Source organism: Tetrahymena thermophila (assembly GCF_000189635.1).
Source record: "Tetrahymena thermophila SB210 genomic scaffold scf_8254577, whole genome shotgun sequence".
In the NCBI taxonomy this organism is placed as follows: Eukaryota; Ciliophora; class Oligohymenophorea; order Hymenostomatida; family Tetrahymenidae; genus Tetrahymena; species Tetrahymena thermophila.
The window spans coordinates 1-72,089 of NW_002476348.1; the positions used below are offsets into that span (position 1 = coordinate 1).

The 72,089-nt window shown below is 22.2% G+C and overlaps 17 protein-coding genes across 17 annotated transcripts in view; 6 read left to right on the forward strand and 11 right to left on the reverse strand. All coding sequences in view use genetic code 6, as the record gives it.

Annotated features, from left to right (window-relative positions):
* Window positions 1-543: 543 nt before the first annotated feature.
* Window positions 544-1,041, reverse strand: TTHERM_000664068 (ribose/galactose isomerase; the record flags this gene model as incomplete). The annotated part of the gene is made up of 1 exon (XM_012798597.1): window positions 544-1,041. One exon carries the CDS (start codon window positions 1,039-1,041, stop codon window positions 544-546), a length of 498 nt encoding a protein of 165 aa, XP_012654051.1.
* Window positions 1,042-1,623: 582 nt separating this feature from the next.
* Window positions 1,624-2,586, reverse strand: TTHERM_000664069 (hypothetical protein; the record flags this gene model as incomplete). Its single annotated transcript, XM_012798598.1, has 4 exons — window positions 2,365-2,586; window positions 2,141-2,298; window positions 1,996-2,083; window positions 1,624-1,773 (listed from the first exon to the last, which is right to left on the reverse strand). The coding sequence occupies exons 1-4, from the start codon at window positions 2,503-2,505 to the stop codon at window positions 1,624-1,626; spliced, it is 537 nt and encodes a 178-aa protein (XP_012654052.1). The 5' UTR covers window positions 2,506-2,586.
* Window positions 2,587-5,528: 2,942 nt separating this feature from the next.
* Window positions 5,529-7,313, forward strand: TTHERM_00664070 (hypothetical protein; the record flags this gene model as incomplete). Its single annotated transcript, XM_001020173.2, has 1 exon — window positions 5,529-7,313. Exon 1 carries the CDS (start codon window positions 5,664-5,666, stop codon window positions 7,311-7,313), a length of 1,650 nt encoding a protein of 549 aa, XP_001020173.1. The 5' UTR covers window positions 5,529-5,663.
* A 1,799-nt stretch (window positions 7,314-9,112) lies between these two features.
* Window positions 9,113-9,817, reverse strand: TTHERM_00664060 (small guanosine triphosphatase family (GTPase)-like Ras family protein; the record flags this gene model as incomplete). The annotated part of the gene is made up of 1 exon (XM_001020172.3): window positions 9,113-9,817. The coding sequence occupies one exon, from the start codon at window positions 9,815-9,817 to the stop codon at window positions 9,113-9,115; it is 705 nt and encodes a 234-aa protein (XP_001020172.1).
* A 2,268-nt stretch (window positions 9,818-12,085) lies between these two features.
* TTHERM_00664050 (hypothetical protein) lies at window positions 12,086-13,537 on the forward strand (the record flags this gene model as incomplete). Its single annotated transcript, XM_001020171.3, has 5 exons — window positions 12,086-12,147; window positions 12,201-12,255; window positions 12,304-12,390; window positions 12,452-12,516; window positions 12,709-13,537. The coding sequence occupies 5 exons, from the start codon at window positions 12,086-12,088 to the stop codon at window positions 13,535-13,537; spliced, it is 1,098 nt and encodes a 365-aa protein (XP_001020171.2).
* Window positions 13,538-15,119: 1,582 nt separating this feature from the next.
* Window positions 15,120-15,598, reverse strand: TTHERM_00664040 (hypothetical protein; the record flags this gene model as incomplete). The annotated part of the gene is made up of 3 exons (XM_001020170.2): window positions 15,120-15,151; window positions 15,256-15,435; window positions 15,487-15,598. 3 exons carry the CDS (start codon window positions 15,596-15,598, stop codon window positions 15,120-15,122), a joined length of 324 nt encoding a protein of 107 aa, XP_001020170.2.
* Window positions 15,599-16,089: 491 nt separating this feature from the next.
* TTHERM_00664030 (thioredoxin domain protein) lies at window positions 16,090-17,064 on the forward strand (the record flags this gene model as incomplete). The annotated part of the gene is made up of 1 exon (XM_001020169.3): window positions 16,090-17,064. One exon carries the CDS (start codon window positions 16,090-16,092, stop codon window positions 17,062-17,064), a length of 975 nt encoding a protein of 324 aa, XP_001020169.3.
* Window positions 17,065-18,393: 1,329 nt separating this feature from the next.
* TTHERM_00664020 (hypothetical protein) lies at window positions 18,394-18,771 on the reverse strand (the record flags this gene model as incomplete). Its single annotated transcript, XM_001020168.2, has 2 exons — window positions 18,394-18,642; window positions 18,709-18,771. The coding sequence occupies 2 exons, from the start codon at window positions 18,769-18,771 to the stop codon at window positions 18,394-18,396; spliced, it is 312 nt and encodes a 103-aa protein (XP_001020168.2).
* A 2,412-nt stretch (window positions 18,772-21,183) lies between these two features.
* Window positions 21,184-25,183, forward strand: TTHERM_00664000 (transmembrane protein, putative; the record flags this gene model as incomplete). Its single annotated transcript, XM_001020166.2, has 2 exons — window positions 21,184-22,167; window positions 24,086-25,183. The coding sequence occupies 2 exons, from the start codon at window positions 21,184-21,186 to the stop codon at window positions 25,181-25,183; spliced, it is 2,082 nt and encodes a 693-aa protein (XP_001020166.2).
* An 875-nt stretch (window positions 25,184-26,058) lies between these two features.
* On the reverse strand, window positions 26,059-27,341 carry TTHERM_00663990 (3-beta hydroxysteroid dehydrogenase/isomerase family protein; the record flags this gene model as incomplete). The annotated part of the gene is made up of 4 exons (XM_001020165.2): window positions 26,059-26,470; window positions 26,532-26,679; window positions 26,766-27,252; window positions 27,306-27,341. The coding sequence occupies 4 exons, from the start codon at window positions 27,339-27,341 to the stop codon at window positions 26,059-26,061; spliced, it is 1,083 nt and encodes a 360-aa protein (XP_001020165.2).
* Window positions 27,342-29,377: 2,036 nt separating this feature from the next.
* On the reverse strand, window positions 29,378-30,925 carry TTHERM_00663980 (tricarboxylate carrier family protein; the record flags this gene model as incomplete). Its single annotated transcript, XM_001020164.3, has 8 exons — window positions 29,378-29,538; window positions 29,599-29,742; window positions 29,798-29,865; window positions 29,921-30,098; window positions 30,188-30,293; window positions 30,353-30,457; window positions 30,627-30,759; window positions 30,834-30,925. The coding sequence occupies 8 exons, from the start codon at window positions 30,923-30,925 to the stop codon at window positions 29,378-29,380; spliced, it is 987 nt and encodes a 328-aa protein (XP_001020164.2).
* A 4,187-nt stretch (window positions 30,926-35,112) lies between these two features.
* On the forward strand, window positions 35,113-38,055 carry TTHERM_00663960 (transmembrane protein, putative; the record flags this gene model as incomplete). The annotated part of the gene is made up of 1 exon (XM_001020162.2): window positions 35,113-38,055. The coding sequence occupies exon 1, from the start codon at window positions 35,254-35,256 to the stop codon at window positions 38,053-38,055; it is 2,802 nt and encodes a 933-aa protein (XP_001020162.1). The 5' UTR covers window positions 35,113-35,253.
* A 3,335-nt stretch (window positions 38,056-41,390) lies between these two features.
* TTHERM_00663930 (transmembrane protein, putative) lies at window positions 41,391-52,273 on the reverse strand (the record flags this gene model as incomplete). The annotated part of the gene is made up of 16 exons (XM_001020159.2): window positions 41,391-41,452; window positions 41,507-41,596; window positions 41,651-41,734; window positions 41,783-42,506; window positions 42,563-43,410; window positions 43,494-44,598; window positions 44,663-44,706; window positions 44,888-46,565; window positions 46,657-48,228; window positions 48,285-48,334; window positions 48,389-48,464; window positions 48,521-49,594; window positions 49,722-50,324; window positions 50,377-51,141; window positions 51,442-51,803; window positions 51,931-52,273. 16 exons carry the CDS (start codon window positions 52,271-52,273, stop codon window positions 41,391-41,393), a joined length of 9,480 nt encoding a protein of 3,159 aa, XP_001020159.2.
* A 663-nt stretch (window positions 52,274-52,936) lies between these two features.
* Window positions 52,937-57,259, reverse strand: TTHERM_00663920 (cation channel family protein; the record flags this gene model as incomplete). The annotated part of the gene is made up of 7 exons (XM_001020158.2): window positions 52,937-54,346; window positions 54,411-54,569; window positions 54,814-55,188; window positions 55,240-55,540; window positions 55,610-56,465; window positions 56,775-57,131; window positions 57,241-57,259. 7 exons carry the CDS (start codon window positions 57,257-57,259, stop codon window positions 52,937-52,939), a joined length of 3,477 nt encoding a protein of 1,158 aa, XP_001020158.2.
* Window positions 57,260-57,746: 487 nt separating this feature from the next.
* On the reverse strand, window positions 57,747-61,563 carry TTHERM_00663910 (Serine/Threonine kinase domain protein; the record flags this gene model as incomplete). The annotated part of the gene is made up of 5 exons (XM_001020157.2): window positions 57,747-57,776; window positions 57,840-57,976; window positions 58,094-58,446; window positions 58,504-60,913; window positions 61,347-61,563. The coding sequence occupies 5 exons, from the start codon at window positions 61,561-61,563 to the stop codon at window positions 57,747-57,749; spliced, it is 3,147 nt and encodes a 1,048-aa protein (XP_001020157.2).
* A 1,186-nt stretch (window positions 61,564-62,749) lies between these two features.
* On the reverse strand, window positions 62,750-66,148 carry TTHERM_00663900 (hypothetical protein; the record flags this gene model as incomplete). Its single annotated transcript, XM_001020156.2, has 6 exons — window positions 62,750-63,213; window positions 63,261-64,989; window positions 65,109-65,589; window positions 65,642-65,760; window positions 65,861-65,941; window positions 66,059-66,148. The coding sequence occupies 6 exons, from the start codon at window positions 66,146-66,148 to the stop codon at window positions 62,750-62,752; spliced, it is 2,964 nt and encodes a 987-aa protein (XP_001020156.2).
* A 702-nt stretch (window positions 66,149-66,850) lies between these two features.
* The window catches only part of TTHERM_00663880 (transmembrane protein, putative), a gene marked incomplete at both ends in the record, with an annotated part of 9,487 nt that continues 4,248 nt past the window's right edge, over window positions 66,851-72,089 (forward strand). The window contains 11 exons of the mRNA XM_001020154.2: window positions 66,851-66,941; window positions 66,993-67,139; window positions 67,209-67,451; window positions 67,506-67,655; window positions 67,702-67,866; window positions 67,922-68,212; window positions 68,278-68,549; window positions 68,667-69,042; window positions 69,093-70,144; window positions 70,279-71,708; window positions 72,021-72,089. The exon at window positions 72,021-72,089 is cut by the window's right edge and continues 586 nt beyond it. Coding sequence (XP_001020154.2) covers window positions 66,851-66,941; window positions 66,993-67,139; window positions 67,209-67,451; window positions 67,506-67,655; window positions 67,702-67,866; window positions 67,922-68,212; window positions 68,278-68,549; window positions 68,667-69,042; window positions 69,093-70,144; window positions 70,279-71,708; window positions 72,021-72,089 — 4,286 coding nt within the window. The remainder of the gene's footprint in view (window positions 66,942-66,992; window positions 67,140-67,208; window positions 67,452-67,505; window positions 67,656-67,701; window positions 67,867-67,921; window positions 68,213-68,277; window positions 68,550-68,666; window positions 69,043-69,092; window positions 70,145-70,278; window positions 71,709-72,020) is intronic.

A 72,089-nucleotide genomic window follows, 5' to 3' on the forward strand; every position in this document is an offset into this window, starting at 1 on the left:
AACCCCAACCCCAACCCCAACCCCAACCCCAACCCCAACCCCAACCCCAACCCCAACCCCAACCCCAACCCCAACCCCAACCCCAACCCCAACCCCAACCCCAACCCCAACCCCAACCCCAACCCCAACCCCAACCCCAACCCCAACCCCAACCCCAACCCCAACCCCAACCCCAACCCCAACCCCAACCCCAACCCCAACCCCAACCCCAACCCCAACCCCAACCCCAACCCCAACCCCAACCCCAACCCCAACCCCAACCCCAACCCCAACCCCAACCCCAACCCCAACCCCAACCCCAACCCGATATGTTTAATAATTAATGAATTTAAAAAAAACCAATATCCTAAAAATAAATAATATTAACATTTTTATTTATCATTCTTTGATAATTAATATTAAATAAATTCGCTAAAATGATGATTAAATATCTTTTTCCATTCATAATTATGTTTATTAAAATCTATCAAAAATCAAATAAAAACAATTTATTTTATAATAACATAAACAAAACAGATAAACTTAATTTCATTTGATTTAATTTCAACATGTAGTTTATTAATGATTTTCAATATTAGTAAGCTTATCAACTCTTGTAGCATGGAATTTACCAGGACCTACCTCTAAATTATTAGTAAGGAAAGGTAGAACAAATTGTAATCCTGCTTTTTTACCAGTATGATCTGTTCCAATAATCATAATGTTAGCATTGTTATGCATTCTTGTCATAACTGCTAAGTAATAAGTTGAAACTAAACCTGCTCTAATTCCTTTATATTTATTCAAAGCGATAGAAGCTTCTAATCCTGATCCGCATACAATAATACCAAGATTTTTGTTTAGATCTGCACTAGTTTGCTTTGCTAATTCTTCATAGACTTTCATTTTTTGTAAAACAGTATTTTTTTCTTCAGGATTAGGTCTCAATACAACTATTTCAAATTAGTTATCTAATTCTTTTTAAATTGAAGCAACCCATTCTTCATAATCTTAACTTTCAATAGCTAATATAAGCTTATGTTGGTTTTGTTTATTATCCATTTTATTTAATAAATAACCTAATTTATTTTTTAGATTTAATATATTTTTATTATTTTTAATCTCAGAAAATCTTAATACTTGCTTAGTTAGATTTTTATAAATAATTACTTGTTTTTCTTAAACATATTAAATATCATGTTATGTTAAATTTAATGAATTTTATATGGTAAATTTAAGTAAAAAGCAACATAATACGAGTAATGAATGATATAATCACCTTTTAAATCATCAAATAATTTACTAAAATTATGCTTTTACCTATTTTACTAAAATCTTAAAACTACAAACAAACAGCAAAAAATATTTTAGAAAATTCAACAAATCTTAAATTTTAAAATGTGAATAATTAAAAACAAATATTGCAACTCAATTAACCAAATAAATAAAATGAAATTTTAAACTTAACTTTTTGTTAATAATATATGTTTAAAACATTAAGTTAGAAAAAATAATAAATTCTGTTAATGTGATTTAAAAATATTAATTGATTGAGGAGAGAATTCTAAATATATTTATAATAAAAATGATGACGATATAATTTTAGTTTAATAATATAAGTAATAAAGTAAAGTAAGATTTTATTCATAATTTTCCTTTCATTTTATTTTAAAGTAAAGTTTTGACTAAATCTGTTTGCCTAGTTGCAGGTGCTGCACTCTTATTTCTAATTGTTTTTGAACTAAATTTAATATCTGAACAGGCTTTACAATTTGTTTCGATTTAATGATTGCACTATTGTACATTTTTAAAATTAATTTAGTATTTTAAAGAATAAAATATGTTCGTTCAATAAATAAATAATTCATTTTAGTTTAAATTTTTAGATAATTAATTTAAAGATTTTTAGATAGATTTTAACAAATAATATCTGATTATTTATTTATTTATTTTTTAACAGCCTATTAGTTTCAATAATTAATGATTTTTAAGAGTGTATAATGGTTTAAATATTACTTTATTAAATGTTTCAAACATAACGATGTAATTTGGCTTCTATGATTTCTTTTTAGTGATCTTTACTTCTTTTCTTTTCTATTAAACTCTATTTTATTTTAGAAATAATTTTAACTTTTTGTAATAATCTAAAATAATTATGTACTATTTTAAATATTTTTATTGTTTTTCTTATTCAATTAAGGCATTATTTTTAATCATAAGCTCTAACAATTCACTATAACTCTATTAGGGAACTTATTTTTCTTCCTGAGGTGGCAGGTATTTCTGTATTAAATTTTTATCATACAATTTTTCAGAATCCTAAGATATTGTGAATAATGTAAATAAATATTATGAATTAAAGTCAAACTAAACTAAAAGCATTACATAATCAACTTTAGTTATATTTTCTCTATAAAGAGTGGGTTAAAGACAGGAGTAATTTCTATGATTTCTTTATCCATAAATCTTATCATAATTATCAAATTATCTTATGAATGGCTTTTTGTTTTGCTTTATGTCAATCATATCTAGTAGAACAATAGGTATGTATTTTAATGTATTCTATTCAGTTTAATATTTCAAATATTATTTGAATTAATAAAACAAAAAGTCAAAAACTATTTATTTGATGAAAAAGAAAGAAATTTTTTATCACAAATAAATAAAATCATTAAGTTATTTAACTTTAAAATTATTATTCATCAAAATAATCTTTAAAAATAAAAATATAAGGGGGGGGGGGGGGGGGTCACAGCAGGGACCCATTCATTTTTGAATAGAAATTTTTCATTCAAAAATAAATGAGATTTTTTGTTTTATATTTTTTCATTCATTTTTGAATGAAAAAATTCCATTCAAAAATGAATGGGTACCTGCTGTGACCCCCCCCAAATATAATAAAGTATTATTTTATTTTTTATCTTAAATTACATTTTTTACTAAAATCTAGATATAAATGTATAAGATCTTAAGAGGGTTATTCAGTTTAAGAACAAGACTAGCAGAAACTCTATAAAGTGGCTTTTAATTACTATTTTTTTATTAGCCTTATGTGAAATTTTAGAAATATTTACACCTTATAAATATGTCTGTTCATATCTGAACAAAAAAACATTATTTAAAATATAGCATAGAATTAAAAAAAATAAGAATCATAACAACTACAAAATATGTATGATTGATTATATAAAGCTTAGAATAATATGAAAGATATAAATAAAAAATTAATAAATTAAGAATAAAAATATACTGCATTACATTACATTAATTCATTTATTTATTTTGGAATTAATCAATGCAGTGTTTATATTAAGTAAATATATTTAATTATATTGAATCTTGAAATGGCTTTAATTATTATTTGATATTTAATGATATTTCTTTTATACTTTTTTCTAAAAAAGCATATTTAATTAACTTGATGATTATATTCCTAAAATAATCTATCTATATACTTAGCAATAAATCTTGAAATTTTTTGATTAAAAAATTATAAGATTACATTGATTAAGTTATTAAATATTTTAATGGCTTAATTTCTATATTTTATACTCTTTACTATAAAAAATCTATAAATTCCTATATTTTTTACTGTTCTTAGATCATTTTAAAGTTCTTTTAAGCTCCTTTATAGATATTAGAGACTAAGAAGTTAACCCTAGTTATAAAATAAATCTATTACAAGTTTATTTAAATAATAAAAACTAATATATTTTTTTTTAGTCTTATAATAATTGGTTCATTTTAAAATTTAATTTTATATTTAAAAATTAAATTATTATTGGAAATTTAGCATAAAAAAGATATATTCAAGCATTCTTAATAAAAAAGGTGCTTTGATACATTAGAATATAAGTAAGCTTCATAGAGCTTATACTTTTATTCTTCAATTCAAAAAATTTACAGAAATCAATTAGCAGATTTTATAAATAGTTCAAAAGATAAGAAATAACTTTCTGAGATAATTCCAAATAATTAATTTGAAACATTTCAAATAAGAATTAGTGAGCGATTGAGTTAATGAGTGAGTGATTAAATTCAATAAAATTAGTTAAAAATATAAATTCATTATTGTTAAATAATTTGATAATAAAAGATATACGTTAAGGTTTATTACAGAAGAATGGTGTAAAAATCATAAAAATTAATTGATTAGTCTGATTAAAAAATACAGAATTCATGATAATTAATATAACATTATTTTATTTTGTTTAATCTAATTTACAAATTCTGATTGATAAATAAATATTTTTGATGAAATTAGTTAAATTACTAAAGGTGGGTAATGATAAAATATAACATCTAACAATTTCTTTTACTGGATATATTGTTTTTTATAAAATCTAAACCTCCTAATTAGTTTTCAAACAATACCTGTGGATCCGATCAAGCATCAGATTGTAGAATATTGTAAAAAAATTTTTAAGCAAAATAATGCAATTAAAATAATATCATCAAAAATTTAAAGAATTTTAATCAGAGAAGTAAAAAAAAATTTGCGTTAAAGCTCAATTAATTTAAAAAATGTAAATGTATTTAACTTAAAAAACAACTAGTAAAGCTCTCTATAGTTTCCATAAATCAATCAATCAATTTTTTTATTTATGATATCAAACACATATTTAATATTTTTAATCTTTACACAATTACTTGGTTTGTTTTTTTTTTTTTTGGGAGAATCGATATATTACAATTAAGAGCCTTGAATTTTATATTTAAATTAATAACCCTTTTTGTGATAATCAATCAGTTGAATCGATCTGGTATTTAAATAAGCTATTGTTATTCACTAATAGGTCTAGATTAAAAATACTATTTGAAAAATTTACGAGCTCAAAAAGGCAAGCACTGTAAACTAAATAAATTTCAATTCTAAATAAAGTAAAGGTTATAAAATATTTGCTTAAATGCATTTAGTTGTTTTAGTTGAGTAAAGATAAAGCAATATTAGATAAATGTAATCAAATATGAAGAATTTTGTTTATGGAGGAGGAATAAATTTATCAAGGATTAAATAGTATAAAAAGATTGTTAATAAAGTTTATCAATAGAAAATTTTTATCTTACATTAAAATTTCACCAAAATGAAAATGGGGCGCAAATTGAAGAATTTAATAAGAAAAAAATAAATAAATGTTAACAAAATTAAATGAATGTAATCAAGATGATTAATTAATTAAAAATTTTAGAGAATGGCATAAGATTAGCTAATGATATATTAATCATTACTAATATCATATGGGTGGGTTTCTAGTAATTGAGGGTGCTTACATGAGATAAAAAAAAATTGTAAACAGATGAGATGGGTATAATAGGAATTAATTAAATCAATCCCTGACTCATAGTAATATCTATATATATATCATAGCAAATCTTAAATATAAGTAAATGTTTCATTCACAATAGATAAAACGCAACAAAGTAATTAAATAAATTAATAAAATTAGATTTTGCAATACTAAATTTTTTATAACATTATTAAATAAATTAATGAAGTTTTTACTTCATAAAAATTTTTGATTTCAAAAAAATTAATTAACAAGAATAAGACGAAAAACAAAGAAAAAAATTCATTTGTTTGTTCTCTAGTGTAAAGAAAAAGAAAATAAATAAATTTGTTTTTTCAAACAGCTTTCCTCTTCATTAAATTACATCGCTCTTAATTACATCTGAAATATTTATTAATGGGAAATTGTACTAATAAGTAGGATTCTCCCAAAAGTTTATCTTTAAATGGTATGCATAATTAAGCCTTTTTTGGGAAAGAATTTTTAAAAAATCAAAATGGAATATCAAAAGAGTCTTAACACAAACAAAGTATTATTAGTACAACTGATAACAATACTAATTCTATTGTAACGTCTTCTTCATTCATCAATATGCAGTAACACGAAGGAGCAATAAATGGGAAAAACATGATTAAATCAATATAACAATATAATAATTTAGAAGAAATCGAAGAGCTAGAATCTTCAAATTACTTTTAAAGCGAAATAAGAACTCTCTAAGAAGAAAATATTGGGTTTAGTAATCGTCTTATAAGCACTATTAATATACCTTCACCTGAAAAAAAATATCACGATTAACATATCTTAAAATAAAACTTTGCACACAATAACAGTCCATAATAAGATACTAAGAGTGCTGGTGTATATAACAGTAGTTAATTGTAAAGTAATAATACTAGCTTTACTTAAGAAAACTCTCCTACTAGGACAAATAGAAGCAATTTGTCTCCTAGATCAAGAGAAAAGAAAAAAACAACTTCAGAAATAAGAAATATTATTAAAATGCAAACTGAATCTTACTATCAAAGCTTGACATCTGAGGAATTAAATAGTATTTTACAGCAAGGCGAGAAAATGAACAGAGTTTTGCAACACTTTGAATTTTCAAATAATGATTAAGTCTTAGATTTAGTAAGAGATATTTACAACTCAATTATTAACAAAAAAAATAAATTATCGGAAATAGTTTTACCTGAGCATCGTGAAATGGTAATGTAATTCATTCATCAATCATACTTACTTCTAGATAGAGGAATTTAATAGTTATTGAAAACATAGAAGAGACTTATTAATATCACAAGCAGTAATACAGGAGTTCCAGTTAGATAATCTAATATGGAACTCTCTGTTTATACTCTCGAAGTGCTAGTAGAAGCATACTAAATTATCCAATATTTTTAATTACATTAGAAAAGCCATTCGTACATTCCTATGAATAAATGGTGGGCAAAGCATTAGAATGAGAAAGACCTTTCTAGTTTTAACAATAAATTTATAAGGCTAAGCTAGTAACTTAATGCAGAGTTTCAAGATATTACTCCTGGTCTTCCAAATAAAAACAAAAATATTACATATAGTAAGTAGAATTCGCAAATGTCTTCAAATCTTTCTGAAGATGGAGACCAAAGCAGCAGAGTCGCTAGAGAAGATGAAACAAAGCGAGATTCTCTGTGCAAATCAAATAATGGTATTCTTAATGAAAACTCTTAAAATTTAAAAAAAAAGAATGAAGAGGGCAAGGAAGAATAAATCAAAATATCTTCTTTTGATAAAAAAAATCCTACAAATTATCTGCCACTGAAATAAAATCCAATAATGTGTGATATTTCTAATGAGAGAATAGAAGAACATTTAGAAAATGAAGACGAAGAGGAAGAAAAGCATCAAAACACAACAAGTTTTTACAATACTTAAAATGAGTAAGAAAATGTCGAATCACTGAACGAATCTGACTTCCCTTGCAAAACGAAGATCAATCATTAAATTAAATCGATCAAAAACAACAACAAAAACTATTTAATTTAGATGAATAAAAAATTAAATTGACTCTAATATATAAATAAATCAAATAAATATTCAATCAAAATGACATTACAATCTAAACTAATTAATTAATTAAAATATAATATAAATAAGTCAATAAATAAATAAATTAATAAATACTAATTTTAATTAATTTCCAAAAAAATAAAAAGATATTCTTTCTATTCTACTATTCAATTAATTAGAATCGAAGTAAACCAAAACCACATTGAGTATTAAAGTGTAAGCAAAGCTTTCAATAAAAGATGTATTTCAACTAAAATTAAAATTACAATAACAAACTAACGTGCAAACTACTAATAAATAATTAATATATACTTGATAAAACAATCATTTTTAAATTTGCTTAAATGGACCTTTACTCTTTAATTTACATTTAGATAGAAACATACTAAGAAAATGGGCAAGCATATTACACTAAAAATTTAGGCTATTTTATGATGTCTATTTTACAAAAAAAAAAGATATAAAATTAGTAATACAGACAGAAAATTAATTTAAGAGATCATCTTCATTTTAATTTAATAAATTCTATCCAAATAAAGTTCTTCTAATGATAAGCAAAAAATTTTTACTTAATTTTTAAACAAAATCTTAATAAATAAATAATTTAGTCCCTTCAAATTAATCATTTCAATTAATCCAATACAATACAATAAAATAAAATAAGAAATTTATATTTAAAATTTGTAAATCCTTGTATATTCATCCATCGATGCATTCATTCATTAACTCACTACTTTTACTATCTTTAATAAACTTTATCCTTAGAAATATTTACAATCAAACAAAGCAAACACACTTAATTAAGCACTATTTTCAAATTACATTTAATGTGCCAAATTTATTTATAATATGTTATCTTAATATGAGCTATTTAGCAAAAGTATTTTGTTACTATGACTTAATAAAAATACGTAAACTAACAAGATAGATTAGTTCTACAAACTTTTCAATTAATTGCAAACAATTTTCGCTCTTTTGAATAATTTTGTATATCTATTCCACAAATTAAATCTTTTATAAACTAATTATTTTGGCTTTTTAAATATCAACAAAAATAAATATTACTGTTTAAATTATTGCATTTAGGCTTATCTATACTAATCAGAAAGCTAAATTTATTTCAATTCTTAATTTATTTTTGAAATGTAAACAAAATTAAAAAATATTTGTAAATATTACAATAAAAATTAGTTAAAGTGTAACAAAAAGATCTTAGTAATAGGATAACTAATTGAATTTAATATTAAAATATTACTTCATGAAAGCTAATTTTACAAGTTTTTAATGAATTTAGAAGAAAATTTTTCAATTTAAAACCAATTTTAGATTGAATGAAATACTATTATTTTTATTTAAAGTAATTACTAAGCTAAAAATAATTTTGAATGTTTAATTTAGATTGATGTTTTTGAAATAGAAAAGTAAATAAATAATTTTACAAAACAAAACAAAAAAAAGATAACACACCTATTTACATATATCTGGCTATTTGCTTACGCGAATTAATTTGGTAATAAAGTTTTTAATTATTTTTTTTTTGTTATCAACAGATATTAAAAGTATGAAGGAAGGAAAAGTTTTTAAATAGTCTTCAAATACAAAATTAATTTTAGAGAATTTAGCTTAAAATGTATTTTTAGATAGTTAATAAAAGCTTTAGTTAGTTAGGCCTATGATTTATTTTATTTTATTTTAATATAGAGTTGATAATATAATATAATATTCATTTTATTCTTTATTTTTTATTAAATTTTATTTTTAAAAGCATTTTCAGTTTATTTTTTTATCCTTTTTATTCAACAGCAGCCTTTCTTTTAAACTTCATTATTACCTTCTTACTATTTAATCATAATATCTTTGCTAGTTATTTTGACATTATTTAACTATGAAAGTTTTTTTGGTATTTGAGGGTTAGTAATTAGACTCACTAAGTGCTCAACCATCTAATCAAAAAGCTCTTCTATATTTAAGTAATTTTTTGCACTTGTTTCTAAGAAATTTACTCCGTATTTATAACTTAAATCTTTTCCTTCTTTTTCGCTAATCTTCCTTTAATCTTCTAAATCTGATTTGTTGCCTATCAGATAAATTAAATCTGAATCTATCCCATGTTGGTTAATTGTTGTCTATAAATATTATTCTGCTGATGCTAAGCTCTTAGGATTAGTTATATCATAGACACAAATGCAAGAATGCGCTCCTTTATAATGTGAATTAGTCAAAGCTGCAAATCTTTCTTATCCAGCAGTATCCCAAATTTGTAGCTTCACTATTTTACCAGAACTTGTTTTAATTGTTTTTAATCTAAAATCTACACCTATTGTTGACATATAATGTTCTGCAAATTCTCTATCTACGTACTAATTTAAAATGGAAGATTTGCCTACATTTTGCTGTCCTATTAAAATTATTTTAAAAACTAAGTCAATCTTCGTGTGTGGGGAATTAAAAACTCCAGCTTAAAGCTAATTTGAATAAACCCCACTATTTTCTTTTTACATTTTACTCTCTACTAAATATTCTTTTCAAATAAAGGATAGGATCAATTAATAATAAATCTATTGGTTGACTAATTTTGATAAAAAATTCTGATTGATTTAGATACTTATCAATCTAATCATTCAGGTAAATTAATTTAAATTATGTTTCTGATAAATTTATTTGTGTTATGAGAAAACCTTTAGTTTATTATCTTTTTACTAAATCCTTTATCAAAACATGTAAGCTTTTATCTATAAAACATAAAGTCTAATTTCTATTACTTTTAAAAAAAAAACTATTTAGAATTAACAAATTATATAAATATTAAATTATATTTGGAATAGGCTGGATATCCACTAAATGAATGTCTAATTTATTTTTCATATTCCACACTCAACATTTTTTAAAATAAAAAATTTATATACAATATTCGGAAATTTATTTAGAGAAACACAAGCAAGAAATTCAGTCAAGTACATTTTAAAGTGATAATATTTTATTATATATATCTAAGAGATAGAATTTCAAAAACAATTTATTTTTTTAATTTAAAAAATTATTAATAAGTATAAAATCTCAATTGATTTACAAAATTGACTAAATTTTTTTAATTTAAAATAATTCATAAAACAAATAAAAAATTTACAGCTAAAATTAAATAAATAAATAAATAAATAAGTTAATAAATAAATAAGTTAAAACTTATAAATTGAATCTTTTAAAAATAAATTTGAAATAAGTATATATTTTTTTATTAATTTATTATTATTAAACTATCCTGTCACAAACAGTATTGAATATTTAATTAATGTAAATTTTCAATTTAATATAAACAAAATTAAATAAAATAACTAATTAATTAGATAAATGAAATTATATTTTAAGAAATGCTAAAATAAATAATACAGGAGTTGAGTGAGTGAGTCTCTTCTTGTATTTTAAATATCCTTTTTTCTAATAAAGTTTATTTAGGTTAGATAGATAGATTGCTTAAATTTTTAATTACAATAATTTAAAAGACTTAAAATATAATCTTTATTAATATGTTTTTCAATATAAATTAATATAATTTGAATGAACCCTAAAAGAATTTATGAATCTAGAAACTATTAAATTATTTAAATAAAAACTGTATAAATATTGTTAAAATAAATAAAATTTAATTTTAATAAAGTCATTTATTTCTATTAAAAAACAATTTTTGAAAAATTTAGATTAATAATTATTTTAAAATTCATTTACTTCCTTTATTTTTATGAGATTAATTTTAAAAATAAACATATATAATTGGATCTAAAGGTGAAATTTATGGTTATAATTTAATTACTTGTAGATAATTATGATCTAATATCAAATAGATTTAAAATAAAGTCTTATGATTTTATGATTTATGAACCTTAGATATTTAATTGCAGTAATTAAAAAAAACTTTAATGAAATTCTTTATTTTATAAATTCAATACCTCTCTAAAAATTGATCTAATTGATATTAATTTAATACTTTTGATGATTAATCTACTTATATTGTTATTTTATTTATTTGATAAAGCTTTTTCATGAATAATTAAAATAGAGTTTGAAAAAATACTTTTGATTATTAGCTTTTACTAAAAAATGAATAATTGTTTCGCAATATATTAATTAATAGCTTTAGTGCTTTTTTTTTGTTTTTTATTAAGATTGATTTTAAAAACTAATTAAAAGGGGTTGGTACAAAAATTAATTAGAATTTATAAATTGAATAAATAAATTCATATATCCTTATAGTACTTAAAAAAAATGAGCAGTAGATTTTTAAATCATAAATACATTTTTACATAAAATTATTACTTAGAGCTTAATTTAATAAACATTTTTTGTTTAGTTTATATCTTATTTTCAAATTCAGCTAAACTTTGAATTATTTTTTAATTGCTTTCATTATATTTATCATAAAAAATTTACTAAATAAATTAATTTGGTTTATTTTAACAAAAAGTAATATATATTTATTTACCTTTTAATTTATTGATTATTCAATATACAAAAATTTTATGATGTTTTTATACAAAAAAATTATAAACAATAAATTATTTAACAAATTTAAAAAAGAATAAAACAACTTTTTCATCAAATTGATTTAAATATCAATCAATTTCTTTTTTCAAATATTTAAACTCAACCAACATCCGAATATATAAATAATATTTAAATAAATAATAAATTTTCTGAAAAAAAACAAAACAATATTTGAAAAACAAAATTGCAAATAAAAAGATAACTAACTATCTATAAGAGCAAAATAATAAATGAATACCAGCAAATCTATTAGTTTGTGCTCAACAAACATAGAAATATAAAATTACTCAGCGTAAATTTATTTGTATATATTAAATTTTTTTTTTATTCATTCATTTGAATTAGAAATAGCTAAAAAGAAAGTTTTGAATATGTTCTATTATCCAATTCAATAGAATAAGTAAAATTTATTATGAATGCAAAATGTTTAATTAGATTTGTTATATAGATAGATGAATATTCAGTTAATTTTGAATATGACACAGAAAAGAATTTGAGTAGGCTAAATAATTTTAACAAGAATGCAGCTGGATAAGTATTTAAAATTTAGTATTTATTATCCATAAACTTACAAATAAATTTTATTTTGAAAAAAGATGTTTAATAATCGCTCATATATACAAAAATCACAATTCGATAGCTTACAAAAATAAATTAAAAGGTAAATTACAATTATAATATTTTTTTTATAAATTAAAATTTTGTAGATAATTGATTTATTAGATATTTTATTATTTTACTATAAGATTTAACAAGATTTTAATTATTCGCCAATTTAATTTTGATATTAAATACTTCTATTTCAAATTAGTATTTTGATAATATTTATTATTAATCAAAAATATTAAAAAAGAAAAGATAATCCGCAATTATTAGAATATAAAATCTTGTAGAAGTAATTTGACCAGATGAACTCATACTAAGAAATGATTCTATCAAATATTCCTTCAAATAACCAAGACTCATAAAGATAAGGGAAGTAAATGTGTCATTAATAACGCTAATAAAAAAACCAGGCAAGTAATAAACAGAACAAGAGCTTAACTTAGTTTTAAAGTTAAATAATAGGTCAAGATGATAATAGATAAATGAATTAAAAATATGTTTCTAAAAACTCTATAAATTTACCGAAGACAAACAACAGAGGATAGTATGGGAATTAGAATTCTTACACATAAATCTATGAATTAAAATCATTAGATCAAAAGAATTAATAACAAAAGATCATAAACTAACGCAAAAGAAATTCTTAAACTAAAAGTTCTACTTCTATAGAGTTAGAATCTAATCATCGAAAAAATCTGAAATCAAAAAAATCTATTGATGAAAGAGATTCTTCTGAAAATAATTAGAGAGATATTCTTATTGCTATTTTGAATGTACTAATAGATATGAAAAATAATTTTCATAATGATATGTAAGGTTTACAAAATAGTATTTTAAGAGTGGAAAATAGTATTTTAAGAGTGGAAAAAAGTATTTTAAGAGTGGAAAAAAGTATTTTAGGAGTGCAAGAAAGTATTAAATTGATGGCTAAAAGTTAAGATAAATGCCATGATTAAAATATGAATAAACTTAATCTTACTCTTTACTGCTTATAAGAATTAGTTCCAAAAGAAAATACTAATTTGAGAAGATAAATATATGCTGGCATAAATGAACATTATCGTAGACTATACTGATTAAAGAATTACATATACTATTTTTGAATTAAAACCAATAAATTTATATACAAATTACCTTGTAGCAAATTACTTAAAAATTGTTGAAAGAGAAAAATGTTTATTATGATATTATTAATCAATTTATTGTTTTTATTAAGATATATTTTACTTTTATATTTATTGGTATTTTGTTTGTTTATTTGTTGTCAATTTCTGATATTAAAATTTATAGAAAATAACAGATTCATAATATTTTTGTAGAATAAATAAACATTTTTTAAATAATATTTTATCTAAAGAAAAAAGAAATACAGAAAATTAAAAAATAAAATAAAATTCAATTAATTTTTCATAAAACTAAATAAATAATAAAATATTTTTAAATTTATTTAGATAGTTTTTAAAAAAAGAAATTATTTAAATTTTAATCTTGTATTTACTATACTAACAGGGTTTGTTTCATCATAGATTTATAAATAAAAAGATAAATGAATATTAAATAGATTTGTTTACTTACTGCAATAAAATTAACTTAAACCAACTAAAAGGATTATAATAATTGTAAATATACTAGAATAAATACTATCAAACATTAATTAATTTATACTTAATTTTAGAATTATGTTTAATATGAGTTAATTTATTAGGTGTATTTTTTTCAAGATTATTTAAATAAGAATTGGAGAACTTAGTTTATTATTTATTTAAGCAAATTCAATTCATATACAAATCTAAGAAAATGATTTAAGGATTACATATCATGTATTCTTTCTAAAATTTTTGAAAGATGATATATTAAGCTATCATTACATGTTTTTGAGTCTTATATTGCTTTATGGTTTGCAAGAAGATATGATCAATTTCTATTTCAATTTCATTCCAGCACGCACTTAATAAAAATTTTTCTATTTAATAAGTATTATTTTTATCATTATAGTCGTAATTACTTATTTTATGTGTTGAAAGCTTAAAGCAATTTGCTTAGAATGAATTTAAATAACTAGCTAAATCATACAACGATTCTTTAGACATTTTATTTTCAAATTAAATAATTAAATTTTCTAGTTGCTTTTTATTTGAAGAGAATTCTTAAATTTTTCTTATTTTTGAATATTGATCGATTGTAGGTATAAATGTTACGTTTAATGTTTCAAGCTATAATAAATTTGATGCAAGAGAAAAAATAACATGTGAATTGTTGTCTCTTAATTTTGTAATTATCAAGCTTTTAAGATTTGATTTAGAAATATGTTGCTTGTTGTTTTCATACTTTAAAAAATTTTTAGTTTCTAATTAGCTTAAATCAGTTTTAACATCAAATTGTAAAACATCAATTAGTAGAGTTTATAAATTTTAATGCTAAATTAGAGAATATATAATGTCCAAGATTACATCAGAATACACTGTATTTTCTATTGTAATATTGCAATGCTCAATACTAACCAACTAGCTAAATGCTTCTAAATACATTTCAAAATCATACTTATTTATTTTTACATTTTTGAAACTTATCAAAAGTTCAAGCTATTTTAAATTTTGTTTATTTGTTAAACATAAGGGTTAATATTTTAAAAAGTTAAAAGTAGGTAAATCAAGTAAATCATTGTTTAATCGCAAATCTAAATAGCTTAGCTATGTTAAATTTTTAATGTATTCTATTAGCTTTTCAAAATGTTACTGTTTTAGATACAAAAATTCAAATCGAACGCTTAGTTAATTCAGTTTATTTTTTTTACTAAATTGTTAAAAAATGGATAAAATGTTATCAATTGGGAATAAATCTTTTGTTTGTAATGTATTTTTGAAGCTTAAAGAAGTAATTTAGTTAGTCAAATTGCTGATTTTATCATGTAAGTAAGAAATGCATTACAAATCTGATGAATCAACATTAACTTTAATATCATTTTGAACGTTATCTAAATACTATATTAAAAATTATAAACCATAGCTTATATAAAAATACTAACTTTTTTCATTATTTGAATTTATATTCTAAACTTGGCTACTGGCATCAATCTTTTCTTCTTTAAAATTTTCTTATCCTTAACAATTCTTAGAATTAGATTTGGTGTTACCCATATTCTTAAAATTTACGCAAATAAGACAATTTATTTTATATAATCCAATTTAATAAATATATCAATCAATCAAGATTTTTATGTAAAATATAAAAGTAAATTAATTCATAAATAAATAAAAAATTTTCAAAATTTTGTTCTTCAGTAATTATAAATATTAATAAATAATAGGAAGGAGGGAGATGGATTTGCTAGTATAAATAAATAAATAACTATATTAATAAAACTAAAAGTTTTTTTATTTAAAGGAACACAATAGATTTAGAAGAGATGTAAAAGGAAAGAATCGAATTACGATATCAAAAGAATAGATTATTTAGATAGACTGACTCTAAATTGAGTATTTGAAAAGCATCAACGATAAACATAATTTTTATTTAAATTGTTAAGAATTAGTAAAAAAAGAGAAAAGGTTTTTAAATTTTCTTAAATTTATTCAGATTTCACCAAAATATTAAAAAATAAAAGCAATAAAATAAAATAAGTTTTTAAATGGCTGAACAAAAGCATAGGGTAGTAGTTAATTTGTATGATTTATCTGGAGGTATGGCTAGAGTTTTCTCTCCCATGTTCCTTTAGAAACAAATTGATGGAATTTGGCACACTGGTTGTGTTGTTTACGGTAAGGAATTTTATTTTGGTGGAGGCATCTGCTCTGGCTTACCAAAATAGACACCTTACGGAACACCAGTTTAGTAAATAGATGTTGGAGAGACTGAAGTTCCTGAAGAAGTCTTTACAGAGTTTTTGAGAGATATTTCAGATAGATTTACTATGGATAAATATGACTTATTTAAAAATAATTGCAACAACTTTACTGATGAATGTACTCATTTCCTAACAGGATAACATATTCCTGAGTATATAACAGGTTTACCTGATGAAGTATTAAATACTCCTATGGGTCAAATGATAAAACCTCTTGTTGATCAAATGCAATAATCCGTTGTAAATGCAAGTGGTTAATCAGCACTATTCCCAGCTTAGTTTGAAGGTGTTAATAATCCTCAATAAATGTTTGGAAATAATTAACAATAATAATAATAATAGCAATAGGCACCTATTTTCCCTAATGGTATAAATAATACAGATATCCTCAATAAATTTACTTAGTTGAATAATAACTAACCAGTTGATATGAAGAAAGTTGAAGAAGCAACTGATTTAATGGATTACTTTACTAAGGTAGAGGGACAAAAAGCAGTGATTATCGACTTTAACGCTGATTGGTGTGGACCTTGTTAAGTAATCAAGCCAATATTTGCTTAATATAGTGAAGAATACCCAAATATCAAATTTATTTCTGTAAATACAGAAAAAAACAAGGAGGTTGCCCAATAATTTGGCATTTAATCTCTCCCCACCTTCATCACCCTTCATGAAGGTGAAATATCTGCAACTTGGAAAGGAGCTAATCAAGTAAACTTAAAAAATAACCTTGATAAATTAGCAGAAAAGCTTAAATGAAAAATGATTAAAGTATTTGATTCAGTATATGAAAATGTTTTATAAAAATTTATGTTTTACATTTAAATGTATAATATTTATAATAAATAAAATATTAATTTTTAGATATATTAGTTTTTAAAAACAAATAAATTATTTCCAATCAAATTACTTTAATCAAAAAAGTTAAACTAAATATATTAATATCTTAGCTTAAAATTTAAAATACTCATTTTAATTTTGTTAAATTTATCAAATCAATCTTTTGAAATAGATGCAAATTAATTAAAAATTATTTTATTCAGAAGTATTTTTTGGTTTTATTAATTTTTAATAGCAAATAAATTATTTGCAATCAAATTATTTCAATTCAAAAAATTGTAAATATTTATTTTAGAATCTTAGTTTAAAATTTAAAATACTTATTTTAATTTTGTTAAATTTATCAAATTTTTTGAAATAAATGCAAATTAATTAAAAATTATTTTATTCAGGTTATCAGATAAAAAGAATAAGAAAATATAAAATATTTAGGATAGATAAAAGTTCAATATTTTAGATATAAAATAATACTTACTTACTTCTTTGAGTGAACCTATTCAAGTAAACTTAAAATTAATTTAGATAAGTTTGCAGAAAAGCTTAAATGAAGTTATTATTAATTTAATTTAATTAATCAACAATATTAAAAATTTTTATATTGTTTAAACATTTTTACAATAAATAAAAATATTATCATAGGTTTTACTTATTATCAAAAGCAAATGAATTAATTATTTCCAATCAAATTAGTTGATCCAAAAAATAGAAATTATTTAAATATATTAGAATCTAAATTAATATTTAAAAATACTCATTTTAATTTTGTTAAATTTATACAATTATTAGGAATAAATGCAAATAAATAAATAAAATATATGATTTTACCCATATTAATAAATAAAAAAATATAATAATTACAAGAAAATTCAAGATATTTAGGATGGATATAAGGGTTCCATATTTTAGAGATAAAATACTAACTTAATTAGTTTTATAAATTGAAAAATTAATTATTAAAATAGAGTTTTAAATACAGTTTATTAAGAGAGACATTTTAAATATGACTTATTCTGCTGTGAATAGCAATCGAATAAATCTTTAAATAGATATTCGGTTTTTTCCAAAATTTTTAAAAAATCAAGCAAAATCTATTTAAATTTATACATTTACTTAATTTAAAATAATTTAATTTATAGACTACTTGTTTGTTAAATATTCTTAGGTTATTTATTTTTAGGGAAGATTGATTAAAATTATTATTATCAGTTTTTTAAATTTATTGATGAATAGTTCATCAATTTAATTTTATCACAAATCCATAAGTACTAATTCTATATCATTTCTATTATTTGGGTTATTAATGTTATTGTTATTATTATTGTTGTTGTTGTTATTATTAATATTATTGTTATTGTTATTAGCATTATTATTGCTATTGTTGTTGTTATTGTTTAAGTTATTATTGTTATTTTAATTGTTTATTAATGGCTAGTTTATATTATTGTTGTTTGGCTGCTAATCTACATTATTTAACTAATATTCAATTCTCTAGAATACCTTTTTGTAAATAAAATATCCGAATAATGCACTAATTAAAATAATGATCCAATAAATAGTAAGTACATTCATCATCCTATCTGAAAACTCTCCACAACCACTATCATAAACAAAATTTAAGATTATCATATTGATACTTAGCATGAAAAACATAAAGACATCTTAAAAATCTAGCTTAATAATTAATTATACTTCAAATGATGCTTACTGGCTATAAACTATTAGGTATATATAGTATAATATAAACAAAACATTTATACCTGCAAAACAATAACAAATAGACATAATCGAAATTGCCATTTCTCTCATTCTCCCACATCTAGCTCTTAGCTTAGATTCTTGGGATGGATAGATATAAACAGAGAGGTATAAAAGAATTATGCACCTATTAATGCAGTATAATATTTCCTTTCCTATATTCATGTATCTAGTTAGCTGCTATTTGCTAAAATCAACTCTATTTATTTATTTTATTATTTTCTTGATTTATCGAAGACTTTTTTGAAAATTTATTAAAACTAATAATTTTTGATTATATCAAGTCTTTTTTTGCTCTTTTGTTGATCTATATCGATTCTAACTAAATTCAATCTTTTTATTTTATGTTTAAGTCATTGTTTTTCTGTCAAGTTAATTATGTAGATCTTTAAATATAAACAAAGTAGCACTTTTCTTTCTTTTTCATCAATCTATCTATATTAAAAAAAGATTTTTCTTTTAAAATCTTGATTTAATTACACAAATACTTATTATTATTTCTTTAATTTATGCAACAAAAAAAAATAATTTTCAAATAAACATAATTGGATGAATTAATATTTTGTTTTTATTCGAATAGTTATTTCATATAATCGATTCTTAAATAAAATATTAGTTTAGTTTAAATAATTTTTAAAATTTTTTTAGAAACTTAGCAAAATTTTTGAACTTTTTCTTTGATCAAATGATTAATAATCTCCCTCCTTTAAAAAACGTATTTTTATTTATTTATTTACTTATATTTATTATTCATTTACTATATTTTTGTAAATTCATAGATTTTTTTTACTAATATTAATTATGCATTTATTATATTTTCATGGCTTTTAAAAATCTTATCTTAATATATACCTACTTATACAAATCAATTTTTAATTTGAGTTTATAGGATTATTTTATACTTGTAATTAATTTTGAGATATCATGAATATTTTATATTTAATTTTTCCCTGCAATTCATCATTTAAATTATTTACGAGTTAATGGTTTCTGCAAGAAATAAAATTAGGTAAAAATTGAAAAAAGTGATACGTTTTTCTAAAAATATGAAATATTTATCTTAAGTTTTATTTAAAACAAAATTATTTATTGTTTTCTCAATATTTTATTTATTAACATAAATTAATTCTTGACAAATTTAGTGAATTATTGAATTATCAATATTCTATTTTTTAAGAATTAAAAAATTAAATAGTTTAAAAAATAAATTTTAATGGAAATTCCTATAGTTGACCAATATCAGTAAATATAAATTAAATTTAATGTTTTTGCTTTTGAAAGTCAAATAAAATTGTTAAATTTTAGTAAAAATAGAGTTTATCTATAAAATAAGCTATATTTAATTTTTTTAAAATTAAAATATTTAAAGTTCATTTATAGTAAATGTTGATTTTTGAATATTTAATTTTAAGTATGCTATGATTTTTGTTTTAAAAACAATGTTTTGATTTTGAACATATCTAATAATGAATGATTTATTTTTATTTTTTCTACTGGCCTAAAAACCGTAGACCAAGCGATCATAAAAATCTAATTAATTTTTTTATTATTAAAAAATTATGAAATTAATCAGAATAAATTATTAATCAAATTTTTTCTTTAGTCATCTTATTTAATAGCATCATAATATCATAAAATATTTGCTATCTAGTAAATTATTTTTAGATGATCAAATATTTGATTGGTTTTAAGTTTACTCATACCAAATTAGGTTCTTTTATATTAAAAATTTTCAATTAACATTAATCAATTTTTCTTTTCTTGATGAAATAAATTAGTTTAAACAAAATGAATTAATTCATTTAAGAGTTTAATAAAAAATGAATGGAGTATTCAAAAATTAAATATGAATTATAATAATTAAAGATAGGAGAGCAGCACAGTGTTTGTTACAAAGAATGAAGTAAAAAAGAAAACTACTGTGATTCATTCAATCAATCAATCAATCAATAAATTAATAAAAGTCAAATCGATTAAATCTTTTTATGAGAATCAGATCATAAAAAAATCAATCAATCAATCAATAAATCATTATGATTGTAATTGCAAAATAAATTATTGATGTTATTATAAATAAGATATTGTGAAAAAGTGATATTTATTAATCAAAATGGATGCATTTAGCATATTGATTATATATAAGCATATCAGCTAACCAATATATTAATTTTTGTATATTTTTTATTAATTTTGTTTGAAAAGTAGATTTGAAAAAGAAGAGAATACATAATAAACTAAGTATTAAATAAATAAATAAACAAACAAACAATACATATATAATAAATGAACTGGCCTTCAAGTTCAAATAAATCAGGTCTTAATAATAACAGCGGCGGTAATATTCTAAAGGGTTCTTAGTCAGGAGTTAAAAATCGCACTCCTCTGCCTCCTATTAGGTAGACTTCTAAGAAACCCTAAGATCCTAAAACTGCTTAAAACACACAAACACATTTATAGCTTGGTGGTTAGTCTGAAGGAATAATAAGAAGTTATAAAGAAGAAGGATAAATAGAAATGGCTGGAATAGATAATGATTCTAGCTCGCATGAAGAATAGAATGTAATCAATAGCAAATAGGGCTCATATATTTCAGCAAATAGCACAGAGAGAAGAGAATTGCGTTCTTAAAAACCAGATAGCTTCACCAAAATTCATAAAATTCTCTCTAAATGCATTTGTAGCGGAGCAGTTTTTTGGCTTTATATGATTTTCATATTTATATTTGGTATTATCACTATTTCCGTTTGCGGCTCTGCAAGCACTGAATTAAGCAAATTGAAAGATTCTGAGGCATATCTTTATTCACAGGAAACGCTTAATTTATGGCATAACAGATTTATTATGGATATAATACTGACTAAAGGTTAAACATGCCCGTAGAACTATGAATAAGCGTTAAATTATTAGTGGCCAGGCACTCTTTAGGGATGCGCATGTCCTTATACTGTTTAAAACATGTAATAAATATTTTTAGTAAAGGGAAAGTGTAATGCTGAATTACTTTCTTACAATTGCTACGATGTTGACCCTACTGCTCCATAGTTTATTAATACCTGGAAGAATGGGCAACTTATTTGTATTTAAAGAGATCCAAACAACTCGTTTTTCAACTCTCCAACATCATGCAACTCAAATAATCCTTAAAGTAATTTACGTGCCTGCGGTACTGGATAGACCGCAGTTTGTGTCTCTTCAACATAAAATTGTCCAGTAAGTTACGTACAATCATAAAACAATGATAATATAGTTGGAAATACTTAAGTATAGGTAACTAATTTATAAAGTTTACATATTTTCTTACAAATAAAAGCTTTTAATTGGCTTCTTAGAATAGAATTTACTTTCATTTACGAATAAAAAAATAGCACAGTATAGATACAAACATTTAATTTTTAAAATTTAAAGTACCTATTCTAAGGAAATATGAATACATTATTTGGTTTTTTCTATAAAGAACTTTAATTATTCAAAAAAGAGCCTATGCCAATTAAATTTTTCCATCATTAAGCAATCAATAGAAGAAAAGTGTTTATTATAAATATTAAATGCTAAATACCATACGTTCACAAAATAGAGCCGTGAAATCATAAATCAAAATCTCCCAACAAGATTTACTTATGAAACTCAATAAAAATTATTTTGATGTCTTTCATTTTCCTAACTATTACCAATTTAATATAAAAAAAGAAACTAAGACTACAAAAAGAAATTATGTTTTTTATCCAGTGCAAAATTCAGTTGTTAAACATTATAAAATAAGCAAACAAAGAAAGAAAAAAATTTTTAGGTTTTACTTGCAATATGCATAACTGAATAAATAATTTATATCAATCAATAAATCAATAACAGCATACCTATTTTTTTAGTTTATTAAAAAGTTTCTTTCAAAGGGATAATATAATATTTAATAAAATCCAAATATTGTGAAAATAACCAAATATTTTTTATTTAGATAGATTTTGTATTTTAATAAGTAGTTTATTTTTGCTACATCAAATAAAAATTTTAAACTCAAATTAGTATTTTATAAGAAATCAAGCATTCTTGACTCCAAAAAATCATAAACGTCATGCTTAAATTCCTAAGCTGAATTTAAAAAATATTGTCTTAATGGACTTAAAATTGAATTTTAATAAGAAGCAATTTTTAAATTTGTAAATAATATATAAAAAAAGAAGCATGTAAATATTATATTACAAATAAAAATTAATCTATAAGATTAACTATTAATTAGCAGATGTTAAAGTCTCTAAAAGGATTGGGTTTATTTATTTATAAACTTATTATATAGCAAAGTATTAGTGTAAAGTAAATAAGCTTATTTATTTAATATTAAAGAAGAGGATAAAAAAATTTCTTAACAAGATTTATAAATATTATTAAAATTAGAAATTTAATTTGAAGAACCAAACATTAAAAAATATCTATCTGCTTAACTAAAAATGAAAGAAGCTGGGAAAAATAATTAAAAAGAAAAATCGATTGATTTACTATTAATAATTAAGATTATTGCAAATATCAATCTCCCTTTAAATAATATTAAATAAAATAAATACCAATCAATATTACCTATTAAAAATAAGAAATTATAATCAATTTTTATGATCACACAAAAATTTATATCAATAAATTTCAGGTTGCAAATTAATTTGACAAAGATATTTATTTTTGCACTACTTTCAAATTGAAAATCACAATTAAAACAGAATTTAGTTAGGAAGTAAGTTAGCTTAAAATTTTACTCAAAGATGATAATTTAAAAATATCTTTTAAAAATAATTGGATTTTTTATTTTTTTACCTTTATAAAATTTCAAGCTTAGCATAACATTCTATCCAAATAAATTCAGGTCTATAATTTTTCTATGCTGAAAAATATCTTTTAATTAATAGATTTCACATTTATTTGATTGGTTTTTTCTTGAACGTGATTTTTATATATTTAAAGAATTCACCTCACATTTTAAGTTTTGAACAAAGTTTCGCTCCTCGAAATTAAAAACCATATTTAACAAAATATAAAAGCTAAATTACATACATAAATGCATATTCATTTTCTAACATTACAGCTATTTGATTTTGATATACCAGATAAAATTTTTCTTAGATAAAAATGATTTATTTATTTAATTTGAATTTTGTTCAATAAATATTAAAAATTAATTTATATCTGTAACAATTATTAGATCTTACAGATTGACAATACTGTTTCTTTATCTTTCGAGTTCTAGAGCAGTCACTATCCTATTTCATAATTCCGTATTGATGAATACAGCCATTGCTAACATATAACTGAATAACAGATATCTCCTACCAAGAGAGGTGATTACGTCCTCTTAAATAACAGGCGTTAGTACTGCAGCTAAAATGATACTCGTCCTATCTTTTTAGATTCTATTGGTGAAGAAGATCTCTTCCGTAACAATCCTTAGCTATGGTAGCTTGTAATGCAATCTTAACAACTGCCTGCCTACCCTCGTCCTAGTAATACCTTCTAGTGGGTCATGAGTAGTATGCCATATCCAACGTGGTCTATGAGTTGCCGTGACAGCTCTAAGTATTCTTTATCAGTTGCTCAAGAGAAGTTCGATATTGATAATGAAGATTATAATCAAATCCATCTCATAATCACAACTTCCATATCTTTGTTTATGGTTTCTCTTGTTTTGGTTATTATTGAAATTTGGAGAAAATTTGTTAGGTTGGGCGAAGTTCGCTTTTATAAGAGCTAGCGCTTTGAAGATTCTCGTTTCAAAAGTAACAGATTTGAACGTGTTCTCTATCCAAGAGAAAGGGGATGGGTGAGAAATACTTACATCATCACAGCCCTTCATTGGATTTTCCGCCTTCTGAATCTTCCTTCTATATTTATTGCATATTTATAAGTACAAGACAGTATTAATTGGTTTGACAATGCAGTAAGCTATCAGTGTGGAGACACTTTTTTCTAAACAAATATTGCTCATGACTACTCAAACTATCTTAAGTAGTTAAAACAATTTTATGCTGTTATGCTTAGCTTTTGGTGGGTTTTATTCATTATAGATATACTGTACTTTATATTCAACTTCTTCTATGAAATATTACCAGCTAAGGAAGAAGAATTATAAACTGATTTAATAGTAGTTGGAGGAGATAAACAAGAAATTATTCCTATAATGCAAAAAAATAATCCAGTCGCTGTTACTCAATAGCCCGTCTCTGTTCAGCATATTTAGTAGTAGCCAATTATACAAGAGGAAGTAGACGACGAACATTTATTCGACGATGAAAGAAAGAAGTGAGTAAACTATTTATTTAGCTTATAAATAAATACTTTACTTAGCAGCAAACAATAATCAAGTTACATACACAATTATACTAAAAACAAAATACATTTATTTTAAGTTGATATTACTCTATTATGGCATTTCTTTCTCCTTGATTCAATATTATAAATCATATAATCAAGTATACATCCAATTGATAAATACTTAAGTTTACTCCTTCTATATAAATCCATGAATATTTTTCGTAAACAAATAATGTTTATATTTTTTAATAGCGTTGCTATGTGAGATGAAAGTTAAACCATCTCAATAACAGGTTCTATAACTGAAAGAATTTTATTTACTTAATTTAAATAAATAAATAAAAATAATCTCAAAATTCTCTATTTGGATTTATGTTATATTAATTCATTCATTTTAGTTTGTATCTTAATTAACTCATTTATTTTTAATTTATTCTCTTATCATTTCATTTTTTAAAGTTTTTTTCACCAAATTCTATTAAATTTAGAGATAAAAGAATTTTTGCTCATATGCTAAAAAAATTTTAATTTATTAATGAAAAAGTAAATTTTATTTACTAAAAAAATAAACACTTTTATTTTTTATTTTTTTATCAATCTGTTTTTATTAAATTTTAAAAAAATTATTTTAGTACTTTTTACAGACAATAGCATTTTAAATATAATTTTTAAAAAAAGTAAATATAAAAAATTTATGTGAATTAAAATAAATTTTTTATTAAATAACCTTATTAAAGGCATAACAAATTTATTTTTGATTTTAAAAAGATTAGAATTTATTTTTGATATAGAAAGGATTAAATTTTGTTAAATTTTAGCAAGAATATTTTAATTTGACAAAAAAACATTTAATTTATATAAAATAAATCATAATCCATATTTAATAATTTCATCAGAAGTTTCAATTAATGTATGATAAGTTTATATATACTACATACCAAGATCTATTAAGCTCTAGGTGTTATCCATTATAAAGTATTAACCACTCATCCTAAGAGTTTCTTTGTATATTGGCAAACTTTATGCTTTTGCTACAAACTCCTCATGAGTGAGCTCTTTTGTATTTATTTATAATTGAGGCTATTTATCTTAATAGTATTCTTTTAAAACAGCTGCTATATCTTTTACCCACATCGATTGACTACAAGTAATGTATCTCTTTCCTCTTGTCACTTCAAATAAATTATCTTACATTGCTAAAATATGAGCTGCAGCAACATCTCTTACATCAACGATACCAAAGGTTATAGGTTAAGGAATTAATTTACCATTCAACAAACTAAATTTTAGATAATAATTAAATTAAATAAAGATACGATTAATTAAATATTATTATTTACTTTGTAATAACTCCTTAACTAGCTGAAAGGTATTTTGAGAGAGAAGGTCCTAAAATGAGAGTGGGATTAATTGTTGATAAGTTCAATTTATCTTTATTTTCTTCATAAATCTTCCAAGCTTCCTTTTCTGCAAAATATTTTGATTGACCTTTTTTATTTTTAAATCAACTTTAATTTGATGCAATTAAAATGTAAAATATTAATCAAATAATATAAGTATTATATTTTTTTTACCATAATATCCAGAATTTTCGTAGTTCTACCAAATAGATTCATCAAAATGAACTCTTTAGGTATTACCTTCGAATATTGCCTTTCCTGAGCTAGTTAAAACTACTTTCTTAATAGTTTGAGAGTGCTTTACACAAGCATTTAAGACATATCTTGTACCTAAAACAGCAGGGTTTATTATTTCTTCAGGAGTTTTGGCTTCATAATTGAAAGGAGAGGCTACATGAAGAACATATCTGCAATCTTTAACAGCTTCATCCCAACCTTCCTCTGATGAAAGATCAGCCTATGCAAATGACAAATTATTGTGAAATTGTTATGGTATGATTTCATAGAAATGAGAGTATTTTCTCTTATCTGCAAGATTTCTGACAGTTCCTCTTACTTTATAATTTAAGTGAAGTAGTTATTAAATAATATGACTACTTAAGAATCCGTTAGCTCCAGTAACTAAAACAGTATAATTGCTATTCAAAGCTAATTGTTATGCCTTTTTAATAAAGAAGTTTATTTAAAAAAGTAAATAATTTTATTGTTTTTTACATTTTAAGCAAGTCTCTTGATATTTAAATTGTTCATGTTTGCTTATTTTCTTTTATTTATTTATATTTTGGTTTAAGTTTTTATTTGTTTGGGAGATTAAATGTGTTGTTAATTTTATGATTTGAAATTAATTATAATTTTGTTGCTCAAATTGAAATGGCTGATTTAAAGATAAAGTAAAAAAATTAAAAAAAGTAAGTCTTTTTAAAAAATAAAAAAAAATATTCCAGAAGAAAAAAAGTTTTGATTGAAATTAATTAATTTGAAAGGATTACAAAATTTAATTTTATTAATTTTTAATTAAGAGTAAAACATCATAAGATAGATAGATATATTAAATTAAATATTTATCTATATCAATACAAATTTCTGATTATTTTTGATAAATAATTATTGCTTAAATGTGGTTCAAGGGATGATATTAATTACATAAATATTATCAGTATTAATCAAATTTTTTAAAGATAAATAATTAAGGCTTTACAAATTATTCTTTGTGTATTCCCAAAATTAAAAATTAAGGATAATTTTACTTTATTTATTAAATTATATTGAATGGTCAAATACTCTATTTTCTTTTTAACAAGGTATTCTAAAAAAATACACTTTAATTACAGATAAATTGATGTTTAGTCTTAAATTTATATTAAACACAAAATATAAGAAGTTTTAAACATAAAATAAATATTTAATATTTGGGTTACATAATATGGATTTTGTTTTAACTTTATGCAATTGATGATTTTTAATATAAAATTATTGTTATTAATAAACATAATATATATTCTTAAGCAAATATCCTTCATATGATTAATTTTTGCATCATTTTTAAAAAAATTTTATAAGTTATTTATTAACCAAATCAAAATCTAAAATTATTATTAACAAAAATAATTTTAATAACTAACTACTTATAATGATTAAAATATTTTTTATTTCAGATACTTTTTTGTATAAAAATTTTATCAATTTATTTTAAAGAAGTATTAAAATATTAAGCGTATAATAAAATATACTTCTCGCATGTCAATAAAAATGTTTGAAAACGAATTTTAATTTTAAAGAATATAAAATAACTAACAAATTTATTTATTTTTTAGAGGCAAAGACTGAATGAACTATTTATTTTTTAAATATTTTGTTTAGTATTTAAAAATACAGATTAAATTATAAAGTAAATTAAATATCTAATATAAATTTATTGGTAAAATCTGTAAAATATTAATCTATTAACCAAATACTAACTTCTCATTTATTAATAAAAACATATTTTAAAATAATGGTTTAATTGTAACGTAAATTTTTTTACTTTTTTTAGCACGCATGATCTTTTGAGAGTAAAATTTGCTATTTAAATAAATATCTCTCATTTAAATTAAAATAAAAATATTTGATAATTTGTATTGCTAAAATAGATCATAAAAATATTTAAATATATTCTCCATATCAAAAATACAAAAATAGTTCATAAATTAAATGAATTTTCAATAGTTATTATATAATTTGTATTAGAAGTATAATTAATTTTTATTTTCAAGCATTATTTTTTAATTAATTTATTAAAATACTTAAAGGTAATTTATTTACTTCTTGAAAAAAATTAAAAAGACAAAATAAAATAGTATTGAAATTAAATAAAACATAATTTTATTAAGTTTTTAATTAATTACCAATTTAATTTTTCAAATAAAAATATTTAATAATTTGTTTGTTTTGCAATAATAGATCATAAAATATTTAAATATTTTACTCATTACCAATAATAAAATAATACATAAATTTAATGAATTTTCAAATAATTATTAATTTGTATTAGATGTATAATTAATTTTTAATTTCAAGCATTACTTTTTAATTAATTTATTAAAATACTTTAAGGTTCTTTACTTCTTGAAAAAAACAAACAATTAAGCAAGACCAAATAAAATAGCTTTAAATTAAAACATATTTTAAACAGATCAGAAGAAAATATTAAATTAAAATAAATAAATAATTAATTTATTTGACAAGCTTTTTATAAAATATTAAAATAAATACAAATAAAATAAGAAAACTCTAATTAATTTATTGCTTCATAAACCTTTATTATAAGTAACATATTCTATTTTTTTGCCATTTTTATTAATAAGATTGTGGAAAGCTGGTTCTAATTTATTGACATGGCATTTAGTATTTTACTCGAATATTGAGAAACCAATAGTACCTCCTACCCATAAACCTAAAGCTGCCAAACCTTATTTGTTTTATTTTTAAAATTTATTTACTAAACAAACTCTCATTCAATAAAACTTACCAGAACTTACTAAATTTCCTGCTAAATTTCCTTTTGGGAAATATCCATATGACTTTAATAGCTTAATACCTCCGATTGGAATTAAGAATACTGGAATGGGTATAATAACTCTGCTTGCTGCAGTTTACCAGAAAGCCATTTTAGCTATTTTAAAAGAATTATTTACTTACATTTTTAGTTCTACTTTTTAATTATTTACCTGCAATAAAAGAATTTTGTATTTCAATTGGTTCTCCTGTTTCTAAATCTTTAATTTTTATTCCTTTACTATTATTTTAGGGAAAATTTCTTTTACTTTTTAAACCTAACAAAATGAAATTACGAAAAATCTTAGTATCTTGAGAATGCTAAATTGCATACATTAGCAACAGATACACCAATATAGGGAGATATGCTTAAAACAATGTTTGCTAATGTTTTATTGAATGCTAATTTCTTAGAGAGAGCAGCTGTACCTAAACTACCAACGATAGCAGCAGTCACTGCTCCTGAAAATGACACTGTTAATTTTAAAATAGTGGTAAAATTAAATTAATTGTCTTTCTTTATATTTATTTTCTTCAAAGAGTAGAAATTGAGTAATTCATACTTGCTAATTCAGAGCTACTGTAAACATTTGAAACATTTCTATTGAAGTAATTGAAACAGAAGTTGAATGTTTAGTTTATAGATTAGCTCATAACCTAGTTGAAGGGCTATATTTATATTTGATAGTTACTTAATATGCCATGATAAAAAAATTAATTTATTTTACTGTAGGAGGTAAGACTGCCAATCCAAAACTAATTGGAGTATTTGCTAAAACAAAAGCACTTGTTCTAAAGGGATAAGGGATAACTTCTTCAGTTTGAGGATGAACCTAATAAATAGATATTGTAGATGATCATTAAATATATGAATTTTGATTTGAAGACTTAAAACAGATTTAAATTTTAAATTTTTCATTTTTAAGTATTGCTTTTGTTTTTAATTGTATTTAGTCTACTATTATTCAAATTATAATATTGTTGTGGTTAATGGCTATTTACATTTGATAAGACTACGTATTTGATTCTCCATAATTCTTCATTAGTGTATTAGCTTTTTAATGCTGGGTCGGAATCAACTTTCTTTAGAATTTAAATGTATTCCTTAAGTGTCTTTTCTGTGTAGAAGAAATTCCTGTTATCATAAATAATTAATAATTTAAATAAATAAAAAAGAGAGATTTCTAAACTTGAAATAAAGAATTTTACATGGGATTCATCATATTTTTAAAGTGCTCAAGACGGCCAACTTAAGTTGATAAATCAAAAGCAGATTCAAGAGTAGAGTTGTATTGTTTCATTTAAATAAATTTTTTTTTTTGCTTATTTTTTTGAAAAGAAAGAGTAGGACAATTAATATCTTATTTTTATTATTAATCAATAATAAGCAAATAGAAAATTGTCGATTCTTTTTTTGTAACCCAATAGATAAAAACATACCTTCTAAAATTTACATCAATTTTCACTTTAAGTATACTTTTTTTTACTTAACTTTCATGACATCATTTTAGCCAGGAAATATTCATTTTCGAATGTTTTTTACAACTTATTGATCCCCTAAAATTTTTATTCATAAGTTCTAGAACACATGATAAAATTTACGTCATGTTTCTCAGTATCTTTAAAGATTAAACATATTATATTGAGATAAGAACAAAGATACTATTTATTTTTTAAATTAGAATTAGCAAAGTTAAACAATTCTACTATTCTTCTTTGAATTTAATAATTTATGTAAAATTTATTTAATTTTTAAACATCTAAGAAACAATAAAATAAAATAAAATCAAAACAAAATATATGATACATAGATATATACTTAATTTACTTATTTTTACTATAAAAGAATAAAATTTATAATTTTTCAATCATTAATGTTAATTAAGTGCTTAACTTGATAACAACTTAGAACCACATTTTAGAAAAATAGTAAATATCAAGCATTGATTCTAATACATTATATTAATTTTTTATTAATGTAATTCAAATACAATTTTCTTAATATTTTTTGAAAATTAAATAAAATTTACTGATAATGTTTAGGAAATAAATAATTTCATAATGATGAAAATTACAATTTTATTAAGATAGATTTTGTTTCTATGTTAAATTTTTAATATCTTATTTAAAATTAAAGCATCCTATTTTTATATTTGAATTTAATTTAAAAAACTATTTTTATGATTTCAAAAGATCCCAAATAGAAATTGTTTTATTTTTTACAAAAAAGTTATTATGAGAACATATCATTTTAATATAATTCCTTGAAATAAAAAAAATATTTTAGATTTTAAAATTAAACTTATTAAAAGTTGATATAAATACAGAATGTCTAATGTAAAATTAACTTAATGTAAATCATTTAAATTTCTTTCATAATTGTTAATAAAAAATTATGTTATAATTTAAAACATTTTAAAATTGCTATTTGGTGTAACATTTTGAAGCAAAAATATATTAATTTTAAAAGCTTTAATTGAAAAATATTTTTACATAGAGTTTATTTAGGATTTAACGATGTTTTCAGTATTTTATTGTTAGAATTTTGTTTCTATTTATTTATTTAATCAATTATTGCTGATTTTATTAATTTTCTTATTTCTTTCTAAAATTTTAATATTTTGGGTTTTTCATATTTATTTTTTACTTTTTATTTTGATAAAAGTAAATTTGTAAGATGAAAATTATTTTTTTATTAATTAGAGATCATTAGAGGTGAGTAGATTGATTATAATTAATTAAGCAAAGATTATTTATATTTAATGGATTTTTTATAGGAAAGAAAAGTGTTAGATTTCATTATTGCTATTGCCATAATATAACAAAATAGATAAAAAAGCATTTATTTTTCATTGATGATATACGAGTTAAGAAATTTTGAGTTGGTTTTGATTTTGCCAATACATTTAGGGTTTTTATGTATTTATGGATTTTAGACATGAGTCATTTTATGCAATAAAATAATTTGAGTATTTGTACAGGGATGTTAAAAACTTTTAGGAATATGCGTAAATATTTGCACCATGATTAATTACTTAAAAAACTTAATAATAATCAAATTATTTAATTGTTGTTTTTTTTTTTGTTTTTCTTAATTTTTGTTTGATTTTTTATCAATTATGAAAGTAATTGGTGTTTGTTTTTCCTTTTAAATAAATAAATATTTATTTATTAATTTTTTCAGTTAAATATTTTCTTATTAAAATTTATTTGAATTTAAAGATTTTTAATAAATAAATAAATAAATACTTTAGAAATAAATGATTGTAAAAAAGTTCAATAAAGCTGTTAGAAATTATATATTAATTAAACTAAAAAAAATTAATAACTAAGAAAAAAATAAAAGAAGTGACTATTCGTACTTCGTAAAACTAAAATAGTTTTTAAAAATAATTCATTTGCTTTAAATCCTCCTACGCTAGTTTTTAAGTATGGCAAATTAATTATTAAACATCCTTTAAGTATGCGAAAAAATAGTTTTACTAAGTTCAATCAAGAATAGCTTTGCTTCTTCTATTGTGCATAAATTATTCATAAATTATGATTTATTTATTGCAAATGGTTTGATCAAAATTAAAAAATAAATGAATGAAAAATATTTAAATCTTTATCAAATTCACAATAAGACTTAGCTGAGAAAAAGCTCATTTTCTTTTTCTAAAATAAAATTAAATTATTAAAATACTTTTTATTAAAATAAATAATGCTCTCTTGACTGACATATAGCCTCTGCAAATAAAATACTCTCTTTTTAAATAAAACATACAAAAAAGATATTAAGAATAAATAATATAAAAAACTAATAAAAAAAAGTAAACATAAATTTAAATGCGAAATAATAATTTTATTGTTTAAACACTAAACTGTAAAACAATAAAAAACCTGTTTAACCTATTTCTATTCTTAAAAAAATATAATAATTAAATAAATAAAATATTTTTAAAAGTAATTTTTTATCTTTAAAAAAAATATACTGCTAATTGCCAAATATTAACAATCATCCCTACTCCTTTTAATTTTTTGATGAAAAATAGAATTAACTTTAAAAAATATTATAAACTTTTTTATTAATTGTAAAATGTTTAAGGGTAGACAGTATATTAGAATTTATTTAAATTAAATATTTTTATTTTTTTGGTAAGCATTAAAAAAGCTTTTTAAAAATAAATTGAGTTATTTATTTTAGATACTAAATTAATTAAAAATATTATGAAGCAAGAAGTAAAATGTTTAAAAAAGAATAATTACATTTATAAAACTCAAGATTTATACTTAATAAATTGGATTATGTTTAACAATTTAATACTTATTTGATATAAAATCAAACATAAATGAATGAAAGAAGAAATAATTAAACAAAGAACAGATAAATTTATGTCAATGAATTTTAGATTAAAGGGAAAAAAATTTACCACATATTTTGTAAAAATTTAGAGGTCTATAATAATAAAAAAATTAGTGATAATAAAAGTTCAATTACAGTTTAATTTTATAAAAATTATATTCAATTTTTAAAGAGCTTTTTGCATATATTTAAGTCTAAAACAAGCATACTGTAAATATGTTAAGTTTTTTCTAGTCAAATAATAAAATTTGAAAGCAAGTTAAGTTAAGAACTATAACTATATTTTTTTTAGTTGTTGGTTCTAACTATAGTTCTATGTAAAAATTTAATATAATACGATTTTTTTAACAACAATCAATTGAAAAATATTAAAATTTTATAATTAGTTTGTTTTGTTTCAAGAAATAAATTATTTAATGGATTAATTTTTAAATAGAAAATTATTGGATTTTTAAGATATGAGTTAATAAGTAACTTGCAAAGGCTCAAGAAGCCTTTTTATTCTTTTATTTACTTTTGATAAAAATTTTGAAATTAAGGTTTCAAAAAATAATAATAATAAAATATATTTTGTTTCAATTTAACTTATCAGTTAAATTATTTTACCTAAAACTCATAAAATAGATTTTTAAATCATAAATCTGAGAAAATATTATTAAAATGTAACACTTTTTACATAAATAAATAAAAATAATAATTGTTAAGATCATAGGCAGGATTATTTTAAAGATTGTCATAGCAAATTGTAATAATAATAATATTCATCAAAAATATATGTTAAGTACTTTGTGTTTAGTTTGTAAACACATTAGTTTTTATAGTGTTTAAACAAGTAAGTATCTATAAAAGACTTATGTAAAATACTTGCCAAAATCAATTTACATTAAAAATGTTAGGTTTCAAGATTTTAGATTACTAATTTCTTGATGAAATTTATTATGTGTTTTGCTAAATTATGAAAAGGACTCCTAATTTGATTGATTTCTTTACAATTTATTGGATGAGGTTTTTTGTCTTTTTAAATATAAAGTTATTAAAAAATTTTTGATGAGTTATTTACATTTATTAAAAGTGCAAAAAACCTTTATTAGATAGATTCAATATAAAAAATTAATAATAAACAAAAAGACAAACATATTTAATTAAATAAGGATAAAGTATTATAAATTTATTTTGCTCCATCAATAAAATAACAAAACAGAAAGAATATTTTAGATTCGCTTCATAAAAGGAAAATCGTTTTCATAGTTGAAATTTAATTTATTAGTTAAAATAAATATACAAATGAGTTAGTATTTTAGAAACGCTGATATGTTTGGCGCAGAAGTTAAGATTTATTTTTAAAAGCTTTAGTATCATGGTACTTGTTGGGGTGTTTTATTTACTACCGTGATGTATTTGGTAATTACTTTTGCCACAGTTTACTATGGTGAAGATTTAGTGTATAGAAAATCGCCATAGACAACATATAGTTAAGAAAATGTTGTTCATCCAGAAAGATATTATCTTACACCAAAAACATTTACAGCTGCATTTGGTATAGAAGACTCTGTTACTTGGAATCAAATAGTAGATCCAACTATATACACAGTCACAGCTCTTAACAGAAAAAGATTTAAAAAGTATAATACTACTTCTTAACAATATTATTTTGAGGAGCACGTTCTAGATTTATAGCCTCGAATTTGTGATTAAAGCTAATTTTAAGTGCCAAACACTCAGTCTTATTTTGAATCCTTGGCAGGGGTATAAAATATGTATTGCTTTTCTTTTTCTAATACAACTGATAGTAGTCCAGATCAAGAAGACTTAAATTCTCTCTATATAGAAGGAGATTATACGGCTGACGCTTTCGCTTAAATAGAAATAGGATTTTATGGTTGCAAAAATAAAACTCTTATAGAAATATAATAGCTTCAAAGTTAGGGTCTTCCTGTTATTACCTGCAAGCCTTAATCAGAAATCGACTTACACTTGCAAAACGCTTATATCGGAATGTATTTAACGACATAAAATTTTGATCCAAATAACTTCGAATCACCTTTTTCAAACGCTGCTACAGACTTATTTTGGCCTGTATCAAATAGTCTCTCTAAGTACCTTACTGTAAGCTATAAGAACACTTACATAAATTCTAATTAAGGATTATTATTTGATGACGTCGTAATTGAGAAAGGATTCTAATTAGCTTCGGACAAAGAATAGCTAATACTTCCCGTAGATAACTAATTTGCCTATCTTAATATTCGTTTCTAAAAGGGATTATAAGATAGAATTTTTAGAACATATAAGAGCATAGGAGCAGTAATAGCTTAAATAGGTGGTATTGCTACATTTATGAGAATATTAGGATTTATAGTTGCTTTTCCAATTAGTAAGCTTTAGCTCAGAAAAAATATTATAAATGAGTTGTTTTCTTTCTCTGAAAATGCAAATGCATCTAATAAATAGCAAAATCCAATGAAGCTATATTAAGAATGCTATTAAATCTCAAAAAAAAATGAAAGTCAAGCTTATCCTAATTCTTAAACGTACCTTAAAAAGAAGACAAGTGGGACTTTTATTCAATAAAATTCTAAATATTAATTTGTGGAAACTGTCTAAGCTGCAGACGATTAACAATAGAAAAATATCCAATAGCCAGATTAGAATAATGTTTCTCGAAATAAATTTAAATTAGAAGAGCTACAGAAGACCAATTAAAAATACATAAGTGAAAATCTTAACTTGGAATAAAATAAAAAAGAAATTTAACTTGAAAATTTTTGTTAATAGCTTGTCGAAAATTAAATCCAAAATGACAAAACTGCTTTAAACTAATATAAATAAATTGATACGCCAGCTACTTCTGATAATTAAAAATCTCTGATAAACAAGAAATATAAAAGCTCCAATAATCATAGATAGAGCTAAAATAACCAAAGCGCTGAAATATTGAATTAAAAAATTGATGATAATATAAAAAATTCTTATTATAATAAAAGCAACTCTGGAAAGGACAATCATGAGAACTACGATTAATTATTTAATCATGATAAGAAGAAACAAATGGATTTATCATTTAGTGATTCAGTTCTTTATTATCTATTCCCTTGCCCCAAACGTATAAAAGTAAAAAAAAATAAAATTGATTTCTGTAATTAAATTATCTCTGAATAGTTTGATGGTGTTTACATTTTAAAAAAATTATTAGAACTAGAAAAATTAAAAGCGATATTATTAAGTGAGGAGTAATTAAAACTTTTTGAATACATTCCAAAGCCTGTTATTGACGATTAGTCAGTAGCAGATTACGCTTCACTCAAATTTTAAAAGAGTCAAAAGTAATTTTTAAACTCTAATAACTTAGAAGATACTAAAGGTGCTAAGGATATATCAAAAAATGTATCGCCATCTTAAACAATCTAAAATAATTTGAGTTCTTAAATTCAGTTTAATTAGAACACATTCAACATATTAAGAATATAACCTAAAACAGATCAAGAGAAATCTCTTGAAGCTCTGTAGGCATTAAAAAAAATATTCTAGAAAGATAATCTATCAAAAAAAGATGTTAAGATACTTCAAATGATAGATCCAAAATTCTAATAGCCTAATAAAATTTTTAACTCCTCAAATAACAACTCTGATTACGAAGATAAAAAATGTGATTTTTCCCCTATCGCAGCAATAACTAATTAAAGAATAAATAATCAAAATGAGCTAATTAATTTAAATGAAATTAAAAATAGTGCTGACGGAATACAAAATAGTGTGATATCAAACAATATTACAAATTAAATTAATAATTTTAAAATCAATAAATTTAATTAAGTGTAAAAGAGTATAGGAATTGTTCAGTATCCTGATGAAAGTGTATTTCCTCTTGAAATTAATAGTTAATAAAATAGTTATTCAGTCAATAATAATGATTAATACTCAGAACAAATCCAAGAAAATTTTCTTTAAAATAACAAAATTGATGCATCTGCAGCAAAACTCTATACCATGAATTTTTTGCTTCCTTTCTAGAGATTTTCTACTTTATCTCCCACTAAAAAACAGAATTCCTTAGTATAAATTAAAGAAAACTCCTCCTCAAACTGAAACATACCATATTTGAAATTTCATATTTATCATTTTAACCAACCAAACAGTCTCATATATTTACATTAGATTAAAATTATATTTTTTGATGTCAATTCATACATTAATGTTCTAAAATAAATTTAATAAAATTAATTCTTTAAGACTTGACCATTTTAATATAAATTTTCGATTTTCTATTTGCAAGAAGATCTTAATAAAAATGATTAATAAAATAATATAAAAAATATCTCATAATTCATCAAAAATCCAACAAAAAAATCTTAAAAATATCAAATAATTTATCATGCTACAAAAATGAAATATTGTTCAAGTTTTTTATTATTGCATAGCTTATACATTTACTATTTACTTAAGTATCATAAATTATATTTAATATTTTTAATCATGAAAAATAAGAAATCTAACTAAATATATTCTTTCATTAAACGAATCAGAGTTTATCTCAAAAATATTTTTATCCATCAGAAATCTTGACTATGTTTAAGTAAATTACATAGAAATAACAAAGTATTTTTTAAAGTTTTGAAATTAAAACACTATTTGAAATAATAATCTTAATTAAAAATCTGATATATACCTTTAATAAAAACTAAATTATTTCATTTTATGGTGATAAAAAAAAAACAAAACCATTTTAAATATTTTAACATTTATACTCAGTTTATTAATTTACCAAACTTAAACGATATATCTTCAAAAATATGATGTTTTATTAAATGCAATATCAACTTAAATTATTTGTTATTTTTAATTTTTAAAAATACATTTTAGATTTTAGGAGTTATTAATAAAAATATGAAATTGTAGTTTGTTTGATAAAAAATTAAATCCAGCAAGAATTATAAAGAAAAAATTATAGATTTCATAAAAATTTCCATGATATTTAGATTAAATTTAAAGGTAAATATTTAGAAATATATGCATTGAAACTACTAAAGTGAATCATATAATAGTATATAAAGGAATTAAGTTGTTAGTATGAAATAAAATTACTTTTAGCTAATCAATCAAATTGTCTTGTAATTTTAAACAATTATTAAGAATTATTTATTGGTAGCTCTAAATAAGATAACTTATCACTGATGACTAGTTAGTTATAAAGAAGGTTAAAAAATAGGTTAAAAGTACAAAGAAAATGGATGAGATTTGAACTGCTTTATTAAGAATGCTAGAGAATTATTTATTTTATAGAATAAACTAGAAAGATAAAATTTTTAATTTTTATATTTTTTTAAAATTATTATAGGATACTATTAATAATAATAGACTCTAATTTATTAATATTAGTTGGTATATTTCTTAAATTAGATAAAGAACAGTTTAAGTTAAAAAAATGACAAAAGCTTTATAAATCATTTATGAAAAATTTTTAGCATTTACCATATTTTTTAAACAGTTAATTTTTGACATAATATTTTTATTAAAAATTCTTCCGAATATGTTTTCTGTTTATGTATTAACCTATCATCTATATATTCTTTAAAATTGTTCAAAGAAAATATCTACTAAAAAGTAAGAGGAAGAGAAGCTTATTCCTTAGATATAACAAAGAAGATAAAGGCTCTCAGACAAAACTTTTGAAACTAGCTAGTTTTACTCTTTTTAGCACAAGAGTTTTTCCTTTAGGAAATAAAATTTTATTTAAAATTAAAAATAACATAAGAACTAACTTGGTATTTTAAGAACTCAGGTAAATCAGTAAAAATTTTTAAGAAACAGTAATGTAAAAAAATAAATTGCTTGCTTCAAATTTTGAATTAAAATTTTGTTATCAATATTTTTGGCATACTTATATCTCAAAATACATGTTTTTCATGTTAAAGAACAGAAATTAGAAAAAACAAATTCAAGAGATAGAATATAATCAACATTTAATAATTGCAAATATCTTAGTAGGATACAACTTTATTAATATGATTTTTTGAAAGTATTTTTTCTCTAAATTTTAAGGTATTTTTGTTTCATTAAAATTTTTATTTTCAAAATTATTGATTACATTTTTATAAAATATTTGATATATTAAAAATAAATGAAAAACACCTTCTAAATTATTAGTTAATTAAGTTAAAAAAACATCTAAATAATATTTCATAAATTTGAAAGGAATTTAATACTTTTAATTAATTTTTCTTTTGGCAATATCTTTAATTAATTATATTATTTGTATTTATCTTTCAAAATTAATTTTCATAATTCAAAATTTAATTTTTTATTTGTAATTTCTTCTTATTTTTTCCTTATAATCAAATATTAATTAAAACAAACTAATACAAAAGAAAAACTATAAAAAAAAAATATCTTTCAAATCCACAACAGAATATACTTATCTACTTAGAAATTTCAAGGCACGCAATCAGGAATGTATTCATCTGTTTAGAAATGTAGCAAGTTACTCAAAAAGTATGGAGGCTACATTTAACGAGCAAAGTTTTTAATACTACAAGCACTACATGGCAATAAATATACGATCCTTTGGTCACCTAATATTTGATAAATTAATTCATTATTATGGTGTATCAAATGCCAAAGTGCTTCCACTCGATATAATCTCAAATTTTTTAAACGAATCTATAATGCTCTCTAATAAGATGAATACCAATCAAAAGCCAAGAGATTTCTTTGTAGAGACTCATACTTCTAGTGGATTTTTTTTCTCTCATTAATATATAAAAAGTATTTTTTAAATTTAGGCAGGCAACCAATTTTAATGAATTTTAACATGGCAATTGAGGCAAAATAAATTTTAATATTAAATAAATAAATAAAAATAATAAATGAATAAATATAAAGATCAGATAAATAACCCGACTGATCTCAAACTAAAATCAAATAAAAATAAATAATAAAATATAAATAAATAAATCAGATAAAAAAAATAAAGCAAGCTAACAAACAGAGAAAAAAAACAAAGTAAATAAATAAACATTAAATAAATAAAACAAATAAATAAACACTTAAAAAATAAAAGCAAATAAAAAAAAAAAACAAACAAAATAAAAATACATAAATATGACTCTGATATAATGTGCATTACGCTAAGATAATTTTTTATATTTAAATTTTTTTATATGCTTTTTTTAATAATCAGAAAGAAAAAATAATTTGTTCAAAGAAAAATATTGTTTAGATTTAAATTTTAAGAGTAATAAACTAATTTTTAAACATTAAATATTTTTTATAATCAATTTACTAAACATTTTATTATTTACAAACAAACATTGGCAATATTTTATAATTTATTGCTATTGAAAAAGTATTAAATATTAATTTTTAATGAATGACATAAAAGATTTAATTAAAAGACAAACAGTTTTCATTTTTAAAAGTTTCAATCATTTTTCGTCTAGCTGTTGATCTGAGTCTTAAGAAATTATAATCTTTATTTCTTTTTCACCTATTTTTATTGTATTTCATTAATGAGCTAATCTAATTTTTTTAATTAATTTACTTTGCTCCTGCTTAATGTTAGATTTACTACTTGTTTCTTAGATATTAATAAATTTCCTTTTCTTCTTTAAGTTAGACAAGCAGTTTTAAGCTAATATTTAAAATGTTTGAAAATAGTTATTTTCTTAAATAATTAATTAATTACCTATTAACGAATGTTTTGATTTTAGTTAGTTAGTCTCCAAAGTATCTTAAGTTTATACACATTTTATATTTTAATCTACTATATCTAAAAACAAAATAAAATTATTATCATTTCTTAATTCGAATATTTTACTCGATAGTTAAAAAATTAAGTTTTTATTTTGCTAAGCACCACCAGTTATTTGGTTTAAAGATTTACTAATTTTTGTATAATATTGAGACTCATCTTAGAAGAACTTAGCATTTTCATTATCTTATTTTCTTTTCTTAAAATCAAGAAATTGCTTTCTGAGAAACTACCAAATTATCATCTTTTTTTGAGAGCTGCTTCTCAAAAATATTATCGAATAAATAGAAAAAACATTTTTTTATAAATATTATTTGAGTTATGGGTGATCATAATTTATTTTATTAGCCAATTTATTAAACAAATTATTGATAATTTTTTTAAGTAGAGACTATTATTAACAATTCAATAGATAGGATATTATAATTTCTCTTACTATTTTCAAAAGCAGGAATGCAAAAATAAAAGTTGAAAGCATAGTTACTATTTAAATTATAATCTGCTGCTCTAATTCATTTTGAATAGTATTTTAATAAGAAATTAGAAGCATTATTATAATCTCTATAAATGAACAAATTTAATCAGATTCCTAAAATTCATTCTATATGTAGGGTTTCTTTTTCGAAAGCTATTAAAGATATGCCATTAGAATAATTGAGATGTAAAATCCTTTTCTAAAGTTGTCATTTTAGAAGAAGCACAAAATTGTCACTATAAAAATTCTTATATAAATTTTAAAAATCTCCCAATGAGAATTTTATATTTTATAGTCGCAAGTCATAAATCCAACCTATTTCCATATAAAATATATTTTTACTTGGAAGCTAATCTAATAAAATATTTTACCTATCTTACAGAATTGGTGAAAGTTGGCTTTAAAATTTAGGAAATTTTTATTTTGTAGTAAAGCAAGAATGGGAATAAAATTGCCCAGATAAAGAGTAAAGGAAGAACAATAGCAAATGAATACGTATAGTATTATTATGTATAGCATTTTTCTGTCAAATAGCTAGATATATAATATTATTAACCTATTTACCTACAGGAAGTTACAGAAAAGAGACTGTATATAATGTTTTACTAGAATATAAAAGCAAAAGCTATCAAAAGTGATATTAAAGAGTTTTTTGAATTTAAGTAGAGTTGTAAAGATATTTTTTCCGAATCATTTTTTTTAGAAGCCAGAACCAAATAAGTAATTTTAAAAGCTAAATAAGTTATAAAAAGTAAAAACAGTATAAGAATATTGAAGTAGAGTAGCCTCATATAATGCAGAGGAAGAAAGTTAATAGATAGCTAATAAAGAATGCAGTCTAGAGTAGAGTTCATAAACATAAAGGGTGATAAAATAATTTAGAACCAATCTAAAAATTTTATATCAAATCTAAAGCTCTACATAGCAGTTAAGACCAAAATGTGATGTATAAACAGTTTAACCAATTAAGTCTTTTAAGATTTTTAAAATGCTGAGTTTCCTAACACTTGCATTCCTGAAATATGAATCAAATTCAGAATTAATTTGTTTACTTGAGAGCGATTAATTTCAAAAATAATTATAAACACAAAGACTATTATCGCCAGCACGCTAATAAAGAAATTTAAGTACTATTTTTTTATATCAGAACACCTTTAACAACTATCAATGTGGTTATTTACTAAATTAGACTTTCCATAACTCTCACCCCAAACTTTTCCTAAATTTAATAATTGGAATTTTATTAAAATAAAATTTAATTTTAGAAAAAAATAAAGTGCTTTTAAATATAAATTTAAATACCTTCATAATCGCATGTTTCACATAAAGGACCTATATATCCGATCGAGCAATAATGAGTAGATTCGTTTCCGTTGCAACTCTATGGAAAATTATTACAGTAATGAATTACATCTGTGCTCTCGTTTTCTCTCCAAAATCCTTGTCTTAGTTTGATTATATTTTTTTTACAATAAACTGATGTTTTATAATCACATTTCATGCAAGCAGTTGCTTATTCAGGATTTTCTAATGAATAAGTTCCTAATGGGCACTCTTAACAATTAATAGTGGAGCATGTAGGACATGATTTTAATGGGATTTCACCAATTTCGCAATTTCTAAAAGTTACATTTAAATAAATGTCATCTCCTTTTTAAAATTCATATGTTTGTGGATCAATAACATATAACGGATTAACTTCCAACTTTATGACAGTCTGGCTATTAGGTATGCCTTCGATGGAATACTAATCAAAAATAAATTTTCCATTAAAATAATCCTAAAAAACATCTCCATCTATTTAAATATTAGAATTTCCAAAATTATCAGTTACATTACTTTTAGAAAACTTTGTGTAATTTTATTATTAATTAGGTACTTTATTTAGTTTTGTTGTGAATTATTTTAGCTCCTAAACTAGAGATGGGCTCATAGATTAAATGTTGACGTTTGAGAAATCCACTTTTTAGTTAAACTCGTCTAATAGCTCAAATACTACCTATTTTTCATTCTATCCACTTCTAATATCTTTAAATAAATTTTTTTGAAATTCTTTTTACTCAATTAACTTTTCTTCATTTCCTTACTTTTCTACTTGCACAATTTAACTCACATATGAACCAATATTTTTACCAAATAATCTCCCTTAGTTGTCTGAGCAAAAGTTAGAAGAATATGTTCCACATGAATCTTGAGAATATATTTCTTAATTTTCTGTTTCCTGGATCAATCTACTAGTTGGATTTCTCATAAATGATGGCTGTAAATTTATATATCTGACTGCTCCACCTATTTCAGCTCTATTAGAGATAAAAGTATTTTCACTTAAATCTATATCAGAGTTATCCAAAACCAAGCATCCTCCACTACCCGAAGAAGAATTTTCTCTAAATTCAAATTTACGAATCTTTTTATATTAGCATTAAAAAATACTTACTAATGAATAATAGTAAAAAAATATTTTATATTACCCTACTATTTTTTAAGCCGTTTCTAATATACATAACACCACCATCTATTTGTAAATATATTAATAAAATTATTAGAAATTTTTCATAAAAAAGAAAAACTATTTTGCAAAATTTTATTCATAAAATTAGTTTAAATTAAAATTTTTGTAAAATAATTTTTAAATTAAAAGCAAATAGTTAGATTTATTTTATTGTGTATATAATTAATTAAAAATAAAGTTTTACCTGTAGCTTCATTTTTTATCGCTTTACAATTAGATATATTAATTTCAGATTTTTCAATTAAAGCAACTCCTCCGTTATAACCATTGTTAGAGATAAATTCAGAGTCTTCAATTTAAATGACAGAACTTGATATATATAAATTTGAATATAAGTCTGATTTGTTATTTTCAAATAGAGCATTTTGCAGTCCTCCCTTACTATTTAAAATGAATAAAACACCTGACTGTTACGACTTATTAGATATAACTTTAAAATTATTAAGTTAGAATTTGTTCGATATTATTTAAATAAAAAATGAATCATCAAATTCATTGATATTATCTTTTATAGTCATTTTGTCAATATAAAATTCGTCTTCAAAGATTGTTCTTGTTTCAAGTAAACTTTAATGTCTGCTTTCATAGTATGGCTGAGAAATTAAAAATAAAATTCCTGTATTATTTTGGTAATTAATTTATGACATAAACACAATACGGTTTATAAAAAGTTGCAAAATGGTAGATTTCATAAAGCTGCTCTATGAATTATTAGTAGCATTTACATTTTTTATTACAGATTCCTTTGTTTGTGTGGCAACAATGACTGCACTTCCATCAAAATAGGTGTTGTTGTAAAAAGTTAATCCATTTAGGTAAAATTCCTTAGACATATTGGATATATTTTAAGGTACATACTATATTTATAAGATTGTAGATTTGTAAATAGCTCTGCAGTGTTCAATTTTTAAATTAAGCACGTTGGCGCTATCAAAAGACTGTAAAAGGAAAATCAAACTTTTCTTAATTAACTGATTTTAAATCAAAATATCATGTAAGTTAATTTGCTTGATGTTTACAAAAACAAAATAGCGGATATTTACAGTATTGAATTAGGTCAATTCAACATCTTTCATAGTAAACAATGTTATATTTTCAAAACTTTATTCAAATTAAATTTTATTTAAATTTAAAAGCATATTTTTAATAGTGACAGAATTAAAGTTGCTCACACTTGATGCAAATTTAGGAGAAATCACTATACTATCTCTATTTTCTATTGATTGCTCAGGAAAAAATGAAGCAGGATCGAAGCTTCTATTTTCTGTGTCAATATAATCTGTATTATTTAAATAAGGTGGACTAGTTAGGGGTTCTTTTTAATTTTGTGATGAATCATTTTTTTTACTCTCTCCATCTTGTTACAATTTTACATCCTCTTAATTAAATTTAACCTGGTAAGTTAAATTAGTTTTTTAAGAAAACTCAAAAGAGGGAAATTCACTTATTTCACCCTTTGAGTGAAGATTAAAGACAAAATTAAAACTCTCTATCTCATATACCTCCTTGGATATAATGTTAAATTATTCTATATTTTTTATAGTTTTCTTAATACAATGCTAACTACAGTGAGGGTTGAATTCAACTAAACATTATTAGGAACCTTTTACAACTAGTAAAAATTCTACCATAGAATTACTATTTGCTATAGTCATCTTGATTGATAAGTTATCTTAACCGTAGAATATATTTTTATCAACATTAAAGCTAAATCTATCAAATTAATTCTTTTATTATGTAAATTTCTAAATTTGCTTGCTGCTTTCATTAGCCTCATTTACTTTTATCAAGAAAAAACTCTAACTAAACTGACTAAGAATATACTCATCAGATAAAATTATGAGATCTTTTATTTTTTATTACTTTTAAAAAATTTTTATAGAAATTAAAGTAATTTAGTTAAGAAAAAAAAAATTTTTTTAAATTATTTTTGAAAAGAATTAAAATAAATACTGCAAACACTATTAAATTTCTCAAGTTTGATTTGACTTATAAGGTTTTATATGAGATAATTATATAGTGAAAGCTAGAGGCTAAAACTATCATGTCATATTATTTGTCTGTTTTTATAGCTAAAGTATATCCATTCGTAGGAGATGGTAAGCATGTTAAAAATTCAAGATCTGGATATGAAAAGACTTTAACATTATTGAATGATTATGGTGTATACGCAATCAAATAGTCTTCAGCTAAATAAATATTACTTATTATACATTTACTATTGTCTTGTATTATTTCTGGAGTTACAGAAAAATTATTTAGAAAAGGAGATTACATATAATTAGGATCACATAGATATAGCTACTTATAAAGAGTAAATGATTCACCTTTTGAATTGAATTCATAAACATTTATAAGTCCATCCCAGCTATATGAAATTATTCTTCTTCTAGAACTCTCATCAGAATAATCTCCAAGAATATTGTTTATTATCTAAGAGTGATCTTACTTTTTATATATATATTTTTTTAGTTGATAATTATACACAACAATCGAAAAAGATTAAGATTAAGTAAAAAATAATAGGTTTGAAACAGGATCTATCTTTATTAGGTCTATATAGGATTTAATTTTTTCCTCAATAGTCATGTTGTCATTTCCTTCTTCATTGTCTGCGTCTTCCATGTTTAATTCTTCTATTTATTCTTTTAATGGAGGATTTATTTCCCATGATACCTTAAGCTCCACGTCATTTAGTAGCTCATAAGCTATAATTTTATATTCTTTCTGGCAAAATAAATATTATTGTCTCTTCTGTTTATTTTAAAACACTTTTTAAGTTTAGAAATTATGCACAGCTGAAATACAACCTTGATCAAAATAATTGATTAATTTCAAATCATCTACTCTAATATGATATATTCCTCTAAAATCCACAAATATTAAGGAATTTTAAGAAGGAACTTAGAATATATTAGTATATAAAGGAAATTCATTATTCTTAATTACACCAAGAATATCTTTGGTTCCATATTTACAATTCCATTTCATCATTTAAAGACTTGTGTCAATGTAAAAAATCTCTGAAGAGTTTCTTTCATTTCTTTGGGCATTAATAATACCAAGTTCTTTCCTTGATTCAAAAATAAAAGTGTCACGTAACAATCCTTCATAGTTCCAAATATTAAGTAAGCCCTCATATTCAAATGCAGTAAATAAAATATTTTATAGCCATTTTCCTACTGGCTTAGTTAAGCTATTTGTCTCTTATCTAAACTCTTATTTGAGAAATAGAGAAGGATATTCAAGTAGTAATAATCCTCCATTTACATCAGTAACGATAACAATGTTAGCAAATTCATCAAATACAATATTCCTGAGCTAATATTTACCAAAATAAGTGCTAATAGTTTTATGGTCATTTTTAACATAGTTTCTAATCTAAATTAATTTGTCATCTCCAACTGTAATAACATAGCCCTAGCTTACTACCAATTTGAGATCCCAAATTCTCCCATTATGAATTTACTCATATATAGTATGCTCGTATTAAAATCTATTCAAAGCTATTAAGAATCCATTTTACTTTTATATAAAATTTGTCATAAAACAAAAAGAAAAATACAAATAAATAAATTTACATCTATACTAACTATAATGTTTCTTTTAAAGTCAATCTCGCCATAAATACCTAATTTTGTAAGGAATATACTCATTTATTATAAAATTCAGCTAATTAAATTACCTAAAATTGTAGATATATTCTTCCATATACCTTAGAGTATAAGATTAATGTTAAAGAGATATCCATTCCATGATAGCTTATTATTATAAAAACAAAATTATATTAAAAAATACAATAAAAACTTAAAATTACTGAATAAATGTAAATTTCATCTTTTGATTCATTAATGATCATTTTATTAATTGCAAACTATTCTAAAGAAGTATTCTCTAATTTATAATTAAGTTTTTTCTCGATAGCATCAATAGCGTATAAATATATTTCGCCAGAATAGCACCCTATAAAAATGTAATTGACTTTATAAAGTGCAATTTAAGTAATTCCTTCACAACTCAAAGGTAAAGTCGTTGAGCTTATATATTCAAATATATCAGAATCATAAATAACTATTATTGAATCTTCCCCTGCACTAAATATTAATTTTAATTATGGTACATATTCGAATTGTTGAATATTTTTGTTATGATAACCAGAAACTGTTTGAATTTTCACCATTTAAATATAATCCCAAAAATATAATTTATCTCCATATCCAACAATTACATTTATGTCAGGATAAACAAAAATTCCATTTAAAATTTTGCTCTTTGTTGATGTCAGACGAAGAACATATTCATAATCATCATCTACAATGACAAGTTATTTTTAAGCTTAAACATTTGCTATCAACTATTAAGTTAAATCTGAATCTATATAATTCCTAGAATAAATAAAACTCGAACTAGAATGAATAAGAATATTATTAACTAAATCTAATTTCATCACAAGAATTTCTTAAGATTTCCATATTTTAACTATCTATTTCTATATATAACTGTATTTAACTATTCTACCTTCACTTCCTCCACTAATGAGCATTTTATTTACTGAATCAATTAAAACTGTATTGGGCTAATAACTGCTGTGAAGTTCTATCGTATTTACCAATTTGCCTTCTGGTAAATTAAATTACAATAGCACTCCATAAATATTAATAACAAATGCATAAATATCGTCAATCAAAGCAAATTTTAATCTTTAATGCTAAGTTGGAATATTTAAATATTTTTTGAATTGTTTATTATCATCTGAAATCCCTTCTATATATACTCTATCTTAGCAAATTACAGTTAAATAGTTTTCATTATTAACATTCAAGTAAGGGCTATTGCATTTTATTAAAATCTGAATAATCTCTCCTGTTTAAAAATCCATTTTCTATAAAACCTTTAAATTAAAGTAAAAATTAAAATATAATTCTGTGCTCTTCAAATTTATTAGTTATTTTTGGTTTCATTTCAACAATTAACTAAAATAAAATTAAAAATAACTATTAAAATGAATATTTATTTACATAAGGAAAGGATAGAGTAGAAGCCATTAGAAACAACTTTTAAGATCCATACAAAATTTAAGTGGTAGATTCTATTTTTTAAGTTAGTTAGCTTAGGAGTAAAGTTTAATTTAAATCTCTAATTGATTAAAATTTTATAACTTAATTGTCAGTTCTTAGGAGAAAGAATTGATCATCATCTTTGTTACATGTAAATTACTTAGTTTGTGTCAAAATGAGCTTTTAAATGACTTATTAAGACTATATGTTGATTACTATTAATGTTCCTGAATAGTCAACTAAAAGTAGATTCTTACTTTTTGGGTAATAGCAATTAAATATTACATAATCATTCAATTCAAATATTGTAGCAATTTAATCTCCTGTTAAGTAATCATAAAACTATACCTCTGAAAGCTACTAAGTACTCCAAATTATTATTAAATTTTAATCTGCTAAGACCAGCCATTAACTTCTAGATTGATTTGAAACAAATCTGAAATAAGGCTCACCAGTATCATATTTAGCAAAAAATCCACTTCCAAATAAATCTAATATAGTAAGTCTGTTTATGTCTAGATCTAAGTAAATATCAACAATCAATTCATCAAAAACTTAAAATCCCTATTTGTGATATTTGTGAGAAGAAAAAATATTTAAAAGTTTTTGAATTTACCTCAATGCAATAGTTATCAAATATGAGCTTCAATCTTTTAGTGTCATATACTTACCAATGATACTTGTAAAAATCTATTAAGATATTCTCTTAATATACATAGTTTTATTTTATTTCAGATATATATTTTTTTGTTATTTACTTGATAGCAATAAATTTGAAGTCAGGTAATGAAAATAAATAAATTGCTTAATAACTTATTAAAGCAATCTCAGACTATTCTTAATTGACTGCCAGTTTAATAAAATGTTAGTAGTCATATCTTGTAAATGAAGTATCTGTGCTAATTGAATCAGAAATATCAATTTAAAAATTTTCTGGCATTTCAAAGTTAAAAATCTCTCCATTTATGTAAAAGCTACCAGAGCCATAAGTAGTTAACCAAAGTTTGTGTATACTCGAATAATAAACTTAAAATTAAATGTTAACATTTTGAACTAATTCTATCTCAAAATTATTTAAGTTAATCATATGTAGATAATCTACTCTTTAAAAATCAGTTGATTTAACAGCTAATCTATTTCCATCAAAAAAAAACCAATCAAAAATTTAATATTCACTATTCATGTAATTCAGCTTAGTAAAATTTAAAAATGTTTTATTGGATTCATATAAACTAATTGCTAGTTCATTCTCAGTAATAACTAATTTAAAGGTATCTTCATCTTATTTAACTATGAACTGGCATCTAAAAATAAATATTGGCTCTAATTTATCATCTAACAAATGCTTCTTTTTTTTCAAGTAATCATAGACTACTAATTTCTATTTTTTTATTTTAAATAATAAATAATTTAATTTAGTTTAATATAATAATAGGTGGTTATTCTAAAAATATTTAATATTGAATGAGTAAATTTAAATTATAATGATATTTTTAAATATTTAGAAAATGGAAATCAATTAAGTAATAGTTTAATGTTGTGAAAAGAGGTAAAAAATTTTGTAAGGACTAAAATCGTGTGAACATTATTAAATGATAATGCGTTAAAGTATTATAATCTAAGTAATGAATCAATTAATATAATATTAGAATAATTAATTAAAAATTGTAAGTCGTTCTACTTCTTCTTTTGTTTTAGAGACAAAATAACCTAAATCAGCTGAAGCACACATTTGATTATCAAAAATAATTTATTCATCATCCAAATTAAGCACTTTTTAAAGAGCTGCATTGTTAACTGAAAAAAAATATATTTTATTTATAGCAAATACTACTATTTAACAATCATTTTAAGTTTAACTATTGAATATTTAAATCAAAATAAATGCAGGAATCTTTATATCCACTATCTTTGTATAATCAGAAAGCTAATACAAGTCTATTTATTTTTCGTAGACTAATACTAAAATATCCTCCTTTTTCATTGTAGCATCAGATTTAACAATAAATGTTTACATCAAGTCTTATCCAGTTGTTGCGCATTCTATTTTTTATTAAAAATTAAATTGATAAATTGATCCATCAGTTTTCCATATTAAAGATAAAAATTTAATGTTATTGATAATTTAGATATCAATCATCTAATAAGATGAAATTTCAGAAAAAGGTACCTAAATATGTTTATGTTGGACAGGAATTCGAAGAGTTCGTAATAATTAATAATTATGATAATAAAAATATGATTTTCAACTTTAAATTTTAAGTATTTAAGTATAAAAAACCAATCAAAGTTAATACTAAGAATATCATTTTTTTAATATTTTTTATGATGTTTCTATTGTTTAATTTATTTAATTTTTAGTTATTTAGGTGAACAAAAGAATCTATGGAAAAAAAATTTAATATCAAAATATTCATTATTTCGATGAATAACTAGAAGAAAAAAACAATATATTTCTATTAAATCTATGAATACACTTCTAATAAATTAATTGTCATTAAAAATAAATACATTAATGCGCTTACAGATCTGCAAAATTTTGTATTTTTTAATAAACAGCAAAATGCTTATCTATTTTGCTGAAAATAACCTGCTTGTAATTGAGTAAAATTTTATTTAAGTTGATAATATTATTAGTATTTAATTAAAAAATGAAGTATTTTTCTATTATTAAAACTATAAAAAAGTTTTATTAGTTCAAATAATAAATTTCCCAAATAATTTATCCCATATTTATGAGCTCATTTAATTTATAAAATCACATTTTTAAATAGTAATGACCAGATAAATTTCATATTTTTCTAAGTTTAAAATTGAAAATTGTACAACATAAACTTCTAAAATTTTTATCAAAAAATATTTTAATGAAAACTACTTTAAAAATATTGTTTGAAAAAAATAAAAAGTTAAAGTATTTAATGATTATTACAATAATAAAGACAAATTTAATTTATTTATAATAAAGACTTTTTGTTAATTAACATTTATTAAAAAGATATAACTCATAATTAACCTAATAACTATTTATTTTAAAGTAATAAGTTATTTAAATAGTAGTATATTAAATTTAACAAAAATAAGATCATATAATTATCAAAGTTGATGTGACAAATAGATATATAAATAAATAGATAAATATTATAGATTATTTCCACTTATAATAAATTTGAATACTTTCATAGATCATTTAATTAACTGTTCTTAGTTCTGTCTTTTTTATTATTTTTTTTAGCTTTAGAAAATCCTAAATCTGTATTAATGGAAGATTTCCTAGATTTTAAGTTTGCCTTTGATTATGTTGCTCTACGTCCATTATTTTACCTTTAAGTTTGCTTTAAAACTCTTTTTCTTTATCTTTTAAATTTATCAATCACAATATCGTAGTTGTAGTCTGTTTTGTAAGTTTTAAATTTAAACATTTTGTCAAACTCCTAGATAAATAGGTCTTAATCATCAATTATCGACTATTAATTATCATTTAAATTTAATTAATTTCTATTTTAATTTATATAATTTTCTGCATCGTTTGGTAAATTATTTAATTATTAAGTTTGAATTAAGTGGTTGCCAAAAGTGTCTTAGTTTTCTTTGATGGAATTGTAGTTTTATGGCTGTTTTAGTACCTAACTCTGTTATTTATTCTTTTGAATTTCATTCTTTATCATTTACTTAATTTCAGCAAGATAAGATTCTATCGTATTCTAGATGGATTGTTGTTAATTAATCACATTATTGCTTGTTGTAGTTTCTTAAACTAGCTAAGTTTACTTTTCAGAACTAACTACATTAATGCTTTTAGTTTAAGCATTTTATTGTAGCTTTTATTAGCTTGATTCTAATCTCACTTATGAACCAAAATATTACTTTGAGTATTTTTATTTTCTAACATTAATACCCTAAATATTACTGTATTTATTTTAATCATTCTAATTATGTTAGCTGGATTAGTTTCTAGCTATATTTATATCTTCTTATTTTTATTTCTAATCTTTATTATATTAATTTATAAGCTTGCCATCTTTTTGCTTATGGCCTTTGAACTATTAAGAGGATATTGTTTTGTTTTTTGAAAACCCATAAGTATCTTCATCTGATATTATAGCAACAAAATCTTGGCTATATCTTTTGTTTGAGATAGGAATATCATCTTAATATTCTTCTTATTCGCTATAGTAATGTTATTAATCAATATCCAGATTGTCTTAATTAGTTATAGAAAAGAAAGGATCTCCTTAATCTTACAATGACTAAACTTTTGGTGATGATACATCTTCAGTAAGAGTTCTAAACTTATGATTGTTCCTACGTACTTTCTTTGGTTTGATAGGTTATGAATCTTCATTCTCACTTTCATCATCTTTTTCTAAAATTGCTTGCTGAGAAGTTTAACTAATAAAAGAGCTTCTAGAAAAGCTAATTTCATCAAAGAGTAAATAATCACCAAAGTTTTAAGCTGCCCTTTTTGCAAAAGATTGAATGAGATAAATATTTCTTATACTATGTAATTCTCTTTTCTTTAATCTTTTGAAACTTTTGTTTCTTACTTGTATTTCATTTTAATTTTTGACAAAATCAATATTTTGTTACTTTTTATTTTTATTTATTTATTTATGAATAAATTTATTTTACATTTAAATTAATATTAATTACTCTCTAGCAAATATGAGGTATAATATTTGGACATTCAATTATTTAATGTTAGTAATTGTCTATTTTAGTATTCTTATTACAATATTCACAATTAAATTTGGGAAATCTCTTTCTGTACTGTCTGAATTCAAGTTCATCTTTGATCTCACAAAATATCTCCTGCATTATTTTAAAGATAAAATATGTTGTAATCCAAATTGAAATGGAGTAAGTATTTTGTTTAATAATTTAAATTAAAAAGATTTATTTTGTTAAATGAAATTAAGTTTTAAATAAAATTTTTGTTTTTTGGCAGGAATAATCATAAATGTTATCATTTTATTAGACAATTTTTTTAATGACATAATAAGGAGTTAAGCATAATTTTTTAAATTAATTATTAAGCTGAAATAAATAAAATTACATAATCATCTGGAAATTTTTTAATTGTTTCAATGAAATTTTTTCTTGAAATTTTATAGACAGTGGAAAAATCTACACTCTTTACAGAAAAAGGAATTTGTTCATTCAAAAAAATACTTGTTTCACCAAAATGTTAGTTTTTCACTAAATTTTTTAAGTAAATGTCTTTTTTTAGAGATTTAATAGGTATTCCAAGGTTTTTTTTCCTTTATTATTTTAGGGTATCTATTCCATACCCATTTTCTTATACTAATTATCTTTCAAAGACTGCATTTTCTGTTTTTCCTTCACTATAAGGAATATAACACTCTACAGTTCCTTCTTTGACAAAGTACAAACCTTAAGTGTTGAATTCATTATCTAAATCTTCTCCCATCTAATTTTTTAAAATTTACTTAAATATTTAAATGAACTAATGCTTATTTACACAATAAATTGGTTCTCTCTCAGGATAGTGATATTCTTCTATTTAGAATGCTAAATTCTTTATAAATTCTTCTGAAAAATACTTCATCCAATTAACTTTTTCAAAAATCTCAATATGAGATTAATAAATAAGCTCTTCTCTTAAATTAGGTGGTAATTTACTAATAATTACTTGCTCCATACCTTCATCTCTTGATTTTTATTTTTTATAGTAATACTAAATGTAAGCTCTAATCTTCAACTTGAGTTAAGTATTTACACTTTTATCTCTCATATATCTATTAATTGCATTCATTATTTCCCTTTATAATAATAAAAAATATGTAAATTAATTAAATATTGATTTTGCTTATGGGAGAAATTAAGCTTACATGTACTTAACTTCTTTTTTTTTTAGATCCTGTAAAATTTCCCAAATACTATTAATGCAATAAGCGAATATAACACAAGAAATAAGCATGCATATTATAGTAACCACAACTTCATTTGGTTCCTTTGGAGTAATATCTCCATATCCTACAGTCAAAATTGTCGTTACAGCCCAATATAAGGCCCATAAAAATTAAATAAAGAAAGGATATTTCAAATAAGGAGCAAGCCAAGATTAAGGTTTATCGTCATCAATTTAATCTTAAGAATATCCATTCAGTTAGTATTATCCAACTTTAAGATAAATACAGGCTGCAATATGACAAAGAAACATAATTCCACAAGTAAGTCTGATTAGCAAGTATCCTGCTTTCATTCTTCTCATCAGCTATATTAAATTGAGAAATTTTTTATCAAATCTGAATATCGTTGTTATTTTTAAGTAAAAAACTATAGCAAAAGAGGGAAAGCGAGTTTCTTAAATCAACATATCGAGAATAATTATTGTGAGGCAAATAACATCAATAAAAAACTGCCAGTTACGAATTCTTTTTTTAAAAATGACAGCTCTATTTTTAATTAGTTCACCATGAATATACATGCTTGTGTTCAATACTTAGAAAAAATTGATAGTCAAGAGACTTATTAATATTAGTTAAAATATTTGAGTTATTTAGTGGTTTCTAACTTGATCAGGGAAAAATATTTCTAGAGGAATCAAAAAAAAGTAAATGACACACTGTGAATATACTAATATTTCCCAAAATATTAAATAAGGGCTTTCACAATTAAACATAGGGTATGGTGAAGGATTTTAAATATCCTATGTCTTTTCTCCACTTATGTATCTTTTCATTCCTAATTAATTTATACAATATATAGATTTAAATAAAATTCTATTAAATCACTCAAAATTTTGGTTAAATATTTTAGAAAAAATAATCACAAATTAAACTTTTCAATTCATGCATGATTACTCATTTATTTTTATTCCTTTATATATTTATTTAGGTTATTCTTTTTATTCTAATTAATCTAAAATTAATAAGTGAAAAAAGTACTCTGTTTTCAATAGAAAAAATTAATGTTGTTTGATGAAATAGGCAAATAGATTAAATCTAAAAAGTTTATCAAAAATTGTTTTAAAAAAAAATGAATGTATATTACCTTTTTATTCAAATCCAATATTATCGTTAGACAAATCTTAAATTACTTAATTAAAGAAATTAGAGGGATTTTCATAATTTATGTTTTTCTCTTGAGATTGCGTGAAGAATCTAACTAATCGTTTTCTCCAACTCATTTTTTTACTACTTAATCTTCTTTCAATCACATAATCTGATCTCTAGTCCTAACTTTTTAAATTATTCTAATAAAGGCTTGAATTTTTGCTTGAATCACTAATATTTTTATTTTCACAAATAATAGAAATATTTTTTTGTTGGTCTTTCTTTTTTATCATGTAATCCATTTGCTCTGCCTCTAATGAACTTCCACTTAATTATACTAGTGGTTCATTAATACCTGTTTAGTTAAAATGCAATTATAATTTAAAAAAAGATTAAATAATAAATGATAATCTATAAAAATGAAGTAGAGTTAATAATTTTGCTACAATTAAATTTATTTTTACTAGCATATTTAGATTTCATAAATATGATAAAACAATAGATTCCCCTTTTAAATTAGATTATTCTATCAAATACTGTATTTTATAAATTAATTAATTGTCTTAAATCTTATTTTTTTATCAAATATTTAGTTCTAAATGTTTATACAAGAATTATGTATGTGTATTAAATGACATTCAAAAAGACAATTATACAAACAAACAAGTGAAATATATAAAAATTATCATTATATCTATTTACATTATAATCACAAAGTGTGGGTTTAAACACTCCATTCTTAAAAAGTAAATTTAAGATTATATTTGGGTGTAATTTATTTGTATATTGTGAGATAGCAAATTGAATAGCTTGCTTGCTTATTTTCTTCAATTTTTGACATTTTTTTAATTAATTGCAAATTTAATCAGTTTAGTAGTATGTAAGTAGTATTTTTATTATTTATTTATTTTAATTTTACAGTTTAAATTTTATTTTTTTATATTTCTAAACTTTATTTTATTTTTCATTTTCACTCCATAAACCACCTGTCTGAGAGAATCTTTTTTAGTTTATTAAAATTTATTTTATTAGATTATTATTTAAAAAAGTTATTTTTATTTACTTCTTTAGCAGTTGGTCTATCTTCGGGATTAAGCTTTAGTAATTTGTTTATTAATCTTGTTGCAGATTAACTTACATTTCCAGGTATTTTAAAATCTCCACTCTATATCTTTCTAAATAAGTCATTATCATCTTTGCCTTTTCATATTTTTTGAAAATAAATAAATTTTAATAAAACACCAAAATGCAAAAGTTTGTTTTTCTTTTTCATAAGAAAAATACTTTGGAATATAAGATTATATTTCAACAAATTACCTTTAAAAGGGAATCTCCCACAAACAAGAGCATATAAAACTACTCCTAAACTCCAAACGTCTGCTGGCTTACCAAAGTATTCTCTCTTTTTAGTGATCTCAGGAGACATATAGCTAGGAGTACCACAAAAAATATTTAGTTTTTTATCAGAAGGGATACGTATAGCGAATCCAAAATCAATTAATTTTATTTAATGATTATTACTGATATCTAGCATAACATTTTCTAATTTTATATCTCTATGAATTACTTCCCATTCATGGCAATATTGCACTGCACTTACTAATTATTTAAATATAAGTCTTGCATATCTTTCTTCAAGTTGTCTTCCTTCTTGTGCTTTCATGAATTATCTAATTTAATTATTGGTTTATTAAATTTTATGTCTTAATTAAAAATATTGAATTTACCTTAAAGATTAACTTGAAATATATTCCATAACAAGGTTAACAGAAGATCTTGTATCAATTGTTTAATAAAGTTTAATGATATTAGAATGATCAAGTTTATTTAAAATGGCAATTTCTCTTTTCACATTGTTGCGCTTTTAAGGGTCTATTAATTTATATTTATCATACATTTTTATAGCTACATTCTTATCAGTATGAGTATCTCTCGCAAGCTTTACTACAGCATATGATCCTTTTCCAATGCAGGCTTTTATTTCAAATCTTTCCATTAATTTGTTAGTGGTTTAATTATTGTTTGAGCTTGTATCACTAAATGAGCTTCCCTATTTAGTAAAAGCTGCTGTTGCAGGGCGAGAATTCTTGTTAACAGCTGCTTATTATTATTACTTTTTATCTTCATTATTATTGTTTGTGTTTGAGTTATTCAACTAATCTTCTTTCTTTTTCTGCTAATCATTTGTGAAAGACTATATCTTCATAGTTTGAGCTAGTGATCTTATGTTTTCTTTACCAGTTTTTTCTGACTTATCAATTTATTCAGAGTTTCTTTTTAGGGAATTTATTAAAAATCCATTTGAGTTTAATGCTACTTATGAAATAGCACCTGTAGCAGCAGCATTCATATTAATGATAGCTCCGCTTGTTGATAATCTTTTCGATTCTGGTCTTTATAGTATGGTATTTTAATTACCATTCGAAAAACTTCCACTGAATTTTTAAATATTCTTAGCAATTGTTGTTGTAACTTTAAGAGCTTCTTAAGTTAATTTTTCCTTAGTATCAGTTAGAGGTATTTTGGTACTACTTTCAACATATTTATTATTTTGCTTAGCTGAACTTTATGAACGAGGAAGAGAGTTACTTTTTTTATATATATTTGGAGTTTATTTTAGAATTTATTCCCCGAATATACCTTCTTGCTCTTGCAGCTCTTAAATTTAGCTGAGTTCGTTACCATTTTATTTTAAACTATCTTCCTTGTCTTTAGAATATTAGCGATGAGGATACTATCTTTAGCCTATTTGTTAACTAAATCCTTTAGAAATTTTAATATTTTTAGAAGAAAATAAAGGACTCTCTTCTGCTTCAGATATGTTTTCTTTAAGAGCTAATTTTTTTTTGAGGAGCTAGTTAGCTATTTTTTAGAGTGTTTAAATGTCATCATCATTACCATTTTGATTTTTTTCATCAAAAAGGTCCTCTGGTCCACCAAACAGGTTATTATTTGAAGGTATTCTCTTCACGCTTTAAGGACGAGTGATAGAATTTTATACCTTTAAAGAACTTTTTAAAGAAGAACCACGTCCTGATAAATTAGCTTTAGATACATCCTTATTTTGATAGGAAGAATTTTCTTTTTTTATTGAACTATATAACTAATTATCTCTTCTCTGTATTTTGTTTAGAATATTTTCACAATCTTTAATGATATTATCACAAATATTTTAATCCATTTTATTTGACTCACTTCTTAATAGTTTGTTATAGCCTGAGAATCCTTTTCCTAATTCATCTGTTTTTCTTCTTTATTAATTCGAACTTCTGACAGAGTCATCTTAAGATTAATCTTTTTATATTTCAATGCTCTTGTTACTTTTTTTTATTTTTTCTGAGAATTCATTAAGCTAATTTCTTGATTTAGAGTGTTCATTTTCTCCATCATCATCTGATTCAATTTCTACATTTGCATATTTTTTCAAGGCCATATTTTCATCAAATTCACTCATTAATTCTCCCTTCTGTTTTTTTGTAAATAATTCATGTCTTAACCAAGGCTTCATAGTAGTAGTCGCTGTCCTTTAAGGTTCAATATTATGAGATTATTCCTATTTTTCAGCTAAAATATTATTATTTTTGCCTATTGCTGCTGTTACTGGTCTAACACGAGAAAATCTACGAGCCTAATTTGTTTTATTATTACTAACTATTGTTCCCATAGCATAGCTAGGAGTACTTTAACCAGTAGTATTATTAGCATTAGATGGAGTAGAGTTGATTTTGCTACTTCTAATAGAAGTTGTATTATTAGTTGTATTATTATCTAAAATATTTGAGTTATCATATCCGCTCAATTTACCTGAAAGGTGGGCAGTAAAATTATTAATCCTATTATCCTCAAGTTTTTTACTGGATGTTAGCTAATTATCTTCTTTAGTATTACATGTACTAGTAGTATTTGTGTTCAAAAAATTATATTCTACATTATTAAGATTATTATAAATTTATTTAGTGCGCTTAATTTTATCTTCTACAAATGAAGGATTCGAAGATGAACCCATATTGCTTTAGCTTTCTGATTAACCTTCATAAATTTAATTAGTACCATTTTAGTTAACGCTTTGGATATTCCAATTTTTTACTACTTTTTCTGTAATTGAGTCTACTTTAAGCCCATCGCTGACACCATTATCTATATTTAATTTAAGGAGTTTTTAACTTCTTCTAACAGTAAAAATTTAGTAAAACTTATAAAAAATAACTTGATTTATTAATTATATTATCTAGTATCCCCTTTGAAAGCTTAAATTCTTTTAGGATTAGATTTTGATAATAAGATTGTTTATTAACAAGAAGCTTTTAAAATTATGTTGTTTGGATTTCTAAATTATATCTACAAATAATAGATGATAAAAAATATTCATTTTATTAATATTAATTTTAAATATAATACAAAAATCAAGTTTCTAAAGCTATATCTTAAACTTAATAAGTTTTTTTAAACTTCAAAAGCTGCATATAAATCTAAAAAGTATGTTTTAAAATGATAATAAACCTGTCTTTTTTGTTTTATGCATGCTTCAAAATTTTGATACAAATAAAGTAAATTATGTGTAATATAATACCATATGAAGGCACATAATTCTATGAAAGGAGTAGATTTTTACTGCTTGTACGAGTAAACCGAGACTCGTTTTAGAATTAAAATGTAGTAGCTGTCTTTGAAGTTAGTATTGGTGTCTATTGCTAATTATTAGTGAATAGGTAGTTATGTATCATCTCATCTAATTCATTATAATTTTCTAAAAGACCGTTCTTTAAACCTTTTTACTTTTGGTTCATTGAAAAATATTTCTCTGCTAAACTTTCATTCTTTAATCCCAATAAATTATTTAAACTCTTATCTTTAGATGTTGAGCTATTCCCTTTTTTATTTACTGCACTCTGAATTCTTTTTAAACTCCCTTTCTTCACATACATCTTTTACTGGCGATCTTCATATTAATTTAAATAAATAAGCTTTTAGTGAATTTGATTGTTAAAATTAGTGAGTTATTTCAATCACTTTAAATAATCTACTTGATTTTCTATTCTATGCATAGTCTAAATCTTGAAAAAAATTATTTAATATCATAATGCTAATTCTTAATAGATCTAAGATTTGCTCTCACTACCTTTATTTCTTCAAATCTATATATCTATCTATCTTCTCTAATTTAATTTTCTGTAGATTAAATTATTAATTGATTGAATAATTGAGTTAGTGATTGAATGATTGATTGATTAATTAATTAATTAATAAATTAGTAATCTTTGAAAAATGCTATGAAAAAAAATAGACTTATAAGATTTATAATAATTATTAACATTGTTTTAACAATTAATTTAAGAAACATAATAAATATATAGTCAAAATTTAAACGTAACAACAATCATCAGCTCTTCATTTCAATTTATTATTTTTCATTTGCAATTTTAAAATAAGTCTCAAAAGCATATCATTTTATATCATTTACTTTAAACAATTTGCTGATATGTTTAAAAAGTTATAATTATTGTTTCAAAAATGTTTCATGTATTAAATATAGTAAATATGATAGATAGTTTATATAACTTTCAAATTATTTTTTTTTTGTGTATTCAAAGTGGGTAGTTACCTCTCCAACCCCATTTTTCATATATGGATGGATAATTATTTTTAAATTTTCAAAAAATCGGCCATAGGTAAAAAAGTTTAAATTTATGAGATCTACATTATAAAATTATAATGGTACTATTAATATTTATTTTTAAATAAATATCTAAAAAATAAAATTTTGAATCTTTTAATTGAAATAGTATTTTTTTTTTAATTTTATTGTTAAATTTATTTTTTAAATTTCACTCAAGAATGCATTTTAGATAATCTATATAGAAATTAAACATTTTAAGAAAATAATTATTTTTTAAATTTATTTATTACTAAATTTTATTTAAACTAATTAAATTGGTTTATTATATATATATTTTTTAATTTATTTATTTATTTTCATTATTTATTTTTGCTTGGTTCTGTATTTGTTATTATATCAAAGTTTGTTTTTTAGAATTAAATAGCAGGTTTTGCTCTTTTAGGAATTTGACTGATATCTGGTATTATTTTTTCGTCTCTTTCTTAAGTCTTAAAGAAATGGCTTGTTCTTTCTTTTTTTTGTTTTTATTAAGCATAAATATGTATACAACATGATCCATTAGGGCAACCAACATGTGTACATTATTCATTTGCAGGTATTTCTTTTTTACTGTCTCTATGAATTGATACTCTACTATTTTAGCTTGTTCTTAGTCTCTCATCATTACCATTCTTATGTTATAAGTTTGCTGTGTAATATCTTTATCTTCCAGCCTCGTCATTAGGTAAGTATTTACTTGATTTAGAATTCACTGATTAAGTATCAAAATCTATTTCATTTAAAGTGGATGCTCTTTTTTCAGTTTCATACCTATTTGAACCTAAAAATAAATTATTATTTTAATGAGATTAATTAAATAAAAGTTACTTTTATTTCTACTTTTTGATCTTTTTTGTCTTTCAGAATTGTTTGAGTAGTTATCTGGAATTTCTTCATAATTATATTCTTCTTAATATGGTTATTTTGGAGACTATTATTAATAATGGATATTGTGTTTCTATCCATTGTCGTTTAAATTAGGATTTTATTACTAACTAAATTTTTAATCACTCCTTTTTGGTTTGCTTTAGTCAGGTATTCTTTATTATTCATTTAGTATATAATCTTAATTATTAGAATACTATTTCATTTTATCATTGAAATCGTTTTAACTATATTTAAATTTTGCACTTTCAATATTTTAATGCTAATTATTTATACCTTCATCATCAGGTATATCTTCTAGCTGTAAGTTATTTTTTTTATTTTACCCCTATTATTTAGTTTACTGTTTATATCCTGGTAAGTTAGGATTAGTCATTTACTAATTGTGCTTTATATTAACTCCAAAAGATTCTCTAGAGTGTAATAAATTATGTTATATGCCACTTCCATTAAGTTAATTATCATTTATTTTGTAGCTTTCTCTAATTTAAACTTACTCATTGTATTAATTAGTAATCTAATTCTGAAGAGATTCTCTAGGCATAAAAGAGAAAGTTTTTTAAATTTGATGCTTAGATACTGAATGATTTTGTAGCTAATTATTAGCCATATAATTACGATCCATTTAACTTATTTCATTTTATATATTTTCATTTTAATATGATGTTGATTATACTACTCTTTACTTTTAGTTTCCTGGAGAAGAGCTTTTACCATTACTTATACCAGCAGATTTAGGAACATAATGACTACCTCTAATTTATGCAAAATTTTAATTTATTTATTGTTAACTATCCCATTTTGATTGTGCCCCTCTTTCTGTTTGACATTAATTTGGGTCTCTCCCACTATTTAGATTGCTCTGTTATTTTGAACTATATAAGTAACCATTCACATCCTTTAATTATTATTATTATTGATAAAGAAGATTTTTTTGTTGCTAATTCATAGTTTTTAACTAATTTTGGTCTTCCTACTATTCTTAAGCGCTTTGTAAATTATGAGTTGAATTTGAATTTATTATTCCCATTTTTGAAAGCATTAAATTTGTACTTTATGAAAAGCCATTAGTTGAAATATTACTAGAATTTGTGTTTTGAAATATCTATCCCAAATGAGCTGCGCTACTTGCATGAGAAAGTGAAGGCTATTAGATTCCATTTCCATTGATGCTATTCATGTTTTTTAATGCTTGACCTTGGCTATTTGCATACAAGACACTGCTTTATATCACTAAAGGCTTAATTTTTTCTAAATTTTAAATTAAAACAATCAAGCTCTTATGAAAGAGTGTCTTATAATCTTTAGAGTCTTTTAATTTGTAGAAGTTATTTTCACTAACAAAAGAATCCCTAAATAAGTTAAGCTAATATCTATCTACATGAACATAATTTAAATACTATTGCATAAGCCTTTCTATTTCATTCTCTTGCTATTTTTTAAGCTGTTTGCTTTTTTTCCTTTTTTTGTCTCTCTTTCTTGGATCATCTTATTCTCTTTCAGAACTGCTATTACTAGTATTACTATTACTGCTATTGCTGCTACTGTAGCTGCTACTTCTGCTACTTTTGCTGCTATTTTTTCTATCTTTTTTATGCTATTTTTACTATGTATATTAACTTTATTTAAGCTTTTTTCCTTCATTCTATAACTCCATTTTTTAAAGCTTTTCCTTTTTTTTATAAATATAAATGCATAAATTTTAATTATATAAATCTATATTTCTATTTTAATCTATAAATTATAAATATAATATAGATAAACCTATTAATGAATATAGAATTTTTTTACTGTTAATATAGCTATTTCTGTTGTTAGTTAGCTAATATGACTCTTTAAATGCTCTTCTCCAGAGTTTTAGTTAGTACTCAGTTAGCTGGTCTGCATTAATTCTCTATCATATTTTGGTGATTTAATTATATTAACAGCGCTATTAATAATTGATCCTTAAGAAGTATTTTAAACTTTATTATAAGGACTTGCTATCAAATTTGAAGGCATGGCTGGGATAACATAATTTAAACTCCCATTTTATGTGGTTAAGTTCGTTCCTACACTAAGTTAAGATACACTTACCTAATTTATATTACCATTAATTTATTAAGACTAATAATTTTAGTTTATGTTAGATTAAATGCTTTGAGATTAAGCATTTGTAGAGGACTTTTCATTCAAGCTATATTGCTTCTATTCTTCTCTAATATTACTAATCGTGCTTTGATTTTATTAGTGGGCTAAAGGTGTATAATCTATGTTTTGAAGTTACTGCTATCTATTTACATTAATTGAATTAATTTTTTTACCATAAGATAAAAATTATTTACATATCACGAATGTTATTAATAGGAGATTACAAGTGTGAAGTTACACTGCTTTTTAACATTTATTATTACTGAATATGATTCATATTTTAAAAATTACTAGATTCTTTTAAGTTTTACCTCTATTTGATAAAATAAGTAATTAGATTATATTTGTTGACATTTTTTAAACTAAAGTCACTCCTTATTTTTGAAACTAAATTTATTTTAAATTAAAATTACTGGAACAGTAACGACCTATTTTTCATTTTTTAAGTGCTATATGAATTATTCTACTTTTGCAAGATCTTATTAGTCTTCTTCCTTTAGTTATTATTAGTTTTAGTTAAAGTTAATTGCTTAAAATATTAAATAAGTTCTCTCATAAAAGAAAAATGTTTATTTAGCTTCATTAAACTATATTAAAATTAATATTGTTACAGTTTTTAATCTAGAAGTTGAAGACTAGGATAATAAATTGACACTTGCTACCTTAGGATTCTAAAAACCTGCTTAGTATTAAGAATACATATTGTTGAAGCTAAAACACTAATTATTTAATTAAATTATACTTCAATAATTTTCAAGATATTAATTTATTATATAAAAATACGCTGATTTATTTGATTGTGCTGAATTAAAGATAATAAACAAAATAGGTGACTCATAGTAAATTAATTTAATTCAATTTATGTTTATTGAATTTACTCTAGATATTTTATTGATTATCTATATCAATTTAAGAAAGGTACTAAATTTAAATTTTTACTGAAATTTTACTTAAGTATTAACTATTTTTTTTACATTTGCTTCTTCAACATATTAACAGATTGAATGAATATTGATAAGTTAAAAATTAATCAAATTGTTTTAATTATTATTTATTTTTATCTGTTTTTAAAAAAATAATTCAATTCATTTTCTCTTACAAGAATGTTTTTAATTAATAATACATATTAGTAGTTAAAAATTAAGGTTATAAAACATCAATTTGAAATGTTGTTTAGATAGCTTAAAGTAGAATTAATCTTTTGAAGTTTTTTGCATTTTGTCAAATATAAAAATTAACATCAATAATTTTTTTAAAAGAAGCTTAATAATTTGTTCACAATTAGTAAATTAATTAGCAAATAAAAAACTTTCATACAAAAATAATAAAAATTAACTTATTTTCTAGCTGATATATACTAATTTAATTCAAGGTAATTTTAGTAATCTTGAAAAAATAAATCAATGGCTTTTATTTTGATTCTATATATATTGTTAATAACAATATATTCCCAGCCAATCATCCCAAGCTGCCCTCAATTTTATAACAAAATATGTAAAATTAACAATATTAGATCAAATTTATTTTGCGTTTTATAAATTATAGCAATTAGGCAAAATGAATAAATTTAATAAATAATTGCAGTTCCAAACACTAATATGCTTTTGATCGCTACTCAAAATGGACAATCTGGTTCTACTACATTCATATATTATAATTATGTAAGTAACTAATATACAAATCACTATACAGGTAATTTTTATATTTAATGGACTAAATGATTAATTTAGAAAATTAAAAATGATTTATAATTGTAATTAGTTCAGACAACGTTTATTTACATTGATTACAGCTCTGATTTAGATCAGTGGATAGCTCTTTCTAATTCATACCTAATGATTATGAATTTATATTAGTTTTAAATAGTTAATTCTTATCTTTACTCTTCATACATCAATTTTTTTTTAATTCCTGGAACATTTACTGTATTATTAACTATGAATTAATCTTAATCCTAGTAGGTAAATCTATTAAACGGAAACGCAATGAATTAATATTACACAGGTAAAATATATATATACAAACAAATAAATATTCTTATTTATTTTTATCTTAAAGTTAATTGGTAGGATTTAAGCAATGCAAATAATACTAATTCATTTGTATAGACAATTAAAGATGGAGTTAATTTATATCTACTACTTTAAACATCACAAGTCGAAGTTTGGGATTTTGATAATGTCTCTTATCTTTATACTTTAAATATACGTAAATTTTAAGTAAAATTTAATATTTGTTAACATAATATTATTAGTAAATCAAAACTAAACTCCTCTATCTCCTGGTATAGCTGGATTCGTAATTATCCCTAATACAAATTATGGTATTTAAGCAGGGGGTCAAATTAATACATTGAGATGCTGGTATCTAGGTTCAGTCGACTAATAAAGTATATTTCGACAAGTAAACGAAACAAATGGTAAAGAAATTTTTTAAATTATTATTTCAAAATAAATATTTTATATCTTATACAGTTGGTAAAAATCCTTTGTCATAAATGGGATATTTGAGCTGGAATAATCTTGATTATGTATATATAAGTGAAGTTTACTCTAATAACATTCAACCAAGCAATATTTATGTGTACTAAATTATCATTAACGAATAAGATAATATCTGTTAAATGAATTTCATAATCTAGCATACTTAGTATTTCTAATAAATATTGCTAATCTAAAACACCAAAAAATTAATGCTCTATACAAATAAAGACTTGCTTACAATTGAGGACATATTCAATAAGTCCAGTTATAATGATTTAATGAGTATCTTATTTTTAATTCAAAATGTTAATAAAAACTTCAATTATTCTAAACTATATTTTAAATAGATATATTGTGGACAGATAACGCTTAAATAGATGCATTATTTGATGTCAATCTAATAGTTGCTCCTTCACCTAACAACCAAAGCTTAATATTTTTAGATTATTCTTTTAGTATTAAAAAATAAATCCCTTTTTAAAAAGGAATAAATTATAATTAAAGTATTATGACCATTGATAATCTACCTGGTTGGATAGTAGCAAGCTCATATAGTAATCCAAATATTATTGACGCTTAAGAAAATGGTATTTACTTTTATAATTACATATCGGGAGAGGTAAAATTAATTAATATAATTAACAATTTTTTTTTCTCATAAATTATATATTTACTAACCATTTTTTAAGTCTTTTATAAATAATAAAAATAAATTTAAATTTAACAAAAAAAATAGACCTAGTATTTAAAGATGAATCTTGATTCTTACTATACAATATATTTTGATGCTGCCTTTTATATTAACAATAAAGTGAATGTTTGTATTAGAATATTGTATAAAAAAACATTTTTTACAATATCTTAGTAGCAGGCTAGTAACCTAAAAGATAAATACAAATATTATACTATTTAATGTTTAGTTTATTCATTAATAGACTAATAATCACACTTATATAATTTAGATCTATCTAGCCTGTATCCAAATGGGTATTATATAGACCCTTCATACTCATTTGTTTACTATACTAGAAATGAATATTGGACTCTCTATAATGATGGGAATATGTATACATGGGACTTAAATAGTTATTAATATAAAAATGCATTTTTTTGTAAATAATTACTTATTATAATACTTAATTAAATCTATTTGTATAAAAAGTAAATTGCTTAAATTCAGCATCTATGGAGCTATTTGAAACCTATAATCAATTAATAATCGATTGTTATAATACCTAAACTATTCGAGCAATTTATATATCTTAAAATTTTACACAATAAATTCTAGAAAAGCATAACACATGGATGTAATCTAGTTCTTTAGATAAAATTAATGGCTGGGCTTTTTTTTAAGGAGAAGATGATTAGATAATTAGAATATTTGATGTTAAAGGACCTCCTGGAAACAATCTTCTATTTAAATTTAAACTTTAATATTCATCTTACATTTCTTTTATTTTCTTTGATACTAATTAGAAAAAATTAATAATAGTTAGCTAAGAAATAAACTTGGTAATTGATATGAACACTTGTCTATAAAGAAATGTCCTTAATGATTATGATTCTAATATTTGTGAGATTTGTAAAAACGATTTTATATTCAACATAGTAGATTATTCAAATCCAATAATAAAACCTAAAAGTGTAAATTAAGGATAATATGGGTTTGGAACAGATACTTAACCTTTTACAAGCTATAGATAAACCTTAGAATAATAAATAAAGGCTAGTTTTCTTATTCACTCAATTGTTTCGATGAGTTTCCTCTAATCATATCTCAAAATTAATACTAATAATCAAAACTATTTAATCAATAATTCCTAGTTTTAAAATAGTGATTCAGTTAATGAAGAAAAATACTTCTAACCTCTTTCAGCAAATGATTCAATTATTTTAACTTATTAAAACAATTAAATAGCTACTTTTTCAAATTTTAAAAGCATCACATTTTAAGATGCAATTTTTAAATATGATTTTACATCTGTTCAGCAAGAAAGTCAAAATTCTTTTAAATGTGGATTAAATGTATAAAATGTCTAAAAATTAGATTTGATAAATTATAAGTTCTAAATTACTGGAATCAATAATTTAAATGATGTTTCTCTGTAATGTGGAAAAATTATAGCAATAAATTCTACATTACTTCTCCAAAATTCTACATTTTAATATTTATAAATTACAGAACCACTGATAGTTTCTAAAGACTCACCTAAAGTAATTTTTATAACTTCTAATTAAAAAATATTAGTTTTTTGAAAGTTTTATTTTAATAAGTAATTAATGATTATTTTAATTAAATTTTCAATATTTTTGAAATTATACAAAATTAATTCAATTTTTTAAATTAGATATTGCTTTCTTACATAAATATTAATTTATGCAGCATACAAAGTTAAAGTATTTTAAGCTTAGCATAAGGTTCAACAAATTTGATTATCGATAATCTTAATTTTTAAAACAATACTGGTAAATATTAAGATCCAAGTTCATCGGGATAATTATTTCAGTATACAACAGTTTAGGCTAATAATATATACATAGCTTTTAATAATTTATAAAATATATTTTTCTTCAATTCTATTATAAACCAATAATCTCAAGTTGATTTATCCCAAGAAAGTAGCACTTTTATATTTACTCAAGTATAATTTATCCAAAATTATATCTTATCAGCCCAATAAACTATTTTTGCATAAATGAAGTTCCCATCACTTTAAGATCCTAATTTTGCATTAATTTGTTAAGATATGGTTTTTTAAAACAATACAATAATCCAAATAGATCTATAAAATTTAATAAATAATTAGCCTTAAGTTAGTAATATATCTTAAAATTCTCTATTTAGTTCTTATAATCTTGCATCTTTTAAATTTAATAATCTAACATTGATAGATACAAAAAATATGGGAATTTTAAATGCTTTCCAAGCGATATCTTTTTAGGCAGATACTATTTAAGTATATAATAGCTAAATTCCGATAATTGAAAATATTAGACCTCCACCTCTACTATATTTTTACCAAATTTAGGATTTTTCTGTCTCAAATTCATCTTTCAAATATATTTACACAAAGGACTAATCAATAATCAATATATAAAACTCTGAAAATGGCTAAAGCTCAGTAAATATATATAATTCTACGTTTAAGGGAAATTATATTCATTCAACATAACCATATTATCCAGCAAATACTATTTAAATATAATCAAGTTCAGAATCTTAAATTTTATTTGATAAGGTTTCAATTATCAATTGTTTTCTCAATTCTACGCCTAATAATTATTTTCCTTCTACTAATTCATTTTGGATACAAAATATTTAAGGTGAAGTTAATCTAACGAATTCTGTATTTACTGATAACTTTTCGAATGGTCCTTACAATATAATGCAGATAGTTTCTAATTCGATAAATATAAATTAATGCAAGTTTTAAAATAGTTCTTATCCAGATAAAAATCTTTAATAATTTAATTAAACTATTGAAAAAAATATAAATTCTGATGGTGCTTTTATAAATATATAGTCACAATTTATATAGATTTCATAATCAATACTAGAAAATTCTTACTCAAAATAAAATCCTCTCATGTACCTGTCTTCATTTAGTGAAAATTTATAAATAATAATAGATGAATGCCAATTTTTTGATTCATACTCTATTTAAGGATCAGCAATATAAGTATATTCAAGCTCAAATTAAATTAATTTAACTATGACGAATTCTAAATTTTAAAATATATTCTTAAGAGGAGAGAGTCCATAGCTGATTAAATTAGGGTAATATAATTAATAATCGCTTTTATTTACTTTGAAATAATTTTACACTCATTTTCATTAAGTTGAAAATTTATTTATCTCATAAAAACAACTGATTATAATAATAAGCAGGAATATAATCTATTTAGTTTTCAATTAAAACTTATAAAAAAAGGGGGAGAAAAATCGATTATTTAATATATTTTATTTGGCTAAAATTTTTGAGTATTTAAATTAAAAATATTAATTCATTTCAAATATTTAAATGAATTACACAACTCATCACATAAATGAAAAATTTAAAATATTTTATTTTTTATTTTAAAATATTAGGTTAAATAAATAAAAATAAGTAAAAGATCAGATTTCTTTCAAGAATATAACAATTTCGAACATTTATGG